A 72,089-nucleotide genomic window follows, 5' to 3' on the forward strand; every position below is an offset into this window, starting at 1 on the left:
ATGTGTCCGGAATTGGTGGGTTCTTGGTCTCACTGACTTCAAGAATGAAGCCGCGGACCCTCGCAGTGAGTGTTACAGCTCTTAAGGTGGTGCATCTGGAGTTTGTTCCTTCTGATGTTCTCATGTGTTCGGAGTTTCTTCCTTCTGGTGGGTTTGTGGTGTCGTTGGCTCAAGAGTGAAGCTGCAGACCTTTGCAGTGAGTGTTACAGCTCATAAAAGCAGTGTGGACCCAAAGAGTGAGCAGTAGCAAGATTTATTGCGAAGAGCGAAAGAACAAAGCTTCCACAGTGTGGAAGGGGACCCAAGCGGGTTGCCACTGCTAGCTCGGGCAGCCTGCTCTTATTCTCTTATCTGGCCCCACCCATGTCCTGCTGATTGGTAGAGCTGAGTGGTCTGTTTTGACAGGGCGCTGATTGGTGTGTTTACAATCCCTGAGCTAGACATAAAGGTTCTCCACGTCCCCACCAGAGCAGCTAGATACAGAGTGTCTACTGGTGCACTCACAATCCTTGAGCTAGACATAAAGGTTCTACAAGGCCGCACCAGAGTAGCTAGATACAGTGTCGATTGGTGCATTCACAGATCCTGAGCTAGACATAAAGGTTCTCCACATCTCCACCAGACTCAGGAGCCCAGCTGGCTTCACCCAGTGGATCCTGCACCAGGGCTGCAGGTGGAGCTGCCTGCCAGTCACAGGCCATGCGTTCGCACTCCTCAGCCCTTGGGTGGTCGATGGGACTGGGCACTGTGGAGCAGGGGATGGCGCTCGGTGGGGAGGCTGGGACCCTACAGGAGCCCATGGAGGGAGTGGGAGGCTCAGGCATGGCGGGCTAGAGGTCCCGTGTGTGTCTGTGTCCTCATCTCTTATTACGGAGACACCAGTCCTACTGGATTAGCTCCCATGCTGGTGACCTCATTCTACCTTAATTATCTCCATAAATGCCCTATCTCCAAACACAGTCACATTATGACATCCTGGGGGTTGGACTTCGACCTGTGACTTTGGGAGGATGCAACCCAGGCCATAATAAACAGCAAATACGATTGGAGCTTCTTGCGGATACAATGCCGTCGTTGTGCATCTCATGCCCTCCTCGGGGGAAAGAGCCTTTAAGTCACAGATATCAGTAATGCAGGTGGGGACGAAGCTTATAGAGGAGAGCCAGGCACAGGGGCCTGTTGGGGTGTGGGTGCTGTGCAATTTTAGAAGCCGAGGTCCAGGGGAGGCTGCACTTCAAAGACGACGTCTGGGCCGAGTGCAGAGAAAGGTGATGGGTGAGCTGGAGGGAAGCCTGGGAAAGGCACTTTGGGCATAGGGTTTTGAGGCACAGCTGTGTCCTGCCTGTGGCACAGGAGCACTGGGGCCGGCATGGCCCGTGTGGCCTAGGTGGAGGTGGGAGGGGAGGCGGGAGAACGGGTGCCCTCAAGATCTCGGGAGGTATTGGCCATAGAGAGCCCTCGGGCTGTTACTTCTACTTTTGCGTTTTACCAATGAAAAGCATCCTCCCATGCAAAGGCTTGAGAAGGTTACAGTGGACTCTGAGGACTCGGTGGGGAAGGATGGGAAGAGGGTGAGGGATAAATGACTGCAAATTAGGTGCAGTGTATACTACTCAGGTGATGGGTGCGCCAACATCTCCACAAATCACCACCAAAGAACTTAAGTAATCAAATACCACCTGTTCCCCCAAAACCAATGGAAATAAGAAATTCTAAAAACAAAAACAAAAAGTATCCTCTCCTCAGCATTGTGTTCGAAGAGCGGCAGCTGCCAGGACCTCACCGTTTGTCACTCTAAGAAGCCGTGCCTCTCATCTTAAGCCTTGGTCTGGCATCCCGGGCCAGTGTGGCCCCTTCAGCCGTGGGATCGGTGGCGGGCGGAGGGGCCAGCCTGGCTGCCTGGCATCCCCGTGGCTCCTGTAATAAATAACAAGCCTCACTGACAAATTTGCCGTTTTCTTATACGACTGCCATGCATGCTACAAAGTGTGAGGCAAACCGCAAGTCATCAGCGTCACAGCAAAACAAAAACAGACACACAACAGAAGAAACCACGCTGGTGAGGTCAACAGGGTAAGTTCTGCCTTGTAGGGTTTGCTGGGAAAAAAAAAAAACGTTGAGAAGGAGACATGGGGGTGGGGAGGGCTGAGGTCAGAACCAATAATGAAAGAAATCTATTTGTGGCTGTGGGCGGGATGGGGACGGCGGCAGGAATTTTAAAGAGGCAGAAGTTCATTTCCTGTGATATATGGGACTTTGCTGACTTTCATGCTCCAGTTCTAGGGACGCGGAGACCCTCCCTGCTGGAGGCGCTGCTAGAGGGAAAGGCAGCGTTGGATCCGATGCCGGCCTCAGCCTGGGAGACTTGCTTCCTCTGCGGCCTGTATTCAGGAGCCAAGTGTAGAGACCAGAACCATTCAGATGCAGGGCTGGTCCCTGTTGATTTATGAGTCAGGCAAATAGTCCATTCATCCGTCAGCGGCTCCACTTCTATCCCCAGCTTACTGGAGGCAGAAGAATGTCCCCTGGAAGTGGTCTGAGCTGCTTCCTGTGGTTGCCCCATTCCTCAGGGTGGGGGATCCTATTTTTAGAGGGCCACCATTGCCACGAAGGTCCATTCGAGGGGGAGCTGGGCATTCATAGCTGTTTCTTACAAATGAGAAAGGCACTGATTCTAAGGCTCCATTTCCTCCTCTGTAGGTGGAAGATAGAGGAGGCTATGCAGGGAGGCTCAGCTGTGCCTGACACACAACAGAGATTCTCCAGCAACAGGAGATGAATGAATACAAAATCAAATAGGTGATTTCCCTCTTCCTCCAGCAGACAAACCCAGAATAGCAAAGATCACCCCAGGAACTAATGCAACCATATCAGGCAAATTGCACCCCCTTTTCTGTCTTTTGTTCTCCCCCAGGCACACTTGCCAGCTTCCTCTTTCTGCATCCTCCAGGGCATACCCAGCCTTCCTCATGAAGTTGTGTCTATTTTCCACTCTCACCCTTCCCTGGAAGACTCTTGGACAGCGTATCAACATCTCTCATTTTCTTGCTTGAACTCACTGGCAAGGCTCACCCTCCACCGTGCCGGGCCTTGTCAGTGCCCTGGGGCAGCATGGATGGGCTGCCCACCCATGCTTTCAGCTAACAGACGGCAGCAAAGGCCATCGCCTCCTTCTGGCAGAATCAGAACGTGGAACCAGGCCAGTGTAGGGTGGGACCAGAACTGATGCCTGGACACATGACCATAGACTGTCCTTGCCGTTGGAGAGCTGGGGACCTCGCCATAGGAGGCTGCGTGGTTATTGCCTGTGAGCCACCAAGACCTTCATTTCCTCATCTGTATTTACTTCGTGTTTCTTCTGAATGTGATCCTATGTTCTGGGGTTGGTTTTTTTTTTTTTTTTTTTTTCAAATGGCTGCATTTCAAATATGCTATTCTTTTCCCATCAATCGTTTCTTGCCAGCTGGGTGCAGTGGCTCACAGTTGTAATCCCAGCACTTTGGGAAGCCAAAGCAGGTGGATCACGAGCTCAAGAGCTCGAGACCAGCCTGACCAACATGGTGAAACCCCATCTCTACTAAAAATACAGAAATCAGCCAGGCGTGGTGGCCCATGCCTGTAGTCCCAACTACTCAGGAGGCTGAGGCATAAGACTCGCTTGAACCCAGGAGGTAGAGGTTGCAGTGAGCCAAGATTGTGCCACTGCACTCCAGCCTGGGTGATAGAATGAGAATCTGTCTCAAAGAAAGAAAAGAAAATTTTTCTTGCCTTGGTTTGAGTTGCCAGAAGCAAACTCTAGATCAAGGAGTCAGGTATCTGGGAGGTGATCCCTGGCCACACCTGTAGGAGGGTGGGAGGGGAAGGGCCCATTGAGGGCATGTGATCCCGCCTAGCATCAATCAGGGCATTTGGACTTGAATCCCACTGGGGGCCCTAGACAACAGTGTAGACCCCTGCTTCAGTTACCCCAGCTCCCTTCAGTCAGTGCAAGAGATGTTCAGGGACAGCTGTGGCTGGGACCTGATGATTCACCAGCCCTGGGGCAAGGCACAGTCAGGCACATTGATGCCAGGCTTTGGTAACTGGGGGATGTTGGTGCTAGAAGCAGAAGAACATAGGCCAGCAGGCATTCCTGCATAGGAATATCACTGGGCTAGAGCAGACTTTCCTCGTCTGTAAGAAGAAGCTATTAATGCCTCTACCTCCCCACCCGCATCTAATATCAATGCTCCATAAGCTTCTAGCCTATCGTATAACTTAGAACTCTTGCTTTATGGTTATACAAAGACCATAAACTCTTTAAACCTTGCTAAGACTATTGTGTCATCCCAGTCATGGATAGGCTGGGTATGCCCAGGAGGATGTAGAAGGAGGAAGCTGGCAAGTGTGACTGGGGGAGAACAAAAGACAGAAAAGGGGGTGCAATTTGCCTGGTTGCATTAGTTCATGGGGTGATGTTTGCTATTCTGGGTTTGTCTGCTGGAGGAAGAGGGAACTCACCTATTTGATTTTGTATTCATTCATCTCCTGTTCCTGGAGAATCTCTGTTGTGTGTCAGGCACATCTGAGCCTCCCTGCATAGCCTCCTCTATCTTCCGCCTACAGAGGAGGAAATGGAGCCTCAGAATCACTGACGACCTCACTCATGCAGGGCCAGTCTGTGACGATCCCACATGTCAGCCCCACGCTGCCTGACGCTGAGTGTCTACTCTCTCTGCCCCAAACCTATTCGAGAGATTTTCAAACATAAAGGAGACTACCATTCGCATGCAGTCAATTCAGACAAGACATTAAGAGGTCTTGGTACACTGCCTAAAAGTCTTCCAGGGAAGCTTGCAAGTGGAAAACAGAAAAGACTTCATGATGGAGGCAGTAGAAATGGATTCACAGGGGAGAGAAAATCACATTGGGTTTTGCAGGATGGATATGAGTTTTCCAGGGAATAGAAAATGGAGAGAAGCAAGCTTGAGTGAAACACGTGACAAGGGGCCTGATGCTGCTGCTGCATGGTGTTGATGGAGTGCCTATGTGATGCAATGGCTTTCCCTCGCACCTGCTAGCTTTGCTAAACTAGATAAGAAACAAGAAGCCGCTTAATGGCTCACGTGAATTCAGCCCTGGCTGCAAGCCCATTGCTTTGCATGCTTGTCAAGCACAGTTCTCCAACAATGCAGGATGCATTGTCTCTTCCATGTTATGGGTGAGGAAATAGGGGTAAAGCTGGGTGCAAACCCAGGCAGTAGGGTGCTGGAGCCAGTGCTTCTCTCCTAAGCTCCATCCGTGGTGTGGGACTTACTGAGTGGATGCGCAAACACAGAGTCAGGTCTCCCCGTCCCGATCCCACCTGGGGAAGCAGGAAACTGGGAGTAGGTTACACAAGTGGTGATCTTAGTTCATTGACGTAACTTCTCCCTGCCATCCCTTCCTCTCTGAGTGAATGTGCTGGCCAGGAGGTCTCAGTGGAGGCCCCTGCCCACTGTTCCCATTTGATGAAGGAACCAGCCATGGAGGGTGCTTTGGCTCTCCTGGCCCCAGAGGGACCAGCTGGGGGCCTTGCTGCTTTTCCCCCTTCCTCTTTGTCTCGTCCCTCAGGAGCTTGAAGGCAGCTTCAGCAGGTGATATCAAAACAAAAGTAAGAGCATTTGGAGAAACAGTTGGGAAAAGTGATCTGCATAGTTTCTGGTTTAATAAAAGACAACTCAGGGCTAACAGTCCACATCCTCCCTGGGGCTGGGTGGCTTTTGCCTGTCCTCTGAGTTAGAGCTCCCTGGCAGGTACATGCACAGCAAGTGCTCCTGAGACACCATGTCTGGGAACGCTCCACCTCCTGGGCTCCAAGAGGCACCGTAGGAGGCACAGGCGGTCGGGTCGGGGGCTCAAAGTGGGATGCGTTCAGGTCTGGGGTGGAGTTTGAGAGTTAGGCCAGGAATCTGGGCAGGGATCCTGCGCGCCAAGGTGAGAGAGGCCAGAGCAGCACCAGAACCGAAACCTCCTCGGGCGCCAGGCCCCGGCTGCACTGCTCCTGTTCCCGCTCCTGTGCCCCTGCGAGGAAGGCACGCTGTTCACTGCTTCTTGAGGCTCAAAGAGGGTACCTATGCCCTGTCAGTGAATGGACCAGAGTATAGGATAGGGAAGTGGATGGGAGAGGGGCTGGAGGGGCAGGGCAGCTGCTGAGGGGCCTTGCCAGCCATGGTAAGTGCCACCGTGTGATGCTGGCTCCTGGACTCTGAAAGCCAGGGGGAAAACACTTGCCCGGTCTTTATCCTATAGGTGGGCGGTATCCACCAAGGGCTTTGTTCAGGGCATGGAGTGCTAAGAACTGGGCTTTGGGCCAGCAGAAGGCCGTGAATGAGGTTTCCATCACCTGTGCCCTACCTGGCCTCGGCTGTTCACTGGTCAAACACCTCCTGGGGCTGTCCCCACAGAACTCTGCCAGCATCCCTGGCAAGCATGTGTTTGGCATGCACTGGTGGCCAGGTGTGCTGGTGTACACATGCGTGAGCAGTGATGCGTATCAGAGCCCTCTGAGATGCATATTTTCTTAGCGATCAAAGATGTGGACTCACAGAGCTCCATGGGGAGCAGGGAAGGGATTGAACATGAGTTATGTTAGCCAAACCCAACGCCCACTTTATTTTTCCTTCCCTGAAAATAATACTTTTTAGTCTTGTGAAGCCTAGTACTCCAGGAAAAAGGCACAGAGATTTAAGAAACCCTGAATACAGTTTTGGCCAAGCACCCCCTCGTAGATTCCCCTCCGGTATTCTGAGACTTGGAGAGAAGAGTGGGAGAAGACCCCAGCTGTCATTCTCTGTATTGTCCATTTCTTCTCCGTGGTTCCACATTCATTCCGTAACATCCCTCTGCAAGTTGCTTTTCATTTAAACACTGCACATAAAGGCACAATGTCTGCTTTTTGTAGCAGAGGTCATCTATTGCAAAAGGATGTCTAAAAGGGATGACTAGAGTGTGCTTTGGGCGATTTCCCAAGGGGGCCAGAAACAAAGGAACAGATACAAAGCCTGTGGGACCTGTGCAGCCCTAAGCTGGAAGATTTCCAGCCAAGTAACAGCAGTTAGGGGAGAAAGATCTTTGATATATTCCAATCAGACCAAGTCAAAGTGAGCTCAAAGTCACTTCTTGAAAAATGTCTAAAAAGACAAAAGTCTGTTTTTAGTCCTGTATCTTCCTCTGTTTAACCTTTTCTATTTATTTATTTTTTAGACGGAGTCTTGCTTTGTCACCCAGGCATAAGATATGCAGTGGCATAGTGGGTGGAGCTAAGATGGCCAAATAGGAACAGCTCTTCTCTACAGCTCCCAGCATTAGCGACGCAGAAGACAGGTGATTTCTGCATTTCTATCTGAGGTACTGGGTTCATCTCACTAGGGAGTGCCAGACAGTAGGTGCAGTGCACCGTGTGCGAGCCAACGCAGGGAGAGGCCTTGCCTCACTTGAGAAGCCCAAGGGGTCAGGGAGCTCCCTTTCCTAGTCAAAGAAAGGGGTGACACATGGCACCTGGAAAATCAGTTCACTCCCACCCTAATACTGTGCTTTTCCGACGGGCTTGAAAAACAGCAAGCCAGGAGATTATATGCTGCACTGGGCTCAGAGGGTCCTATGCCCATGGAGTCTCGCTGATTGCTAGCACAACAGACTGAGATCAAACTGCAAGGCAGCAGCAAGGCTGGGGGAGGGGCACCCGCCATTGCCCAGGCTTGATGAGGTAAACAAAGCAGCCTGGAAGCTCAAACTGGGTGGAGCCCACCACAGCTAAAGGAGGCCTGCCTGCCTCTGTAGGCTCCACCTCTGGGGCCAGGGCACAGAAAGACAAAAAGACAGCAGTAGCCTCTGCAGACTTAAATGTCCCTGTCTGACAGCTTTGAAGAGAGTAGTGGTTCTCCCAGCATGCAGCTGGAGATCTGAGAACAGGCAGACTGCCTCCTCAAGTGGGTCCCTGACCCCCGAGCAGCCTAACTGGGAGGCACACCCCAGTAGGGGCAGACTGACACCTCACATGGCCGGGTAATCCTCTGAGACAAAACTTCCAGAAGAACAATCAGGCAGCAGCATTCGTGGTTCACAAAAATCCGCTGTTCCGCAGCCACCACTGCTGACACCCAGGCAAACAGGGTCTGGAGTGGACCTCTAGCAAACTCCAACAGACCTGCAGCTGAGGGTCCTGTCTGTTAGAAGGAAAACTAACAAACAGAAAGGACATCCACACCCAAAACCCATCTGTACATCACCATCATCAAAGACCAAAAGTAGATAAAACTACAAAGATGGGGAAAAAACAGAGCAGAAAAACTGGAAACTCTAAAAAGCAGAGGGCCTCTCCTCCACCAAAGGAATGCAGTTCCTCACCAGCAACGGAACAAAGCTGCACAGAGAATGACTTTGACGAGCTGAGAGAAGAAGGCTTCAGACGATCAAACTACTCCAAGCTACAGGAGGAAATTCAAGCCAAAGGCAAAGAAGTTAAAAACTTTGAAAAAGAATTAGACGAATGTATAACTAGAATAACCAATACAGAGAAGTGCTTAAAGCAGCTGATGGAGCTGAAAGCCAAGGCTAGAGAACTACGTGAAAAATGCAGAAGTCTCAGGAGCCGATGCGATCAACTGGAAGAAAGGGTATCATTGATGGAAGATGAAATGAATGAAATGAAGCAAGAAGGGAAGTCTAGAGAAAAAAGAATAAAAAGAAATGAACAAAGCCTCCAAGAAATATGGGACTATGTCAAAAGACCAAATATACGTCTGACTGGTGTACCTGACAGTGAGAGGGAGAATGGAACCAAGTTGGAAAACACTCTGCAGGATATTATCCAGGAGAACTTCCCCAATCCAGCAAGGCAGGCCAACATTCAGATTCAGGAAATACAGAGAACCCCACAAAGATACTCCTCAAGAAGAGCAACTCCAAGACACATAATTGTCAGATTCACCAAAGTTGAAATGAAGGAAAAAATGTTAAGAGCAGCCAGAGAGAAAGGTCGGGTTACCCACAAAGGGAAGCCCATCAGACTAACAGCAGATCTCTCAGCAGAAACTCTACAAGCCAGAAGAGAGTGGGGGCCAATATTCAACATTCTTAAAGAAAAGAATTTTCAACCCACAATTTCATATCCAGCCAAACTAAGCTTCATAAGTGAAGGAGAAATGAAATACTTTACAGACAAGCAAATGCTGAGAGATTTTGTCACCACCAGGCCTGCCCTAAAAGAGCTCCTGAAGGAAGCACTAAACATGGAAAGGAACAACTGGTACCAGCCACTGCAAAATCATGCCAAATTGTAAAGACCATGGAGGCTAGAAAGAAACTGCATCAACTAACGAGCAAAATAACCAGCTCACATCATAATGACAGGATCAAATCCATACATAATAATATTAACTTTAACTGTAAATGGACTAAATGCTCCAATTAAAAGACACAGACTGGCAAATTGGATAAAGAGTCAAGACCCATCAGTGTTCTGTATTCAGGAAACCCATCTCCTGTGCAGAGACACATAGAGGCTCAAAATAAAAAGATGGAGAAAGATCTACCAAGCAAATAGAAAACAAAAAAAGGCAAGGGTTGCAATCCTAGTCTCTGATAAAACAGACTTTAAACCAACAAAGATCAAAAGAGACAAAGAAGGCCATTACATAATGGTAAAGGGATCAATTCAACAAGAAGAGCTAACTATCCTAAATATATATGCACCCAATACAGGAGCACCCAGATTCATAAAGCAAGTCCTGAGTGACCTACAAAGAGACGTAAAGTCTCCCATTATTAGTGTGTGGGAGTCTAACACCCCACTGTCAACATTAGACAGATCAACGAGACAGAAAGTTCACAAGGATACCCATGAATTGAACTGATCTCTGCACCAAGCGGATCTAATGGACATCTACAGAACTCTCCACCCCAAACCAACAGAATATACATTTTTTTTTCAGCACCACACCACACCTATTCCAAAATTGACCACATAGTTGGAAGTAAAGCTCTCCTCAGCAAATGTAAAAGAGCAGAAATTATAATAAACTGTCTGTCAGACCACAGTGCAATCAAACTGGAACTCAGGATTAAGAAACTCACTCAAAACCGCTCAACTACATGGAACCTGAACAACCTGCTCCTGAATGACTACTGGGTACATAACGAAATAAAGGCAGAAATAAAGATGTTCTTTGAAACCAATGAGAACAAAGACACAACATACCAGAATCTCTGGGACACATTCAAAGCAGTGTATAGAGGGAAATTTATAGCACTAAATGCCCACAAGAGAAAGCAGGAAAGATCCAAAATTGACACCCTAACATCACAATTAAAAGAACTAGAAAAGGAAGAGCACATACATTCAAAAGCTAGGAGAAGGCAAGAAATAACTAAAATCAGAGCAGAACTGAAGGAAATAGAGACACAAAAAACCCTTCAAAAAATTAATGAATCCAGGAGCTGGTTTTTTGAAAAGATCAACAAAATTGATAGACTGCTAGCAAGACAAATGAAGAAAAGAGAAGAGAATCAAATAGATGCAATAAAAAATGATAAAGGGGACTATCAGCACTGATCCCACAGAAAAAGAAACTACTATCAGAGAATACTACACACACCTCTACGCAAATAAACTAGAAAATCTAGAAGAAATTGATAAATTCCTCGACACATACACCCTCCCAAGACTAAACCAGGAAGAAGTTGAATCTCTGAATAAACCAATAATAGGCTCTGAAATTGTGGCAATAATCAATAGCTTACTAACCAAAGAGTCCAGAACCAGATGGACTCACAGCTGAATTCTACCAGAGGTACAAGGAGGAACTGGTACCATTCTTTCTGAAACTATTCTAATCAATAGAAAAAGAGGGAATCCTCCCTAACTCATTTTATGAGGCCAGCATCATCCTGATACCAAAGCCTGGCAGAGACACAACCAAAAAAGAGAATTTTAGACCAATATCCTTGATGAACATTGATGCAAAAATCCTCAATAAAATTCTGGCAACCCAAATCCAGCAGCACATCAGAAAGCTTATCCACCATGACCAAGTGGGCTTCATCCCTGGGATGCAAGGCTGGTTCAACATACGCAAATCAATAAATGTAATCCAGCATATAAACAGAACCAAAGACAAAAACCACATGATTATCTCAATAGATGCAGAAAAGGCCTTTGACAAAATTCAACAAGGCTTCATGCTAAAAACTCTCAGTAAATTAGGTATTGATGGGAAGTATCTCAAAATAACAAGAGCTATCTATGACAAACCCACAGCCAATATCATACTGAATGGGCAAAAACTGGAAGCATTCTCTTTGAAAACTGGCACAAGACAGGGATGCCCCTCTCACCACTCCTATTCAACATAGTGTTGGAAGTTCTGGCAAGGGCAATTAAGCAGGAGAAGGATATAAAGGGTATTCAATTAGGAAAAGAAGAAGTCAAATTGTCCCTGTTTGCAGATGACATGATTGTATATCTAGAAAACCCCATTGTCTCAGCCCAAAATCTCCTTAAGCTGATGAGCAACTTCAGCAAAGTCTCAGGATACAAAAAAAATGTAAAAAAATGAGAAGCATTCTTCTACACCAATAACAGACAAACAGAGAGCCAAATTATGAGTGAACTCCCATTCACAATTGCTTCAAAAGAATAAAATACGTAGGAATCCAACTTACAAGGGTCTTGAAGGACCTCTTCAAGGAGAACTACAAACCACTGCTCAATGAAATAAAAGAGGATACAAACAAATGGAAGAACATTCCATGCTCATGGGTTGGAAGAATCAATATCATGAAAATAGCCATACTGCCCAAGGTAATTTATAGATTCAATGCCATCCCCATCAAGCTACCAATGACTTTCTTCACAGAATTGGAAAAAACTACTTTAAAGTTCATATGGAACCAAAAAAGAGCCTGCATGACCATGCCAATCCTAACCCAAAAGAAAAAAGCTACAGGCATCACGCTACCTGACTTCAAACTATACTACAAGGCTACAGTAACCAAAACAGCATGGTACTGGTACCAAAGCAGAGATATGGATCAATGGAACAGAACAGAGCCCTCAGAAATAATGCCACTTATCGAAAACTATCTGATCTTTGACAAACCTGACAAAAACAAGCAATGGGGAAAGGATTCCCTATTTAATAAATGGTGCTGGGAAAACTGGCTAGCCATATGTAGAAAGCTGAAACTGGATCCCTTCCTTACACCTTATACAAAAATTAATTCAAGATGGATTAAAGACTTACATGTTAGACCTAAAACCATAAAAACCCTAGAAGAAAACCTAGGTCATACCATTCAGGACATAGGCATGGGCAAGGACTTCATGTCTAAAACACCAAAGGCAATGGCAACAAAAGCCAAAATTGACAGATGGCATCTAATTAAACTAAAGAGCTTCTGCACAGCAAAAGAAACTACCATCAGAGTGAACAGGCAACCTACAGAATGGGAGAAAATTTTCGCAACCTACTCATCTGACAAAGGGCTAATATCCAGAATCTACAATGAACTCAAACAAATTTACAAGACAAGACAGAAACAACCCCATCAAAAAATGAGTGAAGGACATGAACAGACACTTCTCAAAAGAAGACATTTATGCAGCCAAAAAACACATGCAATAAATGCTCATCATCACTGGCTATCAGAGAAATGCAAATCAAAACCACAATGAGATACCATCTCACACCAGTTAGACTGGCCATCATTAAAAAGTCAGGAAACAACAGGTGCTGGAGAGGATGTAGAGAAACAGGAACACTTTTAGACTGTTGGTGGGACTGTAAACTAGTTCAACCATTGTGGAAGTCAGTGTGGCGATTCCTCAGGGATCTAGAACTAGAAATACCATTTGACCCAGCCATCCCATTACTGGGTATACCCAAGGGTCTATAAATCATGCTGCTATAAAGACACATGCACACGTATGTTTATTACAGCACTATTCACAATAGCAGAGACTTGGAAGCAACCCAAATGTCCAACAACGATATACGGGATTAAGAAAATGTGGCACATATACACCCTGGAATACTGTGCAGCCATAAAACATGATGAGTTCATGTCCTTTGTAGGGACATGGATGAAACTGGAAATCATCATTCTCAGTAAACTATCACAAGGACAAAAAACCAAACACTCCATATTCTCACTCATAGGTGGGAAATGAACAATGAGAACACATGGACACAGGAAGGGGAACCTCACACTCTGGGACTGTTGTGGGGTGGGGGGAGGGGGGAGGGACAGCATTGGGAGATATACCTAATGTTAAATGATGAGTTAATGGGTGCAGCACACCAACATGGCATATGGATACATATGTAACAAACCTGCACATTGTGCACATGTACCCTAAAAGTTAAAGTACAATAATAAAAAAACAAAAGCAAGAAAAAAAAAAAGGAAAGAGTTTTCTTTTCTCTGCACTTAGGATCACATCTAAAATCACTTGTTTTAAAAAGGTAACTTTCCTATATTTTTGGGGGGTATCTTAGTTTGCTTCCGACATCGAATATGATATGTACGATATTACCAATAGTATGCAAAGTTATGTGTACAAATATTACTGCATTAAAATGGTTATTAACATTAAAAAAAGATACGCAGTGGCATAGTCTCAGCTCACAGCAACCTCTACCTCCCGGGTTCATGCAATTCTTCTGCCTCAGCCTCCTGAGTAGCTGGGATTACAGGTGTGCACCACCACACCCAGCTAATTTTTTTTTTTTTTTTTTTTTTGTATTTTTAGTAGAGACAGGGTTTCGCCATGTTGGCCAGGCTGATCTCAAAGTGGTGCCCTCAAGTCATCTGCCCATCTCAGCCTCCCAAAGTGCTGAGATTACAGGCGTGAGCCACGGTGCCGTGCCCGGCCTTCTCCTTTATTTTAAAGCAACTTCTTTCCCCTACATCCTTGGCCCTCCCCACCATCCACCCATCTGTGATCTTGTGGACCCTGAGCTCCCCTGCCCTACCAAAACTTATTCAAAGGAAAAAAAAAGAAAAAAAAATGATGTCAGTCATTTACATGTTAGTATAAATAAGCTATGGAAGCTATGGAAGGATTCCATTTCTCGGCTGAGCTTGGCCTTTTGGTACCAGTTGTCTCAGGGCTTGACCCAGCAGGCGAGCTGTAGCTGAGCCTGTCTATAGCTGTGGTGGCTCCTGCCTAGGGTAGATGTAAACACTTTTCCAGTTGCAAACTCATCAAAGGTGTTTGTGCACACGTGTGCATGTGCATTGTGTCCGCGCATGCATGCCTGAAACACTGCCCGAGTAACCCCCCAGAAAGGAAGCAAGTGCGCATTCACACATTGGAACAAGCCAGCCATGTCTCTCTGTAACAAGAGAGGAAGCGGGGACTCCAGCATTTTTTTTAAATGGTAGTGAGCACTACAAATACGCCTGTTAAGAAAAACTCCATGTTCCTCTCTCTGCTGACTCATTTGGTGAGAACTACAAACCCAGATGCCAACATGTGGCCAACCACGTGACCGTGCACTGAGGAGTAAAAGACAGGATCATTTGAGTTCTATGTGAACAAACAAACAACAGAGATTCAGTTACATCTTCTCTACATCTTTTTTTTTTTTCTTAATGTCAGATTTCAGCAGCTCCACATTAGGCATTCTATGGGACCCCCTTGTGTCAGCAGCTCCAGATTGGAGGGAAGAGGCCACACACTGGCACCTCTGTGTTATTTCTTAAGGAGGGGAGAGACTCTTGCTATGTCATGGGGACAGGAAATCTAAAACGCTCAATTATCTGATTTTCCAGCTGAGTCCTAGAAGTAACAACATGGCCAAAGTTGAGAGGAGACTGGCCTGGGAGTCAGAAACCCTGAATCTCGCCTCACCCTCCACTGCTGCCTTGCACCCTCATTTTCTTATCAGCAAGTGGGAGAGTTGGTGTGGGTCAGGGGAGGCAGTTCCAGGGCATGCACCCCCACCAGAGCCCTCCCCAGGCACCTTCTGTTGGCAGCCACGCCTTCCCCCGCTGACCTTAGCATCTTCCTCAACCCAGCTCTCTGTGAGTGATTAAGGATTCAGCAGAAACCTCTCTATTCTGTGTGGTGGTCACTGGTGCTATTTGCCAACCATTTCCTGCCATGCCCGTCCATCAGTCCCCATTGGGGCTGGGTGGGCACCTGACTAATTCAGCCAATGCAGGATAAGCCACTGAAGAATGGGCTAGGGCGTTTAATTGCTAAATGGCGGCCTCTAAAGACCCCTTTTGGGGGTGGGGGCAGCAACTGAAATGGCCAAGATGGCCACCATTGCATGGGCCATGTCCTTGGGGACTTCTGTGAACAGCAGCCCCTGCCTTCCTGTGACGGACCTGCAGCGTGAACAGGGAATGGCCTTTTCTCTGTTTAAACATAAACCTGGAGATCAAGGCTGTTTGTGACCGGGGCGAGGCGCAGCCTCTCCTTTCTGATCCATCCCCTACAGCCCTGTGCTCTGCAGCGTTTCAAGTCTGGGTCTGGTCACCGGACCATTCCGCCCGACTCCAAGCGTCCCTCGGAGTTCATCACATCCTCACACCCCACCGGAGAGTTCACTGAAGGGACTCCCACGGAGTCGGCTCTCAGATCTGTGAACTGATCCTTTAGGATCAAGTTTTTCAAATACCGAGAGGCATCAAAGCCAGTGTTGGAAGCCGGAGCCCACAACTTCCAGGGCAGGGATGTGGAGAACGCAGCGTGTTCAGGGGTCTCAAGTCACTCACGGATCTTAGCAAACAGCAGCTCTGTGGCCAGCTCTGTCTGCATAACACTTTCCATTTTGAAAAGCCATTTCTCCTCCCATTTTTCCTTAAGGCTCCTAACCCTGGGGCGTCCAGGGCTGTCCAAGGCTGTGTCTTTAATCCTAAACCTTTCCTCTAGACCAGCAGGAACCACGAAGCCTCTTCTGGCACTAGGCGATGTCTAAGGAGAGGGAAGGAGCGCTGCGTGGGCTGATGCAATCCGACTCACCGAGAGGCTCCTCTCCCGCGGGACCCGAGCATCACTCAGCACCAAGAGCGTGCGCAGAGAGAGGCGCTCCTTCCCTCGAGGGCTTCACAGACCGGGGATGGCAGAGTGGGGAGCAGAGAGGAGCCACCTGAGTGAGGCTTGGAGAGGCATCTGTCAGCCTCCAGGGCCCCAGGGAGAAGGCTGGCTTCCCGCAGTGAAGCTTTGGAAGAGAACCGGCCTCCCATGCCGGTTGGGCCCTTTGGGGTCTGGCGGCCGGTCCCCACAGCTGGGCTTTCCCCCTTCAACTGTGTGCGCTCAAAAAAAAAAAAAAAAAAAAAAAAACACTGGACACCTTGAAAAACCATCTGTAAAACAGGCAGCATAATCCACTCATCACCTTGTGGAGGAGGGTTGGAGCCCGAGCTTGCTGAGGGCCTGATCCTGGGGCCCGATGCCTTGGGAAAACCCATCACACACTAGCTGGTGTTCTCGTATCGCCAACAGGAAAGGGGCAGCTCGACAATCTAATGCACCCCCCACACGTTTTATCCCTGCCACGCCTGGCCAGAAGCCAACATGAGGACTCACTTTGGACATAGGAGGAGGCTTTTAGAAGCCTGACAAGTCTTTTTTTTCCCCCCCTTCAACATTTATTTTGAGTTCCAGGGTACATGTGCAGGATGTGCAGGTTTGTTACATAGATAAACGTGTGCCATGGTGGTTTGCTGGACAGATCAACCCGTCACCTAGCTATTAAGCCCCGCATGCATTAGCTATTTATCCTGATGCTCTCGTTCCCCTCATACTCCCGAAACAGGCCTCGGTGTGTGCTGTTTCCCATCATGTGTCCATGTGTTCTCATCGTTCAGCTCCCACTTATCAGTGACAACATGCGGTGTTTGGTTTTTCTGTTCCTGCATTAGTTTGCTGAGAATAACGACTTCCAGCACCATCCATGTCCCTGCAAAGAGGCTGACAAGTCTTAAAGGTGCAGCAGCTCCATCTAGCAAGCTTCCCTGCCCACGAGACGTTTGCCATGTGCACAGAGCCCTTCTGTTGAACGTGCTCAGAGATGGGAGAAGAACCATGGACGACGTTCTACTCTTGTTTTTGGCCATTTACATTTTCATTTAAAAATTAGTTTTCCAAATTTTGTGTTGTAATGATAAAATCATTCATGGTACGGCAGGGTCTTGGCACTGCACCCTGTTCCCTGGAGCTTTAGTGCACACCCGTGGGCACGCATGTATCGGAACGCGTGCCGTGCAGAGTGAACTCAGCTTGATTAGGTGACACAGCCAACACCTCTCCACCTGCCTCACGGAGTTTGCAAGCCATTTTCACAGTGGAATGGGATTCCTGGCAATTTTTGTTCCCTCCTTTGCACTGTGCTGTTTTACTTTTTTCTAAATTCTATATATGGGACACACATTACCTTTGTAATCACATTTTATGGTTAAAACAATAACGCATCTTCAACTCTGTTTTGTTTTTTTTTTTTTTTTTTGAGACGGAGTCTTGCTCTGTCACCCAGGCTGGAGTGCAGTGGCGCAATCTCGGCTCACTGCAACCTCTGCTTCCTGGGTTCACGCCAGTTCTGCCTCAGCCTCCCAAGTAGCTGGGACTACAGCTGCCCGCCACGCCACCACGCCCGGCTAATTTTTTGTATTTTTTTTTTAATAGAGATGGGGTTTCACCACGTTAGTCAGGATGGTATTGATCTCCTAACCTCATGATCCGCCTGCCTCAGCCTCCCAAAGTGCTGGGATTACAGGCGTGAGCCACCACACCTGGCCTACATCTTCAACTCTTTTTAGGAACTTTTAGATGCATTATCTCACTGCATTTCCACCATTCCCCTGTGAGGCACTTAGAGTTAGTGCCATCTTACAGATGGGGACATGGGCTCAGAAAGGTGCTGTGACTTGCCCAGGGGTGCACAGCTCACAAGAGACTGAGCTGGAATTTGGAATTGTTTTTCATCCAGGACAGCTCTTTCTGTGGAACCACAGCTGCCTCCTTTGACAGATTAAAGGTTCTTGGGGAAATATCACTGTGAGGATGATAGGCTTTCAGCCTTAGTTGGAAGAACCATTTTCTTGAGCAGGCAAGAGGTAGAAGTCACTCTCCTTGAGAGAGGACCCTGAAAACAAACTCTGAACCCTTTCTCGCTCTCCTTTCATGCTCAGCTTCAAAACAAATATATTTTGACTGTGTTTAGATTAAAAGAAAGTAAAGAGAGACATTTACTAGTGGTCGGTAATGTGTATGTACACTATGTAACTACAAAATCATTTCTATTTATTTATTTGGAAAGGTCTAACCTCGTATTCTCTCAAACAACCCGTGTGATGGCCACAAAAAGGAAAACTCAGCAACGACGGTGATCGTTGAAACCGGAGAACTTAGAGGACATGGAACTGAGTGTGGGGTTTGTTTTGTTTTTTTGACATGTGAGGGACTTAGAGATCATGGAAAATGCTGCTTTTCTGACTTCATGGTGCGAAAACGCTTCTGTTCCAAGAACACTTGACACTCATAAAAAAATACGAGGATCCTCAAACTGTCCCTTCTGGGGGTCATAGCCATCAATATGTATCGTATTAGAAAATAAAACAAAGTCATTTTTAACGTGTTCCACGTCTTGATTCATTTTAAAGTAAAAATAAGCCCATTTCACATTAACACGAAAAATATATTTTTATAAGAAATAACTATCTTACAAAACCAAAAATGTGGCGAGGAGAGTGGCCCTGGGCCACATTTCTGCCTCCGTCTTTATTTGGTATCTGGCTTAGCAGAGTGTGGCTGGGTCCTTGCACTCCACCGCTCTTTATCACAGCCGGTTTCCCGGAACTCACTGCCGCCAGCCAACAGAGGAAGAAACCGAGGCCCAGAGGGTGGAAACCCGGGCCTGAAGTCACGCAGCTGTGAGCAGCCGAGGTCGGGCCTGGATCCAGCTCCATCTGACTCCAAACCCAGTGTTCTTCACCACTGCGCAGGGTCCTCCCCCAGGTGGATGGAGGCAGCAGTAAGGAATTGGATTGCAGGCTCTTTTTAAAAAATCTCCACCGGGCTGGGTGCCATGGCTCATGCCTGTAATCTCAGCACTTTGGAGGCCAAGGCGGGTGGATCACCTGAGGTCAGGAGTTTGAGGCCAACCTGGCCAACATGGTGAAACCCCGTCTCTACTAAAAATACAAAATCTTAGCTGGATGTGATGTAATCCCACCAGTGGGTGCCTGTAATCCCAGCTGCTCCAGAGGCTGAGACAGGAGAATTCCTTGAATCTGGGAGGCGGAGGTTGCAGTGAGCCAAGAGCGCACCGTTGCACTCAAGCCTGGGCAACAAGAGCGAAAAAAAAAAAAAAAATCTCCACCTGAATGCTACTTTGAAGCTGCTCGAAGACCCCAGAGTACCCATCCCATGCCTGTTGTCTGGGATGAACCATGTATGTGCCCTGTCTCACTGTCAAGTTTTAATTACCAATTCATTTCTTTTGTCTATTTATTTTATTAAATCTATTATTGTTATTATTATTTTGAGACAGAGTCTCACTCTGTTGCCTAGGCTGGAGTGCAGTGGCACAATCTTGGCTTACTGCAACCTCCACTTCCTGGGTTCAAGCGATTCTCATGCCTCAGTCTCTTGAGTAGCTGGGATTACAGGTACATGCCCCCATGTCCAGCTAAGTTTTTGTATGTTTTTTGGCAGAGATGGGGTTTCACCGTATTGGCCAGGCTGGTCTTGAACTCCTGACCTCAACTGATCTACCCTCCTCGGCCTCTATTATTATTATTTTTTTGAGACAGGGTCTCGTTCGGTCACCCAGGCTAGAGTGTGGTGGTGTAATCACAGCTCACTGCAACCTGAACCTCCTGGGCTCAAGCGATCCTCCCACTCTCAGCCTCCAGGGTAGCTGGGACCACAGGCACATGCCACCATGCCCAGCTAATTTCAAAATGTTTTGTAGAGACAGGGTCCTCACTATGTTGCCCCTGCTGGTCTCAAACTCCTGGGCTCAAGCAATCCTTCCACCTCAGCCTCCCAAGGTGCTGGGATTACAGGTGTGAACCGCCACACTCAGCCTCATTTTTATTTGATTCCATGAGCTTTCACCAATTGTGGAGTACTACTTCCTGTGGCTGGGCACCCCTGTGAGCTTTTCCTAAACTTGCACTCTGTTCACCCTCATGGTAACCCTATAGTGGAGGTACAGTTTTCACTCCCATTTTATACATGAGGAGACAGACTCAAGGAGCTGAGACAAAGCCAAGATTTGGAGCCAGGCGCTCTGGCTCCAGCTAAAGGATTTCTTGTTCTGGTCTAGGAGGTCACCTGGAGGCAGTGAAGGGCCAGCCTCTGCCCAGAATGCTTGGAACAACTTCCCATTTCAGCATCAGCTTACTAGAGAGCACGGGAGTTGTTGAGATAATGAAAGTTGAGAAAGTGCCTGCAAAGCACCTAACAGGAAAATGAGCCTCATTAACACCTGCTTTAGGATCCACAGGGCTCCCCCTTCTCTCTCCTTCCTGTCTCTGTGGAGTCCCCACCACTCACTGTCCTTCCCTCTCACACTGAGGACGGTCTGGCCAGCAGCGTGAAGTCCCCACACGGCCTCTGTGGGCCAGGGATGTGGAAACAGGCAAAAAGGCCTTGCCTTGGTGAATGGGGGTTTTCAACCTTATCTCAGATGCTCTTGAATTTAGCTGCTGGGTTTGCATCTGCGGGTGTTTCTGAAAGGGTTTTTTGTGGTCAGAGTGTGGAAGAAAAATGAGAACCGGGAAGGAAACAGGCTTGACTTTGTGAAGCAGCATACCAGGTTTCAAAGGAAATTGAGGGTGAGTCTGGGGTAAGGGCCTGGCTATGGATTTGAAGCAGGTCCCAGGACTCTCGGCAGAACTTGGAAGGAACATGCTGCCACCGCACCCTCCTGAACCCGCTGTGCCGTGTCTCCTCTCCTGCACTGACCTCACACACAGACTTCTGTTATTACCGCCCCAGTAGCAACCCTGGTTAACCCTTGTCTTAATATCTCCAAAAAGTAGCAGTATAGGATGCACAGTTAGGTAGCAACTTGCTCAAGCTGTGTGACCCTGGGCAGGTTACTTACCCTCTCTGGGCCTCAGTTCCCACATCTGTAATATTAGGTTGGGCAAAAGTAATTGTGGTTTTCGCCATTAAAAGTGATGTCAGCCGGACATAGTGGGTCAAGCCTGTAACCGCAACACTTTGACAGGCTGAGGCAGGCGGATCACCTGAGGACTGGAGTTCAAGACCAGCCTGGCCAACATGGGAACCCCATCTCTACTAAAAACACAAAAATTAACCCAGCATGGTGGCACACACCTGTAATCCCAGCTACTTGGGAGGCTAAGACAGGAGAACTGTTCGAACCTGGGAGACGGAGGTTGCAGTAAGCCGAGATTGTGCCACTACACTCCAGCTTGGGGAACAAGAGAGAATCTCTGTCTCAAAAAAAAAAAAAAAAAAAAGTGATGGCAAAACCACAATTACTTTTGCACCAACCTATGGTATTGTCAACCTAACGTAAGGATAACACTAATACACATCTCTTTTGTTTTTTTTTTTGAGAGAGAGTCTTGCTCTGTCGCCCAGGCTGGAGTGCAGTGGCACTCAGCTCGCTGCAAGCTCCTCCTCCTGGGTTCACCCCATTCTCCTGCCTCAGTCTCCCGAGTAGCTCAGACTACAGGTGCCCACCACCATGTCTGGCTAATTTTTTTGTATTTTTAGTAGACGGGGTTTCACCGTGTTAGCCAGTATGGTCTGGATCTCCTGACCTCATGATCTGCCTGCCTCGGCCTCCCACACTAATACATATCTCTTAAGAGATATGTTGTGAGAATAAAGGAAGGCTGAGGGTGTACGTGCTTCAATGCCCCTTACCAGGGTATGGAGGCAGCTATTAGGATATAGTCCTCCTTTTTCTGTTCCCATAGTCACAGATCTCTTCCACATTTCTCCTTAACTCTGACTCACAGTGGCTGCCGGTAAACTGAAATGCCCTCTGTTTATTGACATTTCTCACGTGCAATTAAGATGTAATCGATCTGTGTGGACCAACAGAGAAAAATCTTTTCCTTCCAAGAAGTAGGAACTTATTACGCAGTATCGGGCAGTATAATTTGGATTAATAGAATGAATGAATGCAGGGTGGAGCCAAGATGGCCGAATAGGAACAGCTCTGGTCTACAGCTCCCAGCATGAGCGACGCAGAAGATGGGTGATTTGTGCATTTCCATCTGAGGTACCGGGTTCATCTCACTAGGGAGTGACAGACAGTGGGTGCAGCACACCATGGGTGAGGCATTGCCTGACTCGGGAAGCACAAGGGGTCAGGGAGTTCCCTTTCCTAGTCAAGGAAAGGGGTGAGAGACGGCACCTGGAAAATCGGGTCACTCCCACCCTAATACTGCGCTTTTCTGACAGGCTTAAAAAATGGCACACCAGGAGATTATATCCCGCGTCTCGCTCAGAGGGTCCTATGCCGAGTCTCACTGATTGCTAGCACAGCAGTCTGAGATCAAACTGCAAGGCTGCAGCAAGACTGGGGGAGGCACGTCCACCATGGCCCAGGCTTGATTAGGTAAACAAAGCAGCCAGGAAGCTCGAACTCGGTGGAGCCCACCACAGCTAAAGGAGGCCTGCCTGCCTCTCTAGGCTCCACCTCTGAGGCCAGGGCACAGACAAACAAAAAGTCAGCAGTAACCTCTGCAGACTTAAATGTCCCTGTCTGACAGCTTTGAAGAGAGCAGTGGTTCTCCCAGCACACAGCTGGAGATCTGAGAACAGGCAGACTGCCTCAAGTGGGTCCCTGACGCCTGACCCCCGAGCAGCCTAACTGGGAGGCACCCCCAAGTAGGGGCACACTGACATCTCACACGGCCAGGTACACCTCTGAGACAAAACTTCCAGAAGAACAATCAGGCAGCAGCATTCACGGTTCACGAAAATCCGCTGTTCTGCAGCCACCGCTGCTGACACCCAGGCAAACGGGGTCTGGAGTGGACCTCTAGCAAACTCCAACAGACCTGCAGCTGAGGGTCCTGTCTGTTAGAAGGAAAACTAACAAACAGAAAGGACATCCACACCAAAAACCCATTTGTACATCACCACCATCAAAGACCAAAAGTAGATAAAACCACAAAGATGGGGAAAAAATACAGCAGAAAAACTGGAAACTCTAAAAAGCAGAGTGCCTCTCCCCCTCCAAAGGAATGCAGTTCCTCACCAGCAACGGAACAAAGCTGGACGGAGAACAACTTTGACGAGCTGAGAGAAGAAGGCTTCAGATGATCAAACTACTCCGAGCTATAGGAGGAAATTCAAACTGAAGGCAAAGAAGTTAAAAACTTTGAAAAAATTTTAGAAGAATGTATAACTACAATAACCAATACAGAGAAGTGCTTAAAGGAGCTGATGGAGCTGAAAGCCAAGGCTCGAGAACTACGTGAAGAATGCAGAAGCCTCAGGAGCCGATGCGATCAACTGGAAGAAAGGGTATCAGCGATGGAAGATGAAATGAATGAAATGAAGCAAGAAGGGAAGTTTAGAGAAAAAAGAATAAAAAGAAATGAACAAACCCTCCAAGAAATATGGGACTATGTCAAAAGACCAAATCTACATCTGATTGGTGTACCTGAAAGTGATGGGGAGAATGGAACCAAGTTGGAAAACACTCTGCAGGATATTATCCAGGAGAACTTCCCCAATCTAGCAAGGCAGGCAAACATTCAGATTCAGGAAATACAGAGAACCCCACAAAGATACTCCTCAAGAAGAGCAACTCCAAGACACATAATTGTCAGATTCACCAAGTTGAAATGAAGGAAAAAATGTTAAGAGCAGCCAGAGAGAAAGGTCGGGTTACCCACAAAGGGAAGCCCATCAGACTAACAGCAGATCTCTCGGCAGAAACTCTACAAGCCAGAAGAGAGTGGGGGCCAATATTCAACATTCTTAAAGAAAAGAATTTTCAACCCACAATTTCATATCCAGCCAAACTAAGCTTCATAAGTGAAGGAGAAATAAAATACTTTACAGACAAGCAAATGCTGAGAGATTTTTGTCACCACCAGGCCTGCCCTAAAAGAGCTCCTGAAGGAAGCACTAAACATGGAAAGGAACAACTGGTACCAGACACTGCAAAATCATGCCACATTGTAAAGACCATCGAGGCTAGGAAGAAACTGCTTCAACTAACGAGCAAAATAACCAGCTAACATCATAATGACAGGATCAAATCCATACATAACAGTATTAACTTTAAATGTAAATGGACTAAATGCTCCAATTAAAAGACACAGACTGGCAAATTGGATAAAGAGTCAAGACCCATCAGTGTGCTGTATTCAGGAAACCCATCTCACATGCAGAGACACACATAGGCTCAAAATAAAAGGATGGAGGAAGATCTACCAAGCAAATGGAAAACAAAAAAAGGCAGAGGTTGCAATCCTAGTCTCTGATAAAACAGACTTTACACCAACAAAGATCAAAAGAGACAAAGAAGGCCATTACATAATGGTAAAGGGATCAATTCAACAAGAAGAGATAACTGTCCTAAATATATATGCACCCAATACAGGAGCACACAGATTCATAAAGCAAGTCCTGAGTGACCTACAAAGACACTTAGACTCCCAGACACTAATAATGGGAGACTTTAACACCCCACTGTCAACATTAGACAGATCAACGAGACAGAAAGCTAACAAGGATACCCAGGAATTGAACTCAGCTCTGCACCAAGTGGACCTAATAGACATGTACAGAACTCTCCACCCCAAATCAACAGAATATACATTTTTTTCAGCACCACACCACACCTATTCCAAAATTGACCACATAGTTGGAAGTAAAGCTCTCCTCAGCAAATGTAAAAGAACAGAAATTAAAACAGTCTGTCAGACCACAGTGCAATCAAACTAGAACTCAGGATTAAGAAACTCACTCAAAATCGCTCAAGTACAGGGAAACTGAACAATCTGCTCCTGAATGACTACTGGGTACATGATGAAATGGAGGCAGAAATAAAGACGTTCTTTGAAACCAACCAGAACAAAGACACAACATACCAGAATCTCTGGGACACATTCACATCAGTGTGTAGAGGGAAATTTATAGCACTAAATGTCCACAAGAGAAAGTAGGAAAGATCCAAAAATGACACCCTAACATCACAATTAAAAGAACTAGAAAAGCAAGAGCAAATACATTCAAAAGCTAGCAGAAGGCAAGAAGTAACTAAACTCAGAGCAGAACTGAAGGAAATAGAGACACAAAAACCCTTCAAAAAATTAACGAATCCAGGAGCTGGTTTTTTGAAAAGATCAACAAAACTGATAGACTGCTAGCAAGACTAATAAAGAAGAAAAGAGAGAAGAATCAAATAGATGCAATAAAAAATGATAAAGGGGATATCACCACTGATCCCACAGAAACACAAACTACCATCAGAGAATACTACAAACACCTCTATGCAAATAAACTAGAAAATCTAGAAGAAATGGATAAATTCCTCGACACATTCACCCTCCCAACACTAAACCAGGAAGAAGTTGAATCTCTGAATAGACCAATAACAGGCTCTGAAACTGTGGCAATAATCAATAGCTTACCAACAAAAAAGAGTCCAGGACCAGATGGATTCACAGCTGAATTCTACCAGAGGTACAAGGAGGAACTGGTACCATTCCTTGTGAAACTATTCCAATCAATAGAAAAAGAGGGAATCCTCCCTAACTCATTTTATGAGGCCAGCATCATCCTGATACCAAAGCCTGGCAGAGACACAACCAAAAAAGAGAATTTTAGACCAATATCCTTGATGAACATTGATGCAAAAATCCTCAATAAAATACTGGGAAACCGAATCCAGCAGCACATCAAAAAGCTCATCCACCATGATCAATGGGCTTCATCCCTGGAATGCAAGGCTGGTTCAACATATGCAAATCAATAAATGTAATCCAGCATATAAACAGAACCAAAGACAAAAACCACATGATTATCTCAATAGATGTTGACAAAATTCAACAAGCCTTCATGCTAAAAACTCTCAATAAATTAGGTATTGATGGGACGTATCTCAAAATAATAAGAGTTATCTATGACAAACCCACAGCCAATATCATACTGAATGGGCAAAAACTGGAAGCAATCCCTTTGAAAACTGGCAAAAGACAAGGATGCCCTCTCTCACCAACATAGTGTTGGAAGTTCTGGCCAGGGCAATTAGGCAGGAGAAGGAAATAAAGGGTATTCAATTAGAAAAAGAGGAAGTCAAATTGTCCCTGTTTGCAGATGACATGATTGTATATCTAGAAAACCCCATTGTCTCAGCCCAAAATCTCCTTAAGCTGATAAGCAACTTCAGCAAAGTCTTAGGATACAAAATCAATGTACAAAAATCACAAGCATTCTTATACACCAATAACAGACAAACAGCGAAATCATGAGTGAACTCCCATTCACAATTGCTTCAAAGAGAATAAAATACCTAGAAATCCAACTTACAAGGGACATGAAGGACCTCTTCAAGGAGTATTACAAACCACTGCTCAATGAAATAAAAGAGGATACAAACAAATGGAAGAATATTCCATGCTCATGGGTAGGAAGAATCAATATTGTGAAAATGGCCATACTGTCCAAGGTAATTTATAGATTCAATGCCATCCCCATCAAGCTACTAATGACTTTCTTCACAGAATTGGAAAAAACTACTTTAAAGTTCATATGGAACCAAAAAAGAGCCCCATCGCCAAGTCAATCTTAAGCCAAAGAACAAAGCTGGAGGCATCATGCTACCTGACTTCAAACTATACTACAAGGCTACAGTAACCAAAACAGCATGGTACTGGTACCAAAACAGAGATATAGATCAATGGAACAGAACAGAGTCCTCAGAAAAAACGCTGCACATCTACAATTATCTGATCATTGACAAACATGACAAAAACAAGCAATGAGGAAAGGATTCCCTATTTAATAAATGGTGCTGGGAAAACTGGCTAGCCATATGGAGAAAGCTGAAACTGGATCCCTTCCTTACACCTTATACAAAAATTAATTCAAAATGGATTAGACTTACATGTTAGACCTAAAACCATAAAAACCCTAGAAGAAAACCTAGGCATTACCATTCAGGACATAGGCATGGGCAAGGACTTCATGTCTAAAACACCAAAAGCAATGGCAACAAAAGCCAAAATTGACAAATGGAATCTAATTAAACTAAAGAGCTTCTGCACAGCAAAAGAAACTACCATCAGACTGAACAGGGAACCTACAAAATTGAAGAAAATTTTCGCAACCTACTCATCTGACAAAGGGCTAATATCCAGAATCTACAATGAACTCAAACAAATTTACAAGAAAAAAACAAACAACCCCATCAAAAAGTGGGCAAAGAACATGAACAGACACTTCTCAAAAGAAGACATTTATGCAGCCAAAAAACACATGCAAAAATGCTCATCATCACTGGCCATCAGAGAAATGCAAATCAAAACCACAATGAGATACCATCTCACACCAGTTAGAATGGCAATCATTAAAAAGTCAGGAAACAACAGGTGCTGGAGAGGATGTGGAGAAATAGGAACACTTTTCGACTGTTGGTGGGACTGTAAACTAGGTCAACCATTGTGGATGTCAGTGTGGCGATTCCTCAGGGACCTAGAACTAGAAATACCATTTGACCCAGCCATCCCATTACTGGGCATATACCCAAGGGTCTATAAATCATGCTGCTATAAAGACACATGCACACGTATGTGTATTGTGGCACTATTCACAATAGCAAAGACTTGGAAGCAACCCAAATGTCCAACAACGATAGACTGGATTAAGAAAATGTGGCACATATACACCATGGAATACTATGCAGCCATAAAAAATGATGAATTCATGTCCTTTGTAGGGACATGGATGAAACTGGAAATCATCATTCTCAGTAAACTATCACAAGGACAAAAAACCAAACACCGCATATTCTCACTCATAGGTAGGAATTGAACAATGAGAACACATGGACACAGGAAGCGGAACATCCCACTCTGGTGACTGTTGTGGGGTGGGGAGAGGGGTGAGGGACAGCATTAGGAGATAGACCTAATGCTAAATGACGAGTTAATGGGTGCAGCACACCAACATGGCACATGTATACATATGTAACAAACCTGCACATTGTGCACATGTACCCTAAAACTTAAAGTATAATAGTAATAAAATAAAATAAAGAATGAATGAATAGCTAGAGCAAAGGAAAATCAAGCTAGATATCAAGAAGTTTTGCCCTGGTAACAGCTATTAGGGGATTTGGTGACAGGTCCATGTGTTGAATCAGATGAAACCAGGCTGGAAAAAATACTGGCAATTTGTAATTTCACAGGGGAGTGCCGGGCAGTGGGAGACATCATGCCCCTATCCCGACAGAGAAGGGAGCTGGGAAGTAGGCGTGAAGGAAGGCAGCCTGCACATGTGGTTGTTGTTACAACTGCTATTGATTATTGCACCTAAGCTGGGTCACTTTATCCCGGTAAATCTCAGGATAATGCAATTATAGAAGATAATCTGGAGTCGGGCACTGTAAAAAAAAAAAATTCATTCATTTAAAAGAGAAGCTTAAAAATAACCTGAAAGGCACAACATCTTCTTTATTTTCACATCAGCTAAGGTTTCATTTTCCAGCATATGGCCCTCCCCACCCCCAACTCTCTTTTCCCAGACAAATTAAGTGCTTCATGTAGGTGCAAAACTCCAAGTGTGCTAAATCATGCCTCCATTTAAGTCTTGCACATGGGCCCACTTTAGTCTTCAATTAATTTTTTATTTTTCATGAATCGTTATTTTCGAGTGTTCCAGAAATTTTGCGTTTCTGGAATTCTCTTTTACCCTTCCATTTTAGAGTTTTCCAATAAGATAAGAAAGTTAGAGTCTGGGGAATATCAAGGGACGATGTCAATTAAAAAGAAAAAAACAGAGAATAAAAACCCTGTGTTTCCACATCCCCAGGGTCCTAATCCATGTAAATGGTCTCCTCATTCCTTTCTTGTTTTGGACACTGTCTGAGAAAATCCCTTAACAGTGCACTCTGCTGCCTGCAGTACTTTTTTGTGGCTCAGGATTAACTGTTTTAGTGCGAAAGGATGGCAGATGGGCCACCTCCTTGGGGCTCTGCTACCCACCCATCTATCGCAGTGGCTGAAACCCAGCCCCATGGGTCAGAAGAGCTACAGAAAAACAGCACAGACTCAAAGACTTAGGCTGATGGGCTCATTACAGCAAATGCAGATTTTTGTTCACCAAGTAAGTGCTGTGTAGCCAAAGGGAAACTGAGTCAAGGAATGTTAATTACTTCTGGTACTGTCGCGTTTAGCCATGGATTAACCCTTATCAGCAAGTGGCTTCTTAAGTCTAATTCTCCCCGGAGAGGAGGCTCAGCATGTGCCCCTTCGCTGAAGTCACCCCTCTCTTCTCAGGATTGCCTGAATAGGAAAAATCCCCTGGTAATCCTCCCACCTCATTTTAGTTAATTCCCACCTCCCGCACAAACCCGTTTTCTCAAAGCTACCAATACGAGACTTAAAAAGCCGGGCTTCGCTTCATCCTCCTGCGCTTGCCCAGATTTTTGCAGAGATAAGAAAGACCACGAAAGGGCCACCCTGCAGTCTACACAGTTGTGGGGAAGGGGTCAGAGCTTTCCTAGTAAAATGTATATTTTCTCACTTTTTCTTCCAGGCTACATAGAAATATCATTCTGTACCCATCACGGTGCCTTTGACACACGCACTGTGTATTGGCAATAAATGCCATTGGCATCTTGTTTTTTTTTGTTTTTTTTGAGACAGAGTCTCGCTCTGTCGCCCAGGCTGGAGTGCAGTGGCGTGATCTCGGCTCCCTGCAAGCTCTGCCTCCCGGATTCACGCCACTCTCCTGCCTCAGCCTCCCGAGAAGCTGGGACTACAGGCACCCGCCACCACGCCCGGCCAATTTTTAATATTTTTTTTTTTTTTTTTCAGTAGAGACGGGGTTTCACCGTATTAGCCAGGATGGTCTTGATCTCCTGACCTCGTGATCTGCCTGTCTAGGCCTCCCAAAGCGCTGGGATTACAGGCGTGAGCCACCGCGCCCGGCCAATGGCATCCTGTTCTAATAGCGGAGGTGGCCAAACGACAGAGGGAAAGGGGGTCACCAAATTGCGTGTGGGCCCTTGTGGTCGCCCTGGGTAAGCTGCCTATGCTCCCTGGACCTCAGTGTATGAGGGGGAGAGCAAGACCCCTTTCACGGGGCTAATTCAGGCTTAAAGCCTCCCTTGGCATCCTCCACTGAACAATACTCTAGGTGTTCAGCAGCTGGCGCTGACATTGCAAGGCGCCTGATGGAGACCCTGGAGCACGGAGGGTTGCTGCGGCATCTGGCAGTCCCCTTGACGCTGCAGCTCTTTTTCTTTCTGACCTGTCTTTCCCAGACTGACAGGGACAGTGGATTCTGCAGAAATAACCAGGAAGGGCCTATGAGTCTGAGGGGCGGCCACACCAAGCCTGCTTTCCGTGGGGATTAACAGGGAGGCAGAAGGAAGCGTGCGGCTGCTTGAAGTCACAGAGGACTCAGAGGAGGACTGGGAAGGAGCTGCACAGATAACGCTCCCGAGATCAACTCCTGGTGGCCGGGGCTGGAACTGCAGCCAAAACCCAGAACTGGGGGAGCCTGCCAGGGAGGGCAGGGAGCCCCCAACCCGGGAGAGAAGAGGCACTTTCCTTCCACTGGGCTTTTATTAATGCATTGGTCTCCATTTGAATTTCCTCATGTAAGCAAGTGAACAAGATAAAAATTCAAAACACCTGGTGGTTTCAAACTGACTCATTTTTTTAAAACAATGCTACTAATAAAGATGATGGCAGGAACGATGGAGTCCAGATGAACCGCAGCTGCCAGTTCAAGTGACACATTCGCATCCCTTTCTTCTCTTTGGGGAAAAGGAAAGGCATCAGCAGTTTCAAGTCATTTAATACAGATTTCCATCATCGTTATCCTAAGCAGAATCACTGTTATCACTGTAATAACATTTGCCCGGCATCCCCGCATGCTGGGTGCCGTGCATGTGGTGACCACATTGTCTGCACCAGAAGCCTGGAGAGTCGCCGGCTTTGACAAGGAGAGGGGGTGCTCTGTGGGGCGAGTGGGTGCGGGCAGCGAAGACCGGCCGGCTTCTATCCTGAGGGATGGATTCCATTATGCGGCGTTTCTCAGGGTGTCTCTGAGACTGGTTGCATCCCAATCATAAATACCTGCTAATCACATCAGAACGAAAAGAGACTTGCACTTTTTAAGGCAAATTTTGCAGACTCTTCTTATCCACGTGGAAGCCTGAGTGTCCTTGCTTTGAGCCAACACAGTATCTGCTGCACTAACATGGAAAATCAGAACGAGGAACGCAACCAGGACAAGGTGCTCACGGGGCTGCCCGGAGGCTTTCTTTTCCCCCTTCTTCTGCTCTTCTATGGGGAACAGAACAAAAAGTAGGTCATGAAGAAGCAGGAGAACTGGGAGAAGCACAAGACGAGCGGTGTGAGAGACGAGGGGAGACGCCTGCACAAGGCTCATCTAGATGGAGCCAGAGGAGGGTGTGTGCTGGCCGTGCTCATAACCGGGAGGGGGCCTTGCGGTGGGGTGGGGAGGGGGGTGCTGAGAGTGGACACCCACAGGATGTGGCAGGAATGGGACAGCCGCCTGTATTCACCATGTGCCCATGGATCACAGCGTTTCTGTCTTGGAAATGAAAGTTTTCTATGCTGGGAGGTGAGGGGGGTCTCAGGTCCTCAATGTGGTGGTTCTGGATTCATGATCTTATTGGGGGGTTAGGAACCCCTCTGAGAATCTAGCACAATCTACGAACATGCAGAAATGCCTGTGTACATTCACATTCCAGTACAATTCAGAGGCTCACAGGACCCCTGAAACCCACTGCCTAGTTACTCCATGTTGAGAATCCCAGCTCCAGCTCAAACCCCTATTTCACAAGGGAGGCAGGATAGCTTTGTGGTGAAGAACACGGGCCTGGAGTGGAATTACCTGGCTCCGATCCCAGCTTTGTCACCCACTTGGGCCAGTTACTTCACATTCCTGTGCCTCAGTTTCTTCATCTGTAAAAATGGATTAATGCTTATGTCTACTTCAGGAAGTTATGATGAGCATAGTTCTGTATAATGACATAGGCAAAGGAGTGGTCTTGTGCAAACAGGGAGGGAGGACTATTCATACTCAGCAATTATGATTGCTGCTGTCATTGTTATTACCACTGACAAGCAAACCTAAGCCAGAGAGGAAAGATAATTGGTCCGGGTCACAGAGTGCCCAGAGCGTCCAATGGTGGCCCCCACTTTGGGGCTTTTCTCAGGCTCCCCCCACCTTGTTCTCTGCCACCTCCTTTTTTTTTTTTTTTTTTTTTTTTTTTTTTGAGATGCAGTCTCGCTCTGTCCCCCAGGCTGGAGTGCAGTAGCGCAATCTCGGCTCACTGCAAGCTCCGTCTCCCAGGTTCACGCCATTCTCCTGCCTCAGCCTCCCGAGTAGCTGGCACTACAGGTGCCCACCACCACGCCCGGCTAATTATTACTATTTTTTGTGTGTGTATTTTTAGTAGAGACGGGGTTTCACCGTGTTAGCCAGGACGGTCTTGATCTCCTGACCTCGCAATCTGCCCGCCTCAGCCTCCCAAAGTGCTGGGATCACAGGCATGAACCACCAGGCCCAGCCCATCTCCTCTTCATCATGGGACACCCCCAGGGGGCAGGACTCCTTCTGGGGTGAGAGGAGGGATTGGAATACTCTGCTTTCACATCTGGGCTCCCTACACACCCTTCTCCAGAAGAGGTGTCCACGGCTCCCAGCAAGAAGAGGACATTTCAGGGTTCTTTTCGCTCCAACTCCCACAGAAGCTGGAGCTCCAAATGGGGCTAGCATGAACCATCTCAAATCACAAGGGTCCGTTGGAATAAGCTTGCGGCCGTTAGCTCAGGAAAATGGAAACCTCTCAAGCCTTGCTTCTTCTGATCCCAACAGACCGCCTCCAGTTGAATGGGTAAGTCACTGAGCTTGCATCATTTTCTCAGCATCCAAAGTTTTCCTCTGTTCACCCCAGCACCCCATTCAGTATTCTCAGTCAGTATTTGCGGGGTTATAGCTAAAAGTTCCAGTGTGGAGCCGCAGTCACAGCCTGCAAGCACATCTCCATGACAGGCAATTTTGAGGCCAGTTGAACAGAAGCAAGCTGCAAGTTCCAAAGAAAGCCAAGTTGTGTGAGCAAAATGCTTACAAGATTCCCGAGTTCACACGTCGCCTTGAGATTGCCCCAGAAGCCTTCCTGAGAGGCAGTGGCCGGCTGGGCAGTCTGCTTGGTGATTGGGAAATGATGATGAAAGTCTGGCCAGTGTGTTGGGCGGGCTTCAAGTGAACACATGTTATCGGTTGATTACAGGATGGGACGGTTTAAAAATGTACCACGTCGTGTTCTTCATGTTCTTCACCGGTCGTGGGTGGAAAGATGTGGATGAAATGAGAAGCAGCCTGAATGCATCTCTAAAAGATGCCAGACGGGGTTGGTGATGTTAATTCCCACCCCCGTTTCTGGGCGGCTAAATTTTAGCAGACCTAAAGGGCAAAGCTTATTACCTTCCATAATCATGAGTTTTTCTATCTGGACCAAACCAGGAAATAGTGGAAAATGTGCAAGAAATCTCTCCAGATGTGTTTCTAGAGCAAAGAGGTTGGAACCAAGAGATCTTGAACCACTGACTAACCTCTGATAACTTCTGAGCTTAGCCCACCCATCCAATGAAGATGCAGGCTGGTACCTGGTCTTTGGCTAGCTGTGCCTGCGGGTGCATCTAGGAAGGGCTAGTTGAAAACGGACTCCCTCTGTTTGTGTTTTATTCTAGATCAGTTGTGGCTTGCATGGGCTGCAGAGTGTGGGATCTGGAGCCAGGCTGCCTGGGTATGAGTTCTGGTTCCCACTTCCTTGCTGTGTGTCCCTGGGGAAGTCAGCTAACCTCTCTGTGTTTTGTTTCATCATATGTAAAGCAGGGATATTAAAGCTACTGTATCACATGGCATTGAAGATGGGGTCAGTCCATGTAAAGTGCTTTGTACAGTGCCAGGCACAGGGTATAAGTGCCCTTTAGGCACATGTTATTATCATTACTGCGACAATAATGCTTCAGACAGTGCCCATTAGTCAGCAATGTCAGAGGGCTATATTGAGTGATACCAGCTTCTTCTTTGGGAAATAGAGCTTGAAAGGAAGCTGGCAAAACCAGGAAGAAAATGGGTGTCCCTATTTGTGAGAAAACCTCACTAGTCTTTGTGAGCCCATGCGCTCCATCTGTGAAACTGAAGGCATCTAATTAAGTCTTTAACATTTTAAAATTTTCTTTCTTCTTTCTCTTTCCTTCTTCCTTTCCTTCTTTTTTGACATTTAAACAATTTCTCTTTTTTCTCTTTCTCTTTTTTTTCTCTTTATCTTTCGTTATTTTTAGAGACAAGGTCTCACTCTGTCACCCAGCACCCAAGCTGGAGTGCACAGTGGTGCAATTATAGCTCACTGCAGCCCCAGACTCCCGGGCTCAAGCAATCCTCCCACCTCAGCTTCCTAAGTGGCTGGGACTACAGCCGCATACCTTCATGCCCAGCTATTTTTTAAATTTTTTGTAGAGATGGGTCTCACTATGTTGCCCAGGCTGGTCTTGAACTCCTGACTTCAAACAATCCTCCCACCTCAGCTTCGAAAAGTACTGGGTCATTGAGTTTTTGAAAGGACCAGGAATTAACCAAGGACTCTGTCTATCCGAAATGTGTTCTTCAAGCAAATCTCTGGGGCCTTTCCTGGACCTGGAAGTCCATCACTGCCATCCTCTTATGACTATGGAGTTGAGCTCTGCCAGTCCTTTGGAGTGCTGGTGCTTGTCTTGTTTGGGGCCCTCAGCAGCAACTTTGAGATAAGGATTCAGGCACAAATCATTAATTTAGGAGGTGATCCCAGGAAACACCAGCAGGGGGAGTGGACAAGTAAGGACATGACCCAGGGAAGGGGAGGACCCTCTGTGAGGCGGACGTCATTAGGTCAGTGTTAAGCAATAGGAAACCATACAGCACAGACCTTGGCATTATCCCACCCAAGGAGAGGGAGCTGGGATATTGATACACCAGCTGTCACCTGACATTGGTTCAAAACTACCCTGAGGGTAGGGATGCCCTGGCACTCCAGGGGCTTTAGATAGCCCTCAGCCAGTGGGTTTCAGGTGCTGGGTTTGGATGTGGTTAGGGTGAGGGCAGTACCTGACAGCATCTGAATTTGCTGTAAGACCTTTCAGGAAAATAGTTCTGCCTTTCCAGGGTGTCTTGACTTCCTCCTTCATTTTGATTTCTTTGGTGTTTACATTCCCAGTGTGTAATGATTCTGACTTTGTGTTTTCTACTTATTTTACTAGGTGTGTCTTGTGCCCTGTGTGCATATGAAGTTCTTTGAAGGCAGAAACATGGTTTTTGCTATGCTCAGATAATAGAGCACAAACTATAAACATAGATGTGTTCAGGTGTTTCCTCTACCCCCTAGGGCCACTACAGAATATTCTGGAATGGCCAACCTCATCTCTGCCTCCCTCCTCTTCTTCAAGGAATGTCTTCTCAGCTAATAAGGAAGCAGATGTATGACCTAACAAAGGAATGAGGAGCTGGAGAAAGAGAAAAGTGACTCAGAGTGGAGTTTCGGAACCAATTGTAGCCCCCATGCAGTACCTAGGTGTGAAGGCAAAGAGTGGATGCGGAAAGGTCTTCTGTTGGGGATGGTGTGCCCAGATCCTTTCATGGTTTTGGAGAAATGTAAGGAAAGGATATGAGAAATTCTAAAATTGCTTTTGATTTTTTTTTTTTTATTCAGGGAGTACATGGGCAGGTTTATTGCATGGGTATATTGTGTGATGGTGAGGTTTAGAGTACAGATGGTCCTGTCACCCAGATAAGTGAGCATAGCACCCAGTAGTTAGTTTTTCAGCTCATGACCCCTCCCTCCTCTCTCTAGCAGTCCTGGAGTCTATTGTTGCCATCTTTATGTTCATGCATATTCAATATTTAGCTCCCACTTATAAGTGAGAATATGCAGTATTTGATTTTCTGTTCCCTCATTAATTCGCTTAGGATAATGGCCTCCAGCTGCATCCATGTTGCTGCAAAGGACATGATTACGTTTTTTTTATGGCTGCATAGTATTCCATGGTGTATATATATACCATATTTTTTTTATCCAATCCACTGTTGATGGGCACCTATGTTGATTCCACATCTTTGTTACTGTGAATAGAACTGCAATGAACATGTGAATGCATGCGTCTTTTTGGTAGAATGATTTTTTTGCCTTTGGGTATATACCCAATGATAGGATTGCTAGGTGGTGCAGTTTTAAGTTCTTTGAGAAATCTCCAAACTGCTTTCTAGAGTGGCTGGACTAATTTGCATTCCCATCAACAATGTGTAAGTGTTCCCTTTTCTCCACACCCTCACCAGCATCTGTTATTTCTTGGCTTTTTAGTAATAGCCATTCCAACTGGTGTGAGATGGTATCTCACTGTGGTTTTGTTTTGCGTTTCTCTAATGATTAGTGATGTGGAGTATTTTTTAATATATTTGTTGGCTGCTTGTATGTCTTCTTTTCAGAAGGGTCTGTTTATATCTTTTGCCCATTTTTAATTGGATTATTTGTTCTTTACACTGTGTATCTTTGAATTGCAACAGTTTTTGGAAACTGAAACACGTAGACTCTGTGCTTATCAGGGTTCCAACTGTATTTCCCAGAAAGAAAAAGTATATATGCCACAGGCACCCAGTAGGATTACTGAATTGAATTAATGGCTGTAAACTTTTAGAGCTGAAATATACTTCACAAACCCTCTAGTCTAGGCGTCTCAAACTCAAATCCTTCTGTGAAATGGCCAGATAAAACACAGGATGCCCAGTTACATTTTAATTTCAGATTAAAAATTAATACTTTTAAAATACAAGTATGTTCCAAATACTACACAACACATACTTACACTAAATTTACTAAACCTGGCAACCCAGCTTTAGGGCATGTGCCAATCATAGAACTTAAAAGAATGAAATGCAGGGCCAGGCACAGGGGCTCACGCCTGTAATCCCAACACTTTGGGAGGCCAAGGCGGGCAGATCACCTGAGGTAAGGAGTTCAAGACCAGCCTGGCCAACCATGGCCAATATGGCGAAACCCCATCTCTATCAAAAATAAAAAAATTAGCTGGACATGGTGACAGGCACCTGCAATCCCACTACGTGGGAGGCTGAGGCAGGAGAACCGCTTGAACCCAGGAGGTGGAAGTTGCAGTGAGCCACGATTGTGCCACTGTACTCCAGCCTGGGTGACAGAGGGAGACTCCATCTCAATCAATCAATCAATCAACGAAATGAAATGCATCATTAGACAACAGAGAGTAGTAGGGAGTGGAGAAGTTTTTAAATCAGTGAGCACATGCCCTAAGTGGGCAAAAACCCATCTTCTGAACCACAGCCATATTTTAAGTAAAGAATGTGCAGTGCAGAGAGGAGAAGCAATGAGCCAAAGAACCCCCGTGTAGCCGAGGCAGACGGGAAGCCACGTTCGGGATTCCTCACCCCGGCCACCGTCCCTCCCACTGTGTCACTGTGGGAAGCTGTGTGTGCGTCAAAATGTGCAGCCTCAGATGCCTTCCCTCCCACCTTCAAAAGGGCAGTTGATGAACGACTCTTCAGGGTAATTGCAATTTCATGGATCAGGAGGTGTAGCCAGTTCACATTTTTTTCCCCGCAAGATAATTAAGCCATTACCGGCCTCTGAGCCACAGAAGGATTGTCTTGGTCTCCCGTGGCCTCCAGGGGCACCCTTCCTTTTCTCCCTGACGCAGCCAGCTGTATGACTTTTCTCCCATTGCTGCCATGTGAAGTGCTCTTGATAAAGGTATTACAATAGTAACGTTGTGTGATGTGGGCCAGCTTCCTGGGCAAGTCATCCCCCATTTTCATGTCTCAGTTTCCTCATTTGCAAGATGAGAGAATTGAACAGATGATCCCTAAGGTCCCTCTGATCTGTAATGAGGGTGATCAGATGCCTGGTCTCTAATGAAAGTGACCAGATGCTTGGTCTGTAATGAGAGTGACCAGTTTGCCTAGGGAGCTCCTGATTTATGTCTGTTGCTCAGTAAGGACCTCAACAATGTCCCCCATTACTCTCCAAAGTGTCTCCATTTGCATGAAAAGTCATGCCCCCCTCCAGCCAGTGGTGCGTGGAGTCTACTCAGACCTACTTTTCAGGGTTAATTGTGCCTGGGTTCCACACTCGAAACCGGCCATGGTGAGAGTGTTTACAGCACAGCCAACAGCAGGCCCCGCAGATTAGAACTTCCCCTGCAGAGCTATTGCTCAGCATCCATCAGCACCGCACCCACTCTGGCTCTAATGATTGACTGCTTTGCATACATGTCTGGGCCAGCTGCCACGCTGTCAATGAGCAAACATTTGACAACAAAGTCCACTAAAAAGAAATACTTTGGTGACAATCCAGTTGGCACAATAAGTATTTTGGTTATTCTAATGACTGAACCGTGAAAATTCCACTCACACCAATGTCGGTCCTGGTGCTCAGTGGTTACAACGAGGATGAAAGAAAGACCCATCGGTTTTGAGTGTGTTTTCTGTTTCACCAGGTGGTATCCTTGAATTGACCCAGATACTGGGAAACCCAATGTCTTGGCCATAGCAGAGGCTCCTAGCACTCAGGGGGAAAGAAGAGCCTGTAGTTGCTTATTCCTACATCTCCCACTGACCCACTGACTGGCAGGGTGACCATGTTTCTCTATCTCAGATGCCGACTTGAAAAAAGAGCAGTTAAAATACAGCCCGTGCCCACGTGTGAACAGGCTGCTGATGAGGTCTTCCCTCCTCAAGTCTAGGCCTTCGGACTGTGGGCCTTCTCTCCTAGGGGTCTTTTCCCACCCCTACACTCAGGAGCGTGTACAGATGTTCCCTCTTCCTCCAAGAAAGTGTACCTAAAATATGCCATACATGTGCCCAGGAGCCACAGCCACAAGCAGGGATATCTCAACCTCAGGACCTCTGCGTGGCATCGTCAAGGAGCCAGAGACCCAGAGAGCCTGGATGTCAAAGGTCATATGGAGGTGAGTGACCACCAGGAGCAGAAATGAGGGCTCCTGTCTCCCAGGAAGAATGAAATCTGGGTGGCCTTGTTGCTTGGAATAGTACAAGCCCTTAGAGATGATAAAGTCAACTCATTTTACAGATGGGTAAACTGAGGCTGAGAGTGCAGCAGGGCCCCCAGGGAAGCAGTTCTGCATGGTGGTGAAGAGTAAGGAGCCCTCAGTAGGACTTGGTTCCCCATGAAGCCTGCCACTGGTGAGACACCTAGATTTAAACAAGTACTGAAGCTCTTGGCTCTCAGTTTACTCATGTACAAAATGGAGAGAACACCAGTTTCCACATCTTGGGGGTGGTTGAGAATTAAATGAGACATATTGCCTATAAATGGACAGCGTGAGATGGTAATGCAGTCTGGGCTGGGATCCTGGGCAATTTGCTCGTGGAGAGTTTGATGTTATTAATATATATATATGTGTGTGTGTGTGTGTATGTGTATATATATATATATATATATATATATATATATATATATATATATTATTTTTTTTTTCTGTGGCTGTAGTTGCCTTCTCAACATCTATTATCCCCCTAGGTTCCTAATAGGAATCTGAACCTTTTAGTCACATGGTTTGTGTGCACTCAGGGGCAGTTTGGGACAATCACATGCTCTGTCTTCTTTGATGCTATTATGGATTTAAGAATGAGGTTGCTATATAAATTAGTGAAATCAGAGCAGATCTCAGGACTTTCACTAGATATGATGGGAAGACCCCCTCTCTTCTGCTGTAGGTAAACAGGAAGCATAGAACCCCAGGTTCTGTCAGGAGCTACCTGACAACCACATGGGAAATCATTCCGAAGGTGAAGCTGCCACAGACAGTGAGAGACACAGCCCTGGTGACATTATCAACCTCTGGAACAAACTAGCCTGAAGCCCTTCCTATCTCTGGACTTTCCAGCTACATGGACAGGTAAATCCCCTTTATTGTTTAAACCAGTTTAGATATCTGCTACTTGCACCCTAACTGTTGATGTGACTTCCCAAGGTCACACAGCACCAGAGCTCAGCATCTTCAGCTTCTCAATAAATAAGATAGTGCATGAAAAACAGCAATGTACAGGTGATCCATAAAAAGGAACACTTCTACCTTCTTCCCTTTCCTGTTGTAGTCAAAGCAATTTCACCTACACCATCAAAAGTTGGATTTCTAGATTGCTCATGGAGAAATATACTTGCTAGCCTGGACTGTCTGGGGCTTTTTCAAATAGTTGCATGCCTTGGGAAATATGATCGATAGAAGATGTGGCACATGAACCCATCTGGAGTGCAGAGAGGCACTGGAACACTAGCTACTGGACTGAGTTTAGAACTGAGAACCGGTTATGTTTAGTTAAGATTTTATGAATTACTTTTCCATGATTCCACTTGCTGCTTGAGACTCACAAAAGCAAGGATAGAGAATCCAGTGGAAAGGCATTTTCATGGGTGGGAAGGCAAATCTCTCCTCCACAGTGTGATTCAGGGACCCAGGCGCCTTCCGCTTGGTGGCTCTCCTCAACCCCAGCTGGAGTCCCTTTGGGGCACAGGGAGCTCAGGAGCTTCCATCAACAGGGATGGGAAAGACAGACACCTTTATTTTCACTCGCCTCTAACTGACGTATAGCTTTGGTTCTATTATGAAAGCCGGAAACAGACGACAGTAGTATTAGCAGCCCCCGTGAACTGTCTGGCCGTGGAAATCAGATATTTTCTCATCATATTTCTGCATGTTTTCACATCATGAAACTTTGTCTACTTTCATTTGAAATTGCAGTAGCTACTACATCCTGTTACTGAATGCACTGGTGAAGTGCACACATGTTTATATGTTGCTCCATATGTTTGTACATATTTCAGTGTCATCAATTTTCTTTCTGCTCCTACGTAGTTCGCAGATTTAAAAGCATTGTTCTGATAAAGTTCCAGAGACTTCACCAGATGTTGAAGGGTCCAGGGCCTAATAAAATTAATACGCCATACCCTGGGGGCTTGTTCTGCACATCTGCCAGTGAGACGGAAAGGAGGGGGAGATGTCACCTCCATGACACAAGCCTTGGCTGAGATTGACATGCACCACCCTCACTCAAACCTCCTCCAAGTCCCTGTCACCAAGGGGACACAGGGGCCAGGACATGGAGTGGTGGAGTGGGCAGTACCTGGCTCTGTCCTGCGGGAGCACTCTGCTTTCAGTGGCAGGACAGGAATGGGTTGGGGTGGGGGCGGGGCAGTGGGAGGTCCCTGTCACCAATGCTAAGAGCCAGGACTGTTACAAGATTCAAAAGAGACCACCCGTGAAATGCCTTTCCCTGGGCCTAAACAGACTTATTTGTTTGTTATTATTATTATTACTGCGTAATTGTTATGCCCTAGAATGTCTGTGCCTTTCTCTGTGGGTTTCCGCCAGAGCTGTGAACTGATTGATGCAAAGGGCTGTGTCTGATTCATCTCATTATTTCCAGCTTTGACCACACGGTCATCGTTGTTCATTTGTCTCAATATTTGTGGGATTCCACTGGGAACAAAGTGAATTGGGACAAGTGAATAATGACGACATACAGTTGTTTTTCTGACACTTCTGCCCCCAGGAAAACAAGGCAAAAGACCTGTGACTCTGTCTTCAGGCACTGGGACCTGTTCTGAAACGACGGAGCCACATCCATGCCTCTACCTTCCAGTGAGGTTTGCCTGCTTAAGCATACTTGTTGAAAATCAATTGCACATGAACCCTTACATGTATACACGTGTGCACACACAGATGCGTGCACACACATATGCACATGCGCACACCAGCCAGACACTGCCTCTTTCCTTCTCCAACTCCCACCCTGCCTCCAAGAGGAATATTTATGATTTTTAATAAACTGTGACCACAGCTAATTAGGCTCCTCACCCATGCCCCCAAGGCCACTAAGGGGCTGTGACGGTCGGCATTTCCTATCCCCGAGTGCAACGAGACCGCACATGCCACACTGATGAACTCACGGCGTAGCGGGCTCCATCCCTGCCGCCTGGGAGAGTGCTCGTCTTTCAAACCAGATTAAAAGAAAACAAGAGCTGGGCCCATCCCAGCTCCACGAGCCCAGAATTATGCACTTCACTGAAGTAGGAATGTGGCCCATTCATTACTGTTTGTCATCAATTAATGACTATGTGAAATACGGCCCCCGGGGTGTGCTGATCCCCCCAGAGGGTGGCGGGAGGGACTGCTGTGTGCTGCTGAGCTGGTTTAACTGCCCTGGCATGGAGAGGGATCACCTGCCTGTGTGCCTTAGAGTCGCATTTTGGGAGAGGAGCAGGGAGGCCCCCAAAGGGCGTGGGCATCTGGGGAGAGAAAAGCTGCTGTGGTTCATTTCCTGAACTCAGTGGGCAGCAACATGGAGTGGCCTGGCTCACCCAGGGGACCAGGCCAATGTGTTACATGCAATTTAGTGACAGGTATCCGTCGCTCCAGAGCAGCGACTGAACCATCCTGGCTCATTAACTCCAAGGACTGACGTGGCCAGCAGGGAGGAGAGGACTGGAGGGTCAGCAGTCAGCCTGTTCCCTTGCAGTGGCTGAAGGGATCCCATCCTCGAGAGACATTCCCAGGCCTGATGCTTCTCTGTGTGGGAGGGAGGGGAGCTGAGGGTGAGGGCAAAACCTTGATCTCATTCCTGCTGTGGTGCTGGTGTGCATGGAGCCAGGCTGCTGGGCTGAGTGCCATGGCCCCAGGTACCAGCCAAGGGACTAGGGCAGTGGCTTTGCAGCCTGTGTGTGTCTCCACTTCCTCTCCATGGAACAGAGATTACCATGGTGGATCCCTGGCTCCCACGGTTGCTGGAAGTGTCGGATGCACCCACTGGTGCACGTGCTTAGAACCAGCACAGGCACTTGAAGGAATGTAAGGGCCTGTTTTTATCAGGGATGTGCTTGCAAAACTCTCTGTGCCACGGAGACTATAGGTTTAAATCAGATGTGAAAATCCTGATGACCCAGGCTCCTTTAAACCTTTTCTAAAGTTATACTTATTCTTCCTAAAGGATGTATCGGTCAAGGTTCTCCAGAGAAACAGCTCCAACAGGGTAGACAGGCATGTCTATCAGAGGACATTCATTATGGCAATTGGCTCAGGCAATGGTGAAGGCCAGGGAGTCCTACAATCTGCTACGAGCAAGCTGGAGAGTGGGAAAATGAGTGGCGCATTTCAGTTCAAGTCTGAAGGCCTGAGAGCCAGGAGAGCCAGTGGTGCAGCTTCCAGCCCAAGGCCAAGGTCTGGAACCAGGGATGGGACACTGGAGTAAGTCCAAGGATCCAAAGACCCACAAACCGGGAGCACTGATGTCTGAGGGCAGGACAAGACAGATGTCCCAGGCCTGAAGAGAGAAGGAACTCGCCCTTTCTCTGCCTTTTTGTTTTATCCAGGCCCTCAGGGGATCAGGTGGGGCCCACCTACTTTGGGGAAGAGTGTTCTTTTCACTCAGGCTACTTACTGATTCTGATGCCAATCTCTTCCAGAAACACCCTCGCAGACACACCCAGAAATGGTGTAATCCCAGCTACGTGGGCATCCTTTAGCCCAGTCAAGCTGACACACGAAATTCACCATCACGAGCCCACCCCTCATCAACCTGGCTCCCACGTGCATCTCCTTAAATCACACTCCATCTCCAAATAAAGACAAAATAAGGTGTGATTCCACCTAACGTCAAACAGCTCTCCTGCATACAACCAAAAACGCACCAGCCTCTTCCCCACAGAGGAGATGAAGTCCCTGAGTGATGTTCACTCCTGACATCTCATAACTTAACACAATGATGTCAAATTAACAATACTGCAATACTGATAGAAAGCCAGTCATATGATAAAGAAATATGAGAGGAAAGAAAACAAAGACATTTGCTGAATAGGCACATTTACACACACGTATTCATAGCAAGAAGGAGGAAATGATCTTGTCGGGTGGCAAATGCTGTATATGATATTCTGATTTCCAAGGGGTAAATCTGAACATTTTCTGCTTTAACCTGTGGAGAGTATGTTTTGTGCTGTCTTTACAATGTAATGAAGTATCTGTTTTCCTGGCAACTTCCTTTCATGATGGCAACGGTTATTTATAAAGCCATACGTTTGCCCTGTGGTGGGGCGCACCTTGGGATGGTGGGGTGCACCTTGGGGTGGAGGGCCTGCAGTACTGCAGCCGACAGGCCAGGTGGGGGGTGGGCGGTGGGAGAGAGGGCTCAGATACTTCAGCCTTCTGCGTGATTGATGTGTAGTGGCTGGGTCGCCACCCCAGCTTTGGGCCATTACCACATCAGAAAGCAATGAAATCACTCAGCGGGACTGTGCGACAGATCGGACTTTTGAATACAAGCCCCTGTGAATCTGATCCATGAACCTTTCTCCAACACACCCTCTACGTAGTTGCCACACAGGGTGGACACTTGCAGAATTTAATGACGATCGTTTGAATGCATGACTTGCAGCACAGGTGGTAACAGGTGGGAACGCCATTCGTGCCCACCTCAGGGCCCGGCAGGAGCTCCGCTGCTTTCCGCAGGAGTGGAAGGCTTCCCTCCCATTCCTGACCAGCGGTTAATGGGCTTCTGTGGCCATCCTTTTGGTTTCCCCCAGGCCTTCCCCCCTTGACGTTTTTTCCAGGACATGAGCAGTGGTGGGTACTTGGGCCACCTCTCCACTCAGGCCAGAGTTGGCAATCTGCACACACATCTGTTCTCCTCCCCTGAGACAGGCGCTGCCATCCGAGGGCAGGACCCAGGAGACAGAATGACATTTCCATGCAGGCTGCCACGGTGCTTAGGCAGGAAGGGGATGAGAAGGGGCCTCCGGGTGGCGGCATCTCCTGATGTAATTAGCCCATGTGGACCTCACCTCCTGTGGCTTGCCGGCTCAGGGGCTGAGCATTTGTCAGGGCTGTGACGGGGACCCCCCACCTTGCAAGGGCGACATATGGCTGAGGAATTCGCAGCCCCAGGAGTCAGGTCTTGGGCGCGCTCTGTTCCCAGATTCATCACTGCAGTGGGCTGAGCTGAGAGATGCCTTCTTCGGGAAGCAGCCTTTCCCTGCTGCTGAAGTCCTTGGAAGGGAGGGCTAGGGCGACTGCAATAACCACCACGGGAATCTCCCTTCTTTTCAAAGGCTGAGACTCAGGGAAAGCTTTTCAATTATTTTAGTAGGGCCTATTGAAGAATAATATTAGACAAGGGGCAAAGACTTCAGGATAGTAGAAGAGCAGGGTCCTTTTCTTTTTTTTTTTTTTTTCTGAGACAGGATCTTGCTCTGTCACCCAGGCCGGAGTGTAGTGGCACCAAAATAGCTCACTGTACCCTTAAGCTCTTGGGCTCAAGCAATTCTCCCACCTCAGCACCCTGAGTACCTGGAACTACAGGCATGTGCCACCACTCTCTGTTTTGTTTTGTTTTGTTTGTAGAGGTGAGAATCTCACTATGTTGCCCAGGCTGTTCTCAAACTCCTGGGCTCAAGCGATCCACCTGCCTCTGAGCCCCAAAGTGCTGGGACTACAGGCGTGAGTCACCACACTTGGCTAATTCTTAAAAAAAAAAAAAAATTGGTAGAGATGGGGTCTTGCCTTGTTGCCTAGGCTGGTCTCCAACTCCCGGCTTCAAGTAACCCTCCCACAACGGCCTCCCAAAGTGCTGAGGTTACAGGTGGGAGCCACCATGCCTCGCTAAAATGCGAAGTCTTATATGTAAGAAGAATTCTTGTTTTCTGTTAGCTTCTCTCAAACAAAATAAACTTTGAAAAAGCTATTATTTATTGAGCACTGTCCAAGTGCTCGGCATTCTGCTAAGCTCTTTAAATGTTAGTTTAACTCCACAAAATTTCCAGCTTTATAAATCATATAGGCTGAAAGTGAGTAATCTCACATGGTTCACACTAAGACATTCCATTTCTTAAAAGTCTAGGTGATAATTGATAATATCCCCATTTTACAGATGAATAAATTGAGGGTTAGAGAGGTTAAGTAATTTGGCCTCAGTCACGCAATTCATAAGAGTGGCAGAACCAGGATTTAAATACAAACATTAATTTATGCAGTAGGAGCACTACATGATGCTAATCTCAAGTGTGGAATTTTTTAAAAATTTACTAAATTTGGAGTCTTTCTGGCTCCAAAATTTCACACTTGAGATTACCGTCGTGTAGTGCTCCTATTATACAAATTAATTTTTGTAAAGTGCTCAGAATGGTTCCTGACAAGGGAACTGCTATATAAACAAGGTTAAATAAGAATAAATTAAGAAAGTATTCTGTATTCATTCCAGTAATTGTTACGCATTAAATCCTAGTCAGTTACTTAACAGAAAATCCTCTATATTTTGCTGTGTTTGGCCATAAAAGCCTCCCAGTCCTCCTCATGCTCCATAAACCATCAACACAGCCCCAGCACCCCCTGCTCTGTCCTCCAAAGTTCACATCCAGAGGCTTCTTGCACACGAACTTGTCACAGACCCCGGGTCAGATAAGTCTTTATTTTTCTCTTGGAAAATGTGGAAGCCATCACAAGGACCATTTTTCCTTTTTCACCACGGGATTATAGAAACGTAGAGATGATGGAAAGTTTCAGGCAGAACATCTAGTCCAAACTCCCCCACATCAGAGTGTCTCCTGAGAACAGGAGGCAGGCGGCAGAAGACCTGGGGGTTAATCCCATTATGTGCCTGAAGCCAATGTGTGGCCTGGGGCACGTCTCATAACATCTCTGGATCTGCAATTGCCTGTGGTGTGGGGATTGAGACTGATCTTCTGTGTGTGTATGTGTGCATGTGTGTGTGTGTGTGTGCATGTGTGTGTGTGACTCACTTCACTTTTATTATAAACAACCACAGTCTCAGATCAGTACAACTAGCTTCAGAGCTGATATTAATAGAAATTATTGCAAAATTATTCTTAGGTTACAAATAACTACTATCCCACATCAAGAAGGGGAAAATCCCACTCAATCGAAGAAAGGGTATCCTACATATGTTCCCATGGCAATGAGTTTATGCATGCTCTAATTTTTTCTGGCTAGGTACCCACCACTTCTCCAACGGGTTCATTCCATTTCTTGGAAAATCATATTGACCAATGAGAGCATCTGGGACACAGGGACATGCCAAGTTCCTGGTGGACATTGCTATTATGAAAATACTCAGGTCTTGAGAACTCCTCTGCTGAAAGATCCCCAAATGCTTTAAGAAAAGCATTAGTCACACCTCAAAACTGCCCGTGGAGGCAGGTCAGTATTATTATCCCCATTTTAACAGAAGGAAAACTGAGGCACATTCTAGTTAGGTCCCTTGCCCTGGGTCACACAGCAGGTCAATGGCACAGTGGTAGGAGAGGATTGGGCCTGATCTTTAATGTTTGCTTTTAGATTCAAGATTCCATACGTAAGATCACGTGATTTCACCATGAACCGATACACTTTCCTGAAACGTCACATGCTCATAGAGCGTGACCTCATGGGAGAGGGCCGTCGGCTTCCACGTCACCTCTTTCTTTTCCTTTGTATGGTTTGGATAGGTTGTTCATGCACTCAGGGCAACACGTATAAGGTACAAAGGGTTTACAGTGAAAAATAGCTGCACCCTGCTGACACTTCCCTCAGCTGCCCCAGCCACCTCCCAGGAGGCAGCAGCATCACTTTCTTCCTGTCCATCTGGAGCCAGTCCATATGTGTGAAAGCAATCACATGTGGGTGCGCCTCCAGCCCAATGGGCACTGGCCACACACCTCCCTCACCCCTAACCTGTTTGGGGCAGACCCCCTTCCTCTGGGTTCTCCAGCTGTCCTGAAACTGTCCTTTCTCCTCTGGCCCCTTTTGTGCTCTTTATTTTGGAACCTGATGTCCAGCCTCTAGGACTAAGATGATGAGAAATTCAGGTCCCAAAGGACCTCCCTGTATCCCAGAGAAGAAGCTGGTAGAGAAGGCCAAATTCGGGGAGGGGGTGGAGCTGGCTAAATGGAAGGAGGGGCACGTCTGTCCTCCTTTGGGCACTAAGTTCGAATGATATCTAGAAAAGGAAGAGAAAGAATTCCATCCAGGAAGAGCAGGGAACATCTTTTCAGGAACATTTTGTATTACACGTTTGTCTAAAGCACTTCCCTGTGACCTCATTTGGACTGGGAAGACTGGAGGAAGAGTTAGCACAGCAGGTGTCTAACAGGAGGAAGACTTAGCACAGCAGGTGTCCCCACGCAGCCATTGCTGGCAGATTTGTGCCACATCCCTTTGCACTCAAGCTGCATTTGAACTTCCTCACCATGGCCCATGTCCTGTGGGGTCTGGCCCTGTCCACCTCCACAGCCTGAGCCTGAGACTCCATCTCACCCTGACTGCACAGCCTCTTTGTCTGCTCCTCCAACCCCAGCTCCTGTCCAGCGCCGGGGCATAGTAGGTGCTGAATTAAGTATCTGTTGACTGAATGAACAGGGGAGTTAAATATGAAAACAGTGTGTCCAGCCTCCTGGTCTACGCTGTTCGAATTCTTTCCACTGACAACCTATGCCAGCCTATAAGGCGTCTTTATGCCAGTTAGATAAAGAGACCCCTTTGGGTGGGCAAACTGCAAAAATTCTTCCGTTCCGCAGAGAAGCGGTTACAGTGGCTTATGGCAGCTTCTGTTCTGGAGTCAGTCTGGTTTCCCAGGCAGGATGCAAGGACACAGCGCTCCCAGATGGCATCTTCACAACACGGCCCCCATAGCAAGAGGATGACAATAATTCCAGAGCTCGACTTCCAGAAAGGGACTTGACTCAGACACTGTGGTTTGGAATTAACCTGCTCGATTCAACCAACTGGGGAACAAACATGATTCCACATTTGAGGGTACTGTCTGGGCTGAATGCGCTGTGGAAAGCGGGCAAACATGAGTGGAACTTCTTAGTAAACAAAGGACGGGCCTTGGCAGCCTGCACAGTACCAGTGTTTTCTAAAATGGCATTTTATTGCCTACATAATGCAATTTCATGACAAATTCTGGGCCGCCTTCCCACATCCCATATTAAGTTATTTCTTTTTATTATGCTCATTTTATTGATGATGTCATGACACGGCCCATCAACCCTTAATTAAAACCATGGCTACAATGTTAGGCCTCCTTTAAACCGTGAAAACCAGGGTTTTGGAGAAGTCCTTTAGGAGAGTTTGCTGCTGGGACGGACAATGACCCTGCTTGCTCCGGGGCAGTCATTGTGTGTTTCCAGAAAAAAACCAAGAGGTTCTCAGAGGTGCTGGGGTATGGGGGGGTTCCAGGTTGTTAGGAGTTGAACTGTGTCCTCCAGAAAAAGGTGCATTGAAGTCCTAACTCCCCAGTACCTCTGAAGGTGACCTTATCCGAGGGTCGTTGCAGATGTAATTAGTTACGATGAGGTCATACTGGAGGAGGGCAGGCCCCTAATTGAATATGACTGGTGTCCTTATAAGAAGACGGTCATGGAAACTCACAGAGACGCACGGTGGGAACACCACATGAAGATGGAGAAAGAACTCAGGGCGATGCTTCTGCAAACCGAGGGACACCACAGGTCTCCAGTGACCACTGGAAGCTGGGAGGAGCCTGGGGAAAACCCTCCCGTACAGCCTCCGAAGGAACCATCCCTACTGACACCTTGATTCTGGACTTTCGGCCTCCAACACCGTGAGACAACACATTTCCATTGCTTTAAGACACCCAGTTGTGGTGTTTTGTTATGGAAGCCCCGTCACACTGACACACGGGGTTTGATTGTGTCTTCCTGAGTTTAATCACCCAGCCTTGAAATACCCCACATGCAGGCAAATTCCGTGTTTCCCATCAGAACCACAGTCACATCCTCCCGGCCTGGACATCAAAGGCATTTTGGTGGGGATAGGATTTGCTCTGCAGGGGCCCCCAGCTTTGAACATAGTTATAATCCGAACGTTCAGCATTTGGGGGGAAATAAATGCACCCACATAATTAATTATAGAAAGGCCACTAGGGAGGCTCTGAGAGTTTCTAGGGTTTGAGTTTGTCTTGGGTTCCAAAAAAGGGCTCTGAAAAACTCGATGTCCTTCCAACACAATACATCCCTGTTCTTTCATGTAGCACAAAGTGTGAGAACCTGTCACTGAGATCATTGATTCTGGGAGAACATGTTTATTGCATCCTCAGGGAATTCTTGGTCCCCATTTCCAGGTAGGGAAACCAAGGTTGGCAGAGACAGCTGTGGGCCCAGATTACAGCCAGTGTCGGAGCCTCAGTGGCTAGCTGGCTGTGGTGACTGGATGTGGGTTCCCTGGGCACTGGCGTGTGCATGTGGAGGAGATATGCGTGTGTGTGTCTGCGTGTGTGTGTGTGTGTGAAAGACAGAGAGAGAGAGAGGCCTTATCTCTCATGAGAAGAATAAAAACCTATGTAGTTAAAAGTCACTCTTGAAAAAAATTGCAGTGATGTCTGTTTTTATTGACTTATTAATTATAATATTATCAATATACATAGTGTAATTTAAGCAATGGCAAAAAAAAGACAGTTGACACCTTTACAAGTAGACACCTTCGAACAGATTCATTTGAGTAAACACCATCTCTTTCCAAGGAGTCTCCCCAGAAATCTGAAGTTAACCCACCAACAAAATCAGTCTTAGTGACACCCTGGTTTTTAAAAATAACAAATTGTTGGCTGGGCACAGTGGCTCACGCCTGTAATCCCAGCACTTTGGGAGGCCAAGGCAGGCAGATCACGAGGTCAAGAGATCGAGACCATCCTGGCCAATACGGTGAAACCCTGTTTCTACTAAAAATACAAAAATTAGGTAGACATGGCGGCACATGCCTGTAGTTTCAGCTACTTGGGAGGCTGAGGCAGGAGAATCACTTGAACCTGGGAGGTGGAGGTTGCAGTGAGCCGAGATTGCATCACTATACTCCAGCCTGGCGACAGAGTGAGATTCCATCTCAAAATAAAAATAATAATAATAATGATGATGAATTGTTTTTTCCCTAATTAAAAAATAACATTGTGGAAAAATTAGAAAACACTAAACAAATGTATAAAAGAAAATTTCAAAGTGACCATAATCTTATCAATCAAGTTTATACCAGGATGTGGGTATATTTACTTCCAGCTTCTTTACATGTCTGTGTATGTGTGTGCAATTTTGAATTCCATTTTTATACATCTCGTGATACTTATATTATCATTAGAAATGACATTATAGGAGTATTAACTATTAATATCATTAATAACTTCATAATTATAATTGTTGGTGCATGTCTTTAAATCTTATTTGCCACTTAGGATCATTGACAAAGACTCAAGACTGGAAACGTTAAGAAAAAGCACTTCTCAGCCATTGGGGCAACGTGGTGGGGGGCGGGTTGGAAGGGGTGTTGATCACCAGGGCACTGCTTAACTGGTCATTCCACCAGGCTTATGTTCTTGGTTTTTAAAGAGCTTGGTGCCTGTGCACTGTACCATGAACACAATAGTTACATCATAAAATAACTTTCACAACGATGACAACCACAAACTACCAAATGCCAGACACTGTGCTGAGCACCTCCTGGGCATTGAACCATTCTCAACACCTAACCCCCACGGCGTTCCTATCAGGTGGCTGTGATTGTCATACACATTTGATGAGGCAACGCAGGCAGCAGAAGCCGAGGTGCTGCAACTCACAGGCACACTGTATACCCACCAACAGGGTACGGGAGACTGAGATCCAATCACTTCCCTTCCCATATCCCAAGCATCTCCAGGGAAGTTGGAATTTGTGCATTCTGCACAGACACCACACTCTGTGAATGTCTGATTGCATGTGTCCAGGTGCACTGCAAAGGAGCTATTCTCCTGGCACCTTCTGCTGGGGGGGGGACCTGGGAAGGTTTTATCTGGCAATTCAGCCTAACTAGTTACTCTCATAAATCAGTTTGAATCCTACCTCAAAATCAACGCGAAAAGGCCCATCTTTGAATGTTTTTGCCTAGAGCTTATGGTACTGTACATATTTCTAAGCAACAGAAACCAAACTTTCCCCAATATTCAAACCTCTTCGAGGAATGTAAAAGAAAAATGTGTGGTCAACTTTGAATTTTACGTGAGCATTTTTTTTAAAGAATCTATTTACATGCACCATCAGCATGTGGTTTTACTGGATGTGGAGTCAGTCTTCCTCCAGGGATACATTAACATGTTATCAATCATGAAAATCAGTAAAACAATTATTCTGCACTTCAGTAGATTATGTTGATGTAACGATTATGCAACTATTTGGGTTAATAGGAAACTGCATCTAAGTTCTTACTTCACTTTGGACATTTTACTTATATTTTGGGGAATAAGGCACTGCTTGTTGCCCTGGGTGTGAGTGATGTGGCAGTGGAAACCCACTATGTTACTACAGCAGTTAACCTAGGGCAGCGGTTCCCAACCAGGGGTGATTTTGCTGCCCAGGGACAACTGGCAATGTCTGCAGAGGTTTTTGGTTGCCATTACTTGGAGGTGAGAGTGCTCCTGGGAAGATGCTATCGTGGACTAAATGGTGCCCTAAAACGAAGAGTTATTCCACCCAAAGGTCAGCAATGCCAAGGGCAAGAACCTCTCATCTAAGATAATTTGTCTTTATAAAAATTATATGCAGATAAATATTTAAATTTATATAATGTACAATATAATTTATATTATATTTGAATATTTTTAAACATAATTGTAATTTTAATATTTAAATTTATTTATATAATTTATATATTTGAATATTTGTACAATATAATTTATATTATATTTGAATATTTTAGAACATAATTTTAAACATTTAGATTTTATAATTTTATAAATACAAATTTTAAAATTATATATGTATATATAATCACACACATATATATATGTGATTCACATACATACATACATTTCCTTACTTGAGGCAGGCACCCAGTTGGGCTGACTGGAGCCTCCACCTCCACCCAGTGGAAGATTCCATGTTTCTGCTTCCTTGGTTAACTCCTTGGTTTGGTGGAGGACATCCTGCAGCAGCTTTTTGAGAAAAGGTGCATGAGAAGTGTATTTCTTGACCCCTTGAACTCCTTCAACCCTCCTGTTTGATGGATGACCTTGCTGAGTTGAGAATTCTCAGGTGGAGATGCGTTTTGTTCACAATCTCTGGCTTTTCTCTGTATTTTCCAGCCCCCCAGTGTTGCTGCTGACAAGTCTGGAGTTTTGTTCACTTCCGGGAAGATTTTCTTATCTTTCTCTTCCAACTTTTTGCCTTGAACTTTTCACTTATGCTATCGTATTTTTCTCTGCTAAGAGCTTTCTGAGGAATACTGTTTTTGTTTCATGAATACAATATTTTCTTTTCTTTCTCTGAGGTTATTCATAGTAGCCTTTCTTATTTTAAATTTTTGCTCACTGAATAGTCTGTTTCCTTCCTGTTCCTTTTTGTTGTTGTTGTTATTGAGGTAAAATACGTATAAAGTTTGCCCTTTTCACCATTCAAATGTTTCAATCTAGTGGCATGTAGAACATTCACAATGTGGTGCCATCACCACTTCTCTCTAGCCGCAGAACACTCCCATCACCCCACAAGGAAACTTGTGCCCATTAGCAGCCATTCCCACCCCTCTCCCTGCAGCCCCTGATAACCACTCAAGCACTTCCTGTCTGTGGATTTGTCTGTTCCGAACGTTTTACGTGAACAGAATCAGACCTCTTGTGTCTGCGAGATGGGAGTCCCAGGTTGCCATCTCCCATTTAAGAGCAGGGCACTGAAGGCCAAGGGGTGCCCCCAAGGAGCTTGGGAAGAATGTGATGAGTGTAGGGTCCCTGTGGGGTCTGTCGAGGCCATGTCATTAGGGCCCCCCAATGTCAGCACGTTTGGGCATTTCTCCCTGGACTGTAGTTCCCCGTGGTGGGCTCTCCTCCTCCCTGCCTGGAGATCAGGAGACCCGGGGCTAACGTTCTGAGAGTCAGCGGTTGCTGAGGGCCTGGGTTGGGGGAGGGATCAGCCTCCACACTGAACAAGTCATACTCCTTCAATCCCCTGCTTGCTACACAGACTCCTACCCTAGCTGGGCTCCAGAGACCCCTGTGCCAGCCTTTCAGAGAATGAACAAGCCTCCATCTGCTGCCAAAGTTAGGGCGCCTGGCTGTCTGCAGCAGAGGGAATAGCTGAGGCCCTGCTTCTCCCCACTCCTAGAAGCACCTGGTGCTACCCATTCCTGAGCCTTTAGGGGTTCTCTGCCCCACATCGAGGGATGGAGTTTTCACCTTCTCTTCCAAGACTGCGTTAGGATTCAACTTCCCCGGGGGCAGGCGGGAGGAGAGGTCAGTTAACACTCCTCCAGGGCCTGTAGCTTCCAAATTTCTCTGCCGTTTCCACCTCTCTTGTTGGATTCCCAGGTTTGTGCCTTAAACAAAGTCCCTTCAGTGTCATCTAGCGATGCTTCAGGAAGGAGCCCCCTGCTACCCCCAACAACAGCCTCAGCTCTGGAGACACCACCCCTCTCCCCATGCCCACGGACACCCACTCCTAATACAGAGAGGCAGAGCGTGCCTCCAAGAATAAGGACTGTCTGCTCTGACCTTGATGCCTCCCACAGCACCACCAGCTGGATGAGCCCGGGAGCCCTGGGGACACAGGATGGACTGGAGGACAAAGACGGCCCCCTCCCCACTCCACTTCAATCTCTCAGTTTCACTGCGTTTATTCTCCTGTGCTCTGTGGTGTTACCGCCAATGCTTTAATTGCTTGGAAAACAAGTCAGTGGTCACCTGTGTGTTCCTGCCACAGAAATGAGTAGGATTTTTAGGTGCCACAACCTACCCAAGCTACTTCGAGGGGCTTCATTTGCTTTTCAAGCAAGGTGCCTGGGGAGGAGGAACACCTACAAGGAAATGTAAATCGCTGTTCCTTCCTGTTTTCTGCCGTTGCTCATTGCTGAAGTGGCCAGTCTTCACCTGAGTCCAGCAGGACCAGTTACACAGCAAGGAGGCAGAGGGTCCCTCGGCCCCTGCCTGGACTCAGCTGCCCGGCACCTGCCCCCGATGTGGCCTTGTCCTCGGGAAGGGGTCACGCTTCAGATGCCTGATCCAGCTCAGATCTCAGGGCAGTCCTGGGGGAGTTGAACTCACCCTCCCCCATGATACCCTCACCATGTCAGAGGTCAGAGGGCATGGCATGGGATTTAAGCCAATCACCAGCTCACAATTCTACAGACAATTATCTCGGATTTGAGTTAAAAGGCCAGCCAGGACAGAACCCAGTCACCACACATTCCTCTGCTAATGTGTCGTTTCTTGGAAATGCACAAACAAATAAAGCAAAAAAGCACGCCCCACCGCTGGTGAGTTCTCACGACTCTGCTTGCTGATGTGCATACACTGACAGTAGCTCTCAAGGGTTTTAATGCTCCGGACAATTTAAAATAAAGGAGCTGGTTTAGGGAGGAAAGAATACAGGATGTTTTAAACACCAGAAAACTGAAAATTCTTGTCCCAGGAAATCAGTGACCCCAACGGATGAGCACTTGGAATGAAGGGTCACTGTAAATGGAAAAATGAGAACAACGTCTCTATTACAAAGAAAGCCCAGGGTAAGGGAATACCAATTGGTACCAATTAGAGATGGATCAGATAGGTGGGGAAAGTTCAGATCCCCTCTGGAGTATATTTATATATCCTCTCTAGAGCAAAAGCCTAGTTAACCTGTGACTGGCTATCGGCTTCCCCCATCGGTGACCCGATCCTCAGTCTCTCTGCAAGATATTTCAACGGTGGCTGACTCTACTCAACGTTGTTTGTAAATATGTCGCAGGGGACACATTTTTTCCAACTGTCTGAAACATCGCAAACCCAACTGACTTCCAGAATGAGGACAGTAATGTGGACTGGTGAGGCAAGAGGGTACCAGGCAATAGGGAGTGGTGGGGCCTGTGGCTGAGGCCCAGGCACACAGAGGGCAACACCTGTGGCCACACCTTCTGGGTTTATCAAGAGCAGCAGGACAACTAGATTTATAGGTAAGATGTCTCCACTTTGAAAACATCGTAGGCCAACACAAGATGCCCGAGGCAATTGAAGACTCCTAGACTAAAGTCACAGAAAATGACGGCGGCTTTTCTCTATGCATTGACCAAACCCTCTCGCCTCCCATAAAGGGACAGCTGGTGGTACTGTGGTCTACCCACAGGCTTCTGGCTGGGCCAGATTGCTCCCCAGCCTACACTACTGTCTAGTTCTTGCCTCTGGCCAGGAGGCCTTTTTTGCTCTCCTCCAAATGCAATCTGAGTTGAGCATTAATCTCACAAAGTGGCGTTCCCATTACAATCTGAGAGGCGGAGGCTCACGACTTTGTAGTCGCGCTATGAACAGGGCTCCAGCTTGACTGCAGGTTGAACCATTCAGTACAGACCTTGGAGTTCCTTTACCTGGTCTCTTACGCATCATAGCTTTATTCACTTACTCTCTGGTATTTATTGAATGCCCTTCAGGGCCTAGACACTGTGGATGTCGCTTGATGAGGTTGATGACTTCAATACAAAATGTCGTTCTTAGCACTGGCTCTGGGGAGCTGGTGCAGGTATGATGTTTGGTGATTCCCTTAAAGGGGGAGCTTCAAGAGAAACGAGACATACGGGATGCCTGAGACAGCTCGTTGGTCCTTTCAGCCTAAGCACTTCTGTGAAACCCTCTTATCCAACCAGCATCTCTCCCGCAAAATGTCTCAAAATGATTTCTGCTCATTTGATACTTGGGACTGAAGAAAATGAGAAAATTAGAGATGATCCCTAAAGTTAGGGACCACCCTTCCTGATGTGAAGTCTGGGCCACCAGACCGAGTGCCATTCACCCAGTGTTTGCGTTACTTCTGCCCTTTCAAAACGCCCAGGTTTATCAGCGTACAGCTCTTGTTAAGAGAAAATAATCAATTGCCTGTTTTAATATGCGAACGCAATCTCCTTCTAGGGAGGCTGGTAACCTGAAGGCCACGTGCGTTTAAAAGATGCATAATTAGGATGGGTCTGGTTGCCCCAGAATAAGAGGCAGAGCTCATGCGAGCGCTCACCTTCTGGCTGAGATGGAAACATTTCCCACTGCGTACACCTCTAGTGACTCCTTGATGTGTAGGCATGCGTGATACAATTCACGTCAACAAACAGCCAACCGAAGTAACAGGACGAAGCTCGGCATTCAGATGTTAATCCGCATAAACCCAAGCTCTTAGAACCATGACGTTTTGGAAACCATACACCATAGATCATTAGACGACAATGTCAAGCCATAGGTTGTGCCCCGAACGCTCCCTAGTCCCTGGGTTCAAATCCCAGAGGTTGACTTTTCTCCCTGATTACCTTTTTTTTCCTTTCGGTGGGACAATAATCACGGAAACACAATGTAACCTCCACCTTTTCTTGTCCCCTTAGATCGGGATCACTTTTCAGCAACATAGTGGACACACTGCTAGTGGTTGGTGTTGATTTTACAGTTGTCATTTCCAGTTTACCTTGCAGAGCTTCATCTTTAAGTGACAAATAGCTACTAAAAATCTCTCCGGGGCATTTTTGTTCTTTTTTTTTTTTTTTTTCTGCATGCAGTAACTGCCCATAAACCAACTAGGGTAAAAAAGACAGGGATGTCTGCCACAGTGAAACAGGCTTTTAAAAGACAAATTACACTCATCCTGGGACATGTCACATGTAACTGAAGTGACTTGTCTAGGATTACACAGCAAGCTCAGATCTCTGCTTGGGCCCCCCCTGCTTTTTTTTCAAGACTTAAAAAAATCATGTCTCTTGTGAAAGACATGTTTCACCATGTTTTCCTTCTTGTCAACAGGAAAAACAAACTCCCTCCAGCACAGGTTCCAGGCTACAGACATGACATACTGACTTCCACTTGCCTTCCCTAAAACTGTTTTCCTTCCCCCAAGAAAACCAAAAAGACCATTTGGCTTTCCTGCTTCCCTCTTGCAAATGTAGCTGCAGCAGTGGCCTGGCAGAATTGGGAAGGCTGATTCTGGGTTTTGGATGGGTTACCTGTATAGACAACCACATTTCCAAGTTTGTATAGGATGGTCTCAGTTTCTGCTTGCTGACCTGGCATTTCAATTAGTTAGTGTACTTTTCAACTCTCAAAGGTGCCTTGGTTTGGATGATGCGTTATGGCCATTCTACATGTAGGACACTTTTAAATACTATTCTGCCCATGACCTGTGGGTCACGCAGCCCGGACTTCCCTGGCAGTGGAGATGTTCCCCCTGTTGGACTTCATAGCACAGGGGGAAACAGGCTGGTTGTCTTAGAACATGGAGGACAAAGGCCCCTGAAAACCTATTGACTTGTTGACCGGCTACATCAATCTCAGTGGATTTGGGGCCAAAGCCAGACATGTCCATGACATAGGCAGGACCCAGGACAAGGGTCAATATGAAAACCCACATGTCTTATATTCAGATATTTTAACATTATAAATCAAAGAGCTAAATAGACTCTTTTCTCCTGACTTGTCAAATGAAGCTTCATGACTACCTGGAAGGTGGGGTTTGAATGCAGAACTGTCATATTCCTAGGAGCTCCATGCTGACAGGTGCACATGGGGAAAGCCAGTCTTTGGCCCCAGACCATGGCCTGTCCTGCTTCTCGTCTCATCCTGGTTCCTTTCTGCAGGGCGAGGGGTCTCAGGCTCATGGGTGCAGATGCCATAGCCATGCATCCAAGCTCTGCTCATAGCCCTTGCAAACAGCCATCCCTCGACCACCTCTTCAGGCTCATCTGTAAAAGAAGTGCTGTGAACAAGACTAGCACAGGCCTTGGGAGTGAGCTTGGGGCCATTTGGGCCGGGAGCTCTGGCCTGGGTACCCAGAGCATGACCTAGAGGTGAAGGTGCGGTTCCAGATGGGTGGTCTCCTCATATTTGGCTCCTGGCTTCCCTGTGACCTGCAGCACCATGACATGGTGAACGGCTTCCATGTTGTCAGCATGGCACACACTTCATGCTCTTGTCATGGGTGAAATCTCGATCTGTCTCTCATTGCTGAACACAAGGGCAATGCAGTCTTTTCAGTCTGGGCTGCCTTTTAATTCTTGACTATTTTAGTCCTAGCAAACTGACTTTCCCCTGCCCCCCGCCCAAGCCTTTAAGCCTGAGTCAGAATGGCTTTTGCTATTCTTCTCAAATCGGTCTCATTATTCCATCTCCACTTGTCTTAATTACCTCTTACTCTACCGAAAGCCCTCTTAGTTCCTCTGAGTTAGGGTTTCCATTTCCTAATGTTTTTAAGCTCAGGACTTATTCTATGTCATGAAATGGATGTTACAAAGACAAAGCAGGCCAGGCGCAGTGGCTCATGCCTGTAATCCCAGCACTTTGGGAGGCCGAGGCGGGCAGATCACCTGAGGTCAGGAGTTCGAGACCAGACTGGCCAACCTGGCAAAACCCTGTCTCTATTAAAAATACACAAATTAGCCAGGCGTGGTGGCGGTAGCCTGTAATTCCAGCTACTTGGGAGGCTGAGGCAAGAGAATTGCTTGAACCCAGGGAAGGAGGTTGCAGTGAGCTGAGATCGCACCATTGCACTCCAGCCTTGGGGATAGAGCAAGACTCTGTCTCCAGAAAAAGAAAAAAAAAAAAGGGAGGCGGGGGAGCAAAACAAATCTGTGGAGATTCTATGTCTGATATATGAGAAACAGAATACACATCCTTTATCTCTGAATTCTTCAAGTAGGGACCAATTCCCATGTACTCTAGAAGTGAGTCCACAAAGTTTATATTCTTAATGATATTCGCAAACAAAAAGGTGCAGTATATTTTTGCTCACAAAGGGTCCTCAGCAAATATTTGATGAGTGAATAAATGAATGAATGAGTGAATTGCCAAGAACCCAGATTTGGGAGGCTGATAGACCTGGTTTGAATCCTGGTTACGTCACTTATTGAATGGGACACCTAAGGCAGTTTTCTTAATAACTCAGCCCCAGATAAGGAAGTACAACCTTAGACGGTTGCAATGATGAAGGTGAAATTAGGTAATATTTGTAAAGACTTAGCAGAGTACACAGCATAAAGAAAGCATCTAATTATACAAGCTGAAAACAACAAGCATTTAATGCCATAGAATCAAATGGAGCTTGAGACCCCCAAAGGCATTGTTAGTTCAACTGTAGCATTAAACAAAACATTTTTTTAACATCAAAAGTTTGCAGAGGTGTCCACTCTTTTGGCTTCCCTGGGCCACACTGGAAGAAGAATTGTCTCGGGCCACATATAAAATACACTAACCATATCTGATGAGCTAAAAAAAAAAGTTGCCAAAAACATCTCATAATGTTTTAAGAAAGTTTACGAATTTGTGTTGGACCACATTCAAAGCCATTCTGGGCTGCAGATTGCATGAGTTTGGTTTAAAGATCTCCCCCCGACATTTTTTGCAAAAAATTTTAAAGGCCTTGATCCTAGTGAGTACATTGTCTTCCAAGAAATGAGAATCGTTTCAGATAGTTTGGTATCGACAAGGTTTGAATAAGAATAATAATATCATTATTATACCAAAAGAATCATAGTACATATACAATTCTTCCACTTCCTTTTTTCATTAACTGTATATTTCATTCATAATACACTGTCCACATTGATTTACAAAGATATCTCATTTAAAATGTGTTTCATATTATTTCACTGCATGAATATTTCTTAATGTTTTTGCCCTGTCTCCTATGAATGGACTTGGGGCTGTTTCTACACTTTTTTTTTTTTTTTGAGATGGAGTCTCGCTCTGTCGCCCAGGCTGGAGTGCAGTGGTGCGATCTCAGCTCACTGCAAGCTCCGCCTCCTGGGTTCACGCCACCCTTCTGCCTCAGCCTCCCAAGTAGCTGGGAGTACAGGCACCCGCCACCACGCCTGGCTAATTCGTTGTATTTTTTAGTACAGACAGGGTTTCACCATGTTAGCCAGGATGGTCTCGATCTCCTGACCTCATGATCCACCTGCCTCAGCCTTCCAAAGTGCTGGGATTACAGGCGTGAGCCACCGTGCCCAGCCCCCTATGCTTATCTTTTAGTGGGTTAATTTCTAGAAATGAAATTTCTAGGTAAATTTGGTAAATGGAGAAATTGCATTTTGATAGAAAGTTCCAACTTGGCTTCTCCAAAATGTAGAGCAGCCATGTTTGAGGGGGGTTTACTTCCCAAAATTCCAACCAACATGGAACATTCTGGTTCTTTTTAATCTTGGACAACCTGGCAGACAAAAGTAAGATCTCCTTTAACATGTGCCTATATTTGATGACTAACAGTGCTGAAGCACACTTCATGTGAACATTGGCCATTGGTGCCATGTTTTCATAAGATGCCTGATCACATCCTGCCTTTGTCTGTTTTTCTCTTCCAGTTGTTTATATTTCTGTACTGATATGTAGGTGTTTTGTTTTGTTTGAGACAGAGTCTCACTCTGTCACCCAGGTTGGAGTGTGTGGAATGATCTCGGCTCAGGGCAACCTCCACCTCCCGGGTTCAAGCAATTCTCCTGCCTCACCCTCCAGAGAAGCTGGGATTACAGGCGCCCGCCACCATGCCTGGCTAATGTTTTGTGTTTTAATAAAGACGGGGTTTCGCCATGTTGGCCAGGCTGTTCTCAAACTCCTGACCTCAGGTGATCCACCCACCTTGGCCTCCCAAAGTGCTGGGATTATAGGCTTGAGCCATCATGCCTGGCCGATGTTATTTTATAATATAAACATTCATCATATGTTTGCCATATGTGTTGCAAATTTCTAAGTTATTGATTATCTTTTAATGTTTTATTACAAATCTTTATAAGATACTTTGTGTATTATTCTGTCTTATTTAACCCAGATCCCTGAAGATAATTGAATTTCTTATCGATGACCCATAACCTGTTCCCTTCTTCATATGCTGCTAAAATTTGTACAACTATTTGCCCTTTCATTAAACGGCCTCCCATTGCCATACTTCTGAGTACTTCTATCTATTTTGTTATCTTGGTCTTTCTACCTTAGTGATGTGCTATTCACATGTATTCCCTGTTATTAATGGATTTAAAATGGTAATATTCTTCCTTGATTTTCTAAATGTGCTTTTCTCGATTGGCTACAGCTGGGGAATCAGACAGTCAAGTCTGCTAGGATTGTGTCTGATGTGGGAGTCACTAGGTCATGAATGAGATCTTTAGGTGCCCTCGTTAAATACATGAAAGATTTTCAGAGTCATTTTGTATTTTCTTGCCAATTCTTGGCTCTTGTTCAGCTGGTTAAGTGTGCCTGATATTTTAAGCCCAGTTAAGTGAGTTATTACTATGTACCAAAGACTTACATAGAAGGAAGTGACTGTAGGCTTTTCAAGTGAATTAGTTGACTCTCAGATCTTAGATTTAATTTAGTCCACTCTCTCTGTCTCCAGAATTTGAAACCATTCAACAACGTCCCCAGCTGTGTTGTCATCTATACTCTTTTTGAACAATTGCAGTGGTGGACAGATCAGCTCTCTAATCCGAGTATTGTACTTTGGACAGCTCTCATTATTACAAAACCGTGTTACTCTATGGAACATAATTCCCCAGAAAATTCTCCCCGTAGTCCTGGATCTACCTTCTCCTTGGCTTAGTTCTGCCACATGTCCTTTTCCCAATAAGCCCCATGATTGCTCTGTGGTCAGCACAGATGTCTCCAGGTAAGCCTGAATTCCCCCAGGAAAACAACAACAAAAAAACCCTCCTCCACCCTAAGGATAAACACCGGGTTTTCCAAGTCCCATAGAGAGTGTGGGGCTGGCTTTGGAGTCATTTAAGCTGCTCTGGGCTTAATAACAGTAGCCAGATCCAAAGAGCACCACACACCCAATGAGGTCATCACCATTCCAGTCCCACTGAGCCTTCCGCAGATACTACAAGAAACTTGCCCACCAGGCAAGTCACATGTTCAATGTTAACCTGAGAGCTTCTGAATCTGAACGGGCCAGGGACTGAAGCTTCCTCCATTTTGGCTGCTGCTCTGTACACTAGCGATGGGCTTTCATCTCCTGAGGGCTCTGACTTGGCAGCATGTACCTACAGCAGTGTCTCCAATGTCAATTCTTCCTTAACCCTCCAACAGGAAAAAGCACACACACAAAGCAGGTGTTTGTTTTCTTCAGTGATTTGTTCACTCAGAAATGAGAACTCTTGCCTGTGGGCCAAGATGTTCCTCTTAAGGAAGTGGTGACTCCACCTGACCTTGCCGCCCCCCACCCCGAGAACCTCCTCTGGCTTCTATGGGGTTTGCCACTGGGAGTGGGTCCTGGACAGCCTAGGAAGAAAAGTGTCTGGATGATGTAATCCTCTGGCAAAGAAAAGCCTAGCTCAGCTCATTGTAGATGAACTGAGCCCTTGTGCCTGCCTGGCAGAGCAAGTCTAAGGAGGATGAAGCACACAGCGTTGGTGATCTCAACAGCCACCCCCCTCCATAGATTAAAAAATTGCTACCCATAACATATGGATACCTATAGCCTTGAGCAAGATTAGAAAGACCTTATCAAGAGCTTCGTTTGTCCAGACGTTCAGTATTTTTTCATCTGTAAAATCAGTGAATTGGACCACAAGGTTTTGAAAGTGCCCCTTAACTCTAATATTCATCGACTTATTGGGTCCAAGTGGGTCATTTGGGGTAAGGGGCACCAAACTATGTTTACTCACCCTTCTTTCCAAGACAGTCAATGAAGCACCTTTGCACACAATTGGCATTGATCATGCCAGGATGCCCAACAGACCCTAAGGTGACTGTCTCAATTGTCATCACTGCCATCATCATTCTTATCACTACCATCAGCATGGTAACATGATCACCATGACAAAACAATCACCATGAGCATCACCATCCTGATCACTATCATCACCATCATCCTCACCATCATTACCACCATCACCACCACCACCACCATCACCATCATCCTCACCATCACCACCATCACCACCACCACCATCATCACCATCATCCTCATCATCATTACCACCATCACCACCACCATAATCATCACCATCATCCTCACCATCATTACCACCATCACCATCCTCATCACCATCATTACCACCATCAGCACCGCCACCATCATCACCATCATCTTCACCATCATTACCACCATCACCACCACTACCATCATCATCATCATCACCGTCATTATCATCTTCCTCATCACCATCATCATTACCACCATCACCACCACCATTATCACCATTCGTACCATCATCCTCATCATCACCATCATCATCAAGGTCATTAGCATTTTGGGATGTTTAGATTGAGCTAAGGTTCAAGGTGACTAGTGGTTGTTCTGAAGGTGATACACTGTCTCTCACTCAGTAAACATAGAAATTGTATTGTATACTGCCTATTTTGGCTTTCATCTTGACAACACCCCTTTGCATCAAATTCCCCAACCCTGCTCTTTTGACTATTTGCAGACAGTGTAGAAAATGATGATAGAGAGGAGGTATCACTTTTATCATTTAATGGAGTGATTCTGTAAGGAAGATGCAACATGTGGGTGGTAAAATACAGTAAAGGATATAGACAAATAGACTCCTTGTTTTGACCACATCCTGTTGCCCGTTTGTGATGTGTCCCTGTTTGTTGAAATCAGGTGCTGAGTATCCAGTGAATTTCATGCACACCAACAGAAAAGGGGGATGAGTGACAGACAGAGAGCAAACTTTCTCAGGGCACAAGGTTCTCACTTCCTCCCACTGAAATCTAGAATAAAAGCATTTTCAAGGAACACCAAAAATATCTCCATACTATCATGACGTAAAATCAATGTCTTGAGCACTATCTACATTAGAGTTCCCCCAAATTCTTATGATGACCATTAATTTATTGTCTAAATAGGGACCCATTTGAGAATGAAAGGAGGCAATGGAATCAATTAGTAGACATTAATTAATTAACAACTAGCCTCCATTAAACTGTCCTAGCCCAACTAGGATGTATAGTCAGCCTTCAAATACCAGACCTTCAGTTCAACAGATCTATAACAAATTTGCACTGAACAATAAATGAGAAAAATGACAATGTAAATATGTACAAATGTGTTGTAAGATTGTTAACTGCCCTTTCCTGGGGCAATCTATTGTTTATCTATCATTGTGTTCTTTCCACTTTTTGGTTAAAATGTTCTTTTTAAAATAAATTAATTGGTCATGGGGGAAGATGATAGGGTTTCATCACTTTTGTTAATCTGTTTGCTTGTTATTTTTTAATTACTTAATTGGCACATAAAATCTGATGAACCTATGTCAATCCAACCATTTTCATTTTTAGTTTCCTGGTCTCTGTAATCCTCAAATCTGGGACTACTTATCTGGACCTTTCCAGCTCACTGGGAAAGGATCATTTGCTCCATGAGTGAGGACATCCCTACTGAGTCTCAGCCTGTCTGCTGCCCCACATTCATGTCCATTCTCAGAACCACCTATTCTTCCAATTGTGTTAGATTATTTTTTCTCAAATATTTTTGTTTATTACTATTTTTTAACCTTGATCTTCCTCCCCGTGAAAACATGAAAAGGCAGCCTCCTCTCTTCCATCAACCCATCCCCAGACATCCCCCACCCCAAGCAATGGCAGCTCCTCCATCATCACAGATACTGGAATTTGTCTCAGAACCATCTGGCATGCATCACTATGCAAACGACGTCCTCACCGGAGGGAGTCCAAAGGGAGATTGCTATCTCAAGCCCCCATGTAGGGTGGTTGTTATTTTTAAAGGCAGCTCATTCAGCCACTGCAGGGAACTAATTTCTTTTCAACACTGCCGCAGCACCCATCCTGAAGTTAGGGAAGCTGGACAGAGATGGAGGAGGTGGGGGTGGGGGAACTATTATTAGCATGATTTCTAGGATCAAAGTCCTTTATGACCTAAAAGAGCTAGGCTGTTAAATTATAAATTAGGGTTTAATTAGAGTCTTGTCCATCCGCTTTTATTCCTGCTTCAGTTTGGGCAAATGGCCCTTGCTTTGGCAGGTCGCTTCTTAAGTGTTTTGGAGATTATAAGCTCTGGTATTCAAGTCAAACAGAGGAGCAGATGTGCGGTGCTTTTCCACCCCTAAAGGGTGGAAAGTGGAGATGCATTTCATTTGCTTTAGCAAAAATAACCGCAGATATGAAAGTTTAAAAGTCTCGAAGCATCTACACCTTGCTCATTCTGAGGAAAAGATGAAGCCACAACTAAAGTCTGCTAGGAAGCAGAGGTTAAAGAGCCTGAGATCTCTGCTCACCACTGAACTCGGAATTCTGACTCTGATAACTCTGGACAACTTATTTAGCTTCTCAAAGCTTCGTTTCCCCTCAGTTCTGTGATAAAGATAGTGATGGTAGCTACTCGTGGAGTTGTAAAGAATATTATTCTATACAACTACTATTTATTGGGCACCTGGTATATGACAGGCACTGGGTTAAGCTTTGGGAGTCCTATTGTCAATAAAACAAAGAAAATATTTCATGGAGCTTAAATTCTGGACAGGAAAGAGTGGGAGAAACAACAGACCAATAAAGAAATAAACATGATATAATGAAGAAAAATGAGTAGTGTGTAGGGAGAAAAATAAGAAGGAGGTACTGAGATGCTAAGTGAGCGAATGTATGTTGAGAAGTTAGCACAGTGCCTAGCAGATAATAAGTGGTCAAATAAAATTAGTGATGATGATGATGATGATAGAGATGGTGGTGAAGGTGATGATTGATGGTGACAGCGGTAATGGTGATGGTGGCAATGGTGATGATGGTGATAAGAGAGATAACGATGGAACGTGATGATGGTGATGGTGGGAATGGTGATGATGGTGATAATGATGATGCTGGTGGTGATGATGGTGATGGTGGTGATATTGGTGATGATGATGATGATGACGAAGATGACAATGATAATAGGGAGGTCAGTGATGATAATGGTATATTCCTAAAACTTTCTGGCCACACCAGATCTCTTTTCTTTGTTTTCATTCTTGGAAACAACTCTTCAATAATTGATTGGAGTGAAGGGATATCAAAGCTATGCCCACTTTTTGTTTTTGCAAGTTGAACTCTTAGGTTTGGCCAAAAGTTTTGGAGTAAGTGTTCAACTAGACATTTATTAAAAAGCAACATATACACACAGCCTAAAAAAGCATTGAAACTAGGAAAGAAAAGGGGTTCTTTATGTTTTACTACTTGGCAATGAGTTTGTATTAAATCAGAACAAGACAGATTCTGTGTAGATAGGAACTCTTGGAACCAGTTTTTCTGACCGCCCCGAGCTGCACATGGCTGAGTGCCTTTCAACCACACCTGTGCCTTTTATTAAATTTGGGAAGGAAAACTCTTGGACTAGCTTGTTCCATTACTAATTTAGCACTGCAAAGCAAAACAGCAAAGAGGAATGAATTTTCCTTGGACCCTCAGCCCCTTTATAATTTTGTGGTCATCCATTAGCAAGAAAAAATGATGGTCATTTCCCTATGTCCCCACAACTGTGGAGGAACGTCTCCATTCCTAGGGTGCTTCTGGCTTCATCCCAAATATGAAGCCATCATGTTCATCTAGTTTGGGACAAAAATCCCCATGTATGCACCATTGAGGCAGGGGCCAAGCTAAGCCAGAGAATTAATCATTCTCACCCATTCCTCCCTCACTGTGATGAGTGATGGGGAGGAGATAAAAGGAGATGAAAAGCAGCACTAAGGGAGTGCCAAGTCTTGATGCTTACGTCACTCCAGACACAGTAAGAGTGAGAGCATTTGGCTAAATTAAGGACCATACAAAGTGTGTAGTTAATTAATATTACACTACCAGAAAGGATAAAAAAAGTTTTATTATTTGAGGATTTTGGGTTGCAATGAAAACATTTTTAACTTAAGAAAAAAGGAATTCATGAATTGTTCTGGGATAGCTCATGGGCCTGGAAGCAGAATTCCAGAACCAGATCTCAGAAAGGATGGAAACTGGGACAGCTTGGGGGCCTCCAGAGACCACTGTCAGAATGAGTGAACACCAACTCTTTCTAGCTTTGGGGTCAATTAACACCAGATTCAAATTCCAGGGAGAGCAGAGTTTGTCAGGCTGGCCCCACTTGGGTGACATGCCCAGTCCTTGGCCGTGGGGGATGCCTCAGTTTGTCTTCGCTGCTTTAACAATGTACCATGGTCTGTGGGGCTTAGAGAACAGATATTTATTTCTCACAGTTCTGGAGGCTGGCAGTCCAAGATCAAGGTGCCGGCAGGGCGGGCTTCTTCTAAGGCCGTCTGCTTGCTGTGTCCTCACAGTCTTTCCTTAGTGTGTGTCTGTGTCCTAATCTCCATTCCCTTCAAGGACACCAGTCATATTGGATTGGGGTCCCACCCCTGTGACCTCATTTAACCTTAACTGCATCCTTAGAGACATTATCTCCAAACACAGCCCATTAAGGTTAGAGTATCAGTATTTGAATTTAAATGCAGTGGAGGTACAATTCGGTTCATAACGGAAACTGGCACTTTGATTGATAAATCATGTAAAGCGTGGAGACCCAAAGAAGGGAGGATGAACCTGTAATCCCAGCACTTTGGGAGGCCAAGGCGGGTGGATCACCTGAGGTCAGGAGTTCGAGACCAGCCTGACCAATATGGTGAAACCCTGTCTCTACTAAAAATACAAAAACTAGCTGGGCATGGTGGCATGTGCCTCTAGTCCCAGCTACTCAGGAGGCTGAGGCAGGAGAATTGCTTGATCCCAGGAGGCGGAGGTTACAGTGAGCCAAGATCGCACCACTGCACTCCAGCCTGGGTGACAGAGAAAGACTCTGTCTTAAAAAAAAAAAAAAAAAAAAGAAGGGAGGATGAATGCTAGGTCCAAATAATAGACATTCCAGAGACATCAGTGAGAATGGGCCAAGCACAGGAGTGTTGGAATGAGCATGACCTGCTGCCATCCTCCCAGAGGCATGTGTTTGGGGCAAGATGCAAAGGACCACAATACAGACAGGGGCCATGGAACTGAGGAGTGGCAACACAGAGAGGAGAGACTTTTAACTGTGACTGGCAAGGCAGAGGCAAGGTGGGCTTCAGAGGAAGAGGGCAACTCTGAACCAGAGGATGAGCAGCCACTTCCAAGGGGGTCACTGAGCGTGAACCCTGCCCAGTGCTTTGCAGATCCTGGGGGAACCTGTCTGCTTATTGCTTGTGGGCTTGGGCCTCACGTGGGTATGATGGAGACAGTGGCCAGGGCTCGGTACCCCTGCTGGGGGAGAACTTACAGCCTTGTTTTCCGAAAAGCTGCCCAGGCAACCCCTCCCCCTGCAGCTGTGGAAGACCCTTTGCCATGCTACCCACGGGCCTGGAATACTTGCTCCCCCACTGATCCAAATGCACTTGTTCTGTGTTCTGTCCCAGGCGCGATGTAGGTTCATTCACTAGTTTATTATCATTTCCCTCTCAGGATCTTGGAAATTGGTCATTTGCTAAAGTAACCTTGTTCAACATGCTAATGGATTTTCACTCATCAATGGGCTTCTTTTAAAGGTCACATAACTGTATTTTCCAAGGCCTGCTAGCCACACCAGCTCAGAGGATTGATTTAATGAGTTGTCATTTTAACCATGTGACAAGTTAGTTGCAGGAGATATGAATTAAGTTTTTAACACTTGCTATCTTGTATTTAATTATAAAAGGAATGTGCTTTTGTATTTTAGGAAATTTGGAAAATATAGAAGACATATGTAGAAAAGGGGAACAACATATGATATCATCGCCAAGGGGTAACCAAGGTGAATATGTTGATATGTGTTTGATTACTTTCAAGTCTCATTGTCTGCCTGCACACACAGAACACAGTTCATGGAGCAGTACGTGAAGTGCTGGGCAGGACCCCACTCTGCCCCTTCCACTGCAGAGGGAAGCGTGTCCACAGACAGGCTCCTTACAGGGAAAGCGCAGCTGGATCCGAGGTGCTTGGCATTCTCCCCTGGGACGACTTCATAATTTATTTATCAAGCCCCTATTCTTGGACATTGACATCACTCCCAAATTTATCCCCTTCTTAAAAATGTGGTGATAAACAGCAAACTTTCTAGCACATAAATGTCTGTGTGATTCTCAGGTTATTTCCCAGGGATCACAGCCTAGAAGCAGAATTATTAGACTGCAGGATGAAAAACTTCAGTTTCTTGCTACACATGGACAGTTACAAGTTCTGGACATTTATGCTCTAGGGGAGACGGTTTGCTTTCTTGCAAGTCTCACCATTCCAGCTGTTCACTTCCCTGTCTCTGAAATCTGGCTGCTGCAGAGGCCAGGGTTGGCAGGCAGTGTTTCAAGGGTCACTTGGATCACTAGCTCCAGGACAGTTTCTCCTGCAACGTGCTGGTAACATCTCTCAACCCACCCTTATGCTCGGCAAGAGGTGGTGCCCATCATTTCTGCCCACATCCCATCAGTCAACACCCGCTTGCCCAGCTCCACTTAGAGGCTGCAGGGTTGGCCTGTGGTCTAGCGTTGCTAGGGCTAAAGAGAACCCCGATACTGTGTGCTGGTGAACTAGCCACCCTTTGGCATCAAAAATGATGAAACTCTCCGTGAATATTACACAGCCAGGAAGGCGCAGAGCTGGAACCCAAGCCCAGGTGGTTCAACCTGGAGCCACAATCCACTTAACTCAATCACAGACCCTTGCTGTGGACCCAGCTGTATTTGGCCCTGGGGATTGAGCAGTGAGCAAAATGGATAAAAATACCAACCAAAGAAGAAAACGAATAATAAATAAATGCATAAGTAACATAGCTATATGATTATGGAGAGGAGCTGACAGGTGAGGCGGGGACCCAGGTGTAAGCCGGCCCCTGTGGTGCAGGTGGTGCAGAGGGGCATGAGCACAGCGCTGCCATCTGACCGAAGGCTCATGGCCCTCCAGCGGCTGGGCTGGAAGCAGTCTGCAGGGGGCCAGGGTGGGAGCCGGCGGCAGTTGCCCAGGTGATAGGTGGGCTAGGGTGGTCTAGGGCCACAGCAGCAGAGGTGGGAGGGGTGCAGGCTTAAGGCGAAGCCAGCGGGATTTGCTAATGGATTGGGTATGGGCGGGAGGGCAGAGTGATCCATTGACGCGCCCCCGGGGTTGACCTGAGCAGCTTGGCAAAAATGCAGGAAGAACAGGCATGGATGGTGGTTGGCGGGTGAGTGGGGGGGATGTCAAGAGTTTAGGTATGAACATGAGAAATCTCCAAATTCAAGATCCTGAAGGAGTGAGTCCAACATGACAGAGTATTTTCCCTAGTGCCTAGCACCTGCAAAATCCTCAGAAAAGCTGACTCCTGGGGCGACTCCCTACTACCCCAGGGTGGGCAGGGCCCCAGGCAACGTGACCCTGCTCGCTGCTGTCTTTCGGGGCCTGCGGCTCCTCGCATTCATCTCCCACACCAAAGCCCAGGAAATATGAGCTGCGGCTGAGTGCGGGCCATCCCGGGAGTCAGGGGAGATGGATGCTGTGTGTGGAGAGGGGCCCTCCGGGCTCACGCTGGCGGGAGCGGCAACTCCTCTGCCCACGCCTCTGGAAACCCGATCGCTCCCTGTCTGTTAGGAAGAGGGACTCACTGGCAGGTGATTATTTTTGCTTTCCCACTTCATATCAAACACACCGAAGATTAGTCCCCTCAAAGGCCAGCTGTTGACAAGGAGGCTGGAAGGCAGCGGGAGGACGTTCCTGCGGCTCCTTCATGACCTCATTAGGTCGCTAAGCAGAGAGCCCCTCACCCCAGACCCTGGAGGCGCACACAGCAGGAGCTGGGGGCCGGGCTCTCTGGAATGTCAGGAAAAGCCCCTGACGCTGTTCTCTGGGCTTGATAAACTCAGGCCTCATTTCTTCCATCTCCATGCTCCGGGATACAGCTTCCCTGTTAGGGGGCCTCCAT

The sequence above is a fragment of the Symphalangus syndactylus genome, chromosome 11 (assembly GCF_028878055.3).
Source record: "Symphalangus syndactylus isolate Jambi chromosome 11, NHGRI_mSymSyn1-v2.1_pri, whole genome shotgun sequence".
Classification (NCBI taxonomy): Eukaryota; Metazoa; Chordata; class Mammalia; order Primates; family Hylobatidae; genus Symphalangus; species Symphalangus syndactylus.